General features: G+C 30.4%; 3 protein-coding genes across 6 annotated transcripts in view; all 3 read right to left on the reverse strand.

Moving 5' to 3' along the window:
• Window positions 1–4,990, reverse strand: part of LOC110652723 (ankyrin repeat-containing protein At5g02620) — a 5,632-nt gene extending 642 nt beyond the window's left edge. Inside the window, exons 1-5 of the mRNA XM_058148302.1 lie at window positions 4,798–4,990; window positions 2,557–2,664; window positions 1,803–2,340; window positions 1,299–1,708; window positions 1–248 (exon numbers count right to left, since the gene is read on the reverse strand). The exon at window positions 1–248 is cut by the window's left edge and continues 642 nt beyond it. Of these exons, the coding sequence (XP_058004285.1) occupies window positions 1–248; window positions 1,299–1,708; window positions 1,803–2,139 (995 nt within the window). The 5' untranslated portion in view covers window positions 2,140–2,340; window positions 2,557–2,664; window positions 4,798–4,990. The remainder of the gene's footprint in view (window positions 249–1,298; window positions 1,709–1,802; window positions 2,341–2,556; window positions 2,665–4,797) is intronic.
• Window positions 4,991–15,724: 10,734 nt separating this feature from the next.
• On the reverse strand, window positions 15,725–31,679 carry LOC110648661 (nudix hydrolase 9). Of its 4 annotated transcripts, none has more exons than XM_021802973.2 (9): window positions 31,452–31,675; window positions 31,280–31,354; window positions 30,837–30,893; window positions 30,136–30,218; window positions 29,422–29,480; window positions 28,115–28,263; window positions 27,698–27,841; window positions 16,764–16,922; window positions 15,725–16,131 (listed from the first exon to the last, which is right to left on the reverse strand). In XM_021802973.2, exons 1-9 carry the CDS (start codon window positions 31,509–31,511, stop codon window positions 16,036–16,038), a joined length of 882 nt encoding a protein of 293 aa, XP_021658665.2. In that variant the 5' UTR covers window positions 31,512–31,675; the 3' UTR covers window positions 15,725–16,035. The 4 variants fall into 4 exon arrangements, 3 of the variants coding, with proteins under 3 accessions (XP_021658665.2, XP_021658667.2, XP_021658668.2); XR_009149374.1 differs by lacking the exon at window positions 15,725–16,131 and adding an exon at window positions 17,023–17,217 and having other exon boundaries at window positions 16,786–16,922; window positions 31,452–31,678; XM_021802975.2 differs by lacking the exon at window positions 16,764–16,922 and having other exon boundaries at window positions 31,452–31,679.
• Window positions 31,680–70,277: 38,598 nt separating this feature from the next.
• Window positions 70,278–72,089, reverse strand: part of LOC110648660 (3-ketoacyl-CoA synthase 12) — a 1,940-nt gene continuing 128 nt past the window's right edge. Inside the window, exon 1 of the mRNA XM_021802972.2 lies at window positions 70,278–72,089. This exon is cut by the window's right edge and continues 128 nt beyond it. Within this exon, the coding sequence (XP_021658664.2) occupies window positions 70,660–72,057 (1,398 nt within the window). The 5' untranslated portion in view covers window positions 72,058–72,089 and the 3' untranslated portion in view covers window positions 70,278–70,659.

The following is a 72,089-nucleotide window of genomic DNA, read 5'->3' on the forward strand; positions in this document are numbered from 1 at the left end:
CGAGTTTGACGGGTGTGTTCCAACTGGTAGTGAACTTCGTGTTTTATGTCACTCACAGTTTGTTTCAATTCTCGTGCTGGATTTGTTGCTTGTGGCTTGATAGATTTGGCACTCTGAACCCCATGCTCCTGCAAAATGGCTGCAATATCTGGGTGTCCAGTTTTCTCAGCAGTATCAAGGGCAGTTTCGCCAGTCTTATTGACAGCTTTTATATCCGTATCATTGTGCCTGAGTAGCAACTGCACAATCTGCACAAACAGAACACTACAATGTCAATTTATCCGTTTCATTTCCAAGCACCAATGCTATTCAGGATATTACATATTACACCATTGCAACACCAGAAGAGCAAATGTTTTAAACCAGTTTTGTAACATTAAGATGGTTCTGTTGTGCTTTAGGTAGCAGCTTTCAAGAAAACAAAACAGGTTTCTAAAACTAAATCCTTCCAAATTAAGGAACAATCTAGAAGAGCTAAAAATTTAGAAATCAGCAAACTCTGTGATCTGACATCAGGATCACAAATTTTAGGCATTCATTCCACAATTAGTGGTTTGAATAAGCAGAATCTGAACTCTACAAAAATCAAATTTTGACTTTATGACCTTTTCAGCATATTATAGTTTCCACTAAGTTCAATTAATTGCAGCAAGTTGTCAGATATGTCAGGCTCTTCTTTAGAAATTAGAAGTCAACAAGCAATGCAATTTCAGCAACCAACTTGAAAAGTCTTTATCCAGATTATAACAAAGAACAAAAGAAGCAAAAATTAAGCATTGCATTGAAAAAAAAAAATACAGCCTTGACAAATAAGATGCACAACTAAGGAATTTGTTCCTTAAAATGCCAAAATCTAACATATTACAAATAGGACTTGACCAAAATATAAATTAGAGAAGTATGTTGTGAGGAGGTCAAATTTTATCCAGTTACATAAACAGTGTTTCATGATCAATTTTTAATTATTTTAGTTTACCCAAGTAAGTCATCTCAGTAAACCAGAACTAGTTTTTTCTATAATGCAATTATCCTCGAATTGCCACCTGTTCACCATCTTATCGATCAAATGTTCTCAGCACTCGGCAGCAAGGCAAAGTATTTATGGCAAGCAAATGAAATGATTAAGAAATTTGACATAAACAAACATTTTAGCACTGGCATTTAACACATAATAGCAAAACATCCATTCAATTCATTCAGTTCAGTAGGTACAGGACATACGCTTGGCAAGAATACTGAGCGATCTACCCAAAAAGAATAAAGTTGTCTTTAATGATCAGGGGAAAGAATCCATTCACCTGAACTCTTCCTTTCCGAGTTGCTATATGTAATGCTGTGTTGCCCTTGGTATCAACCATGTTCACTGATGAAGGTTCTGCATTAATCAACTCTTCCACCACCTCAACATTTTGCCCCTTTACTGCCATGTGAAGTGCTGTCTGCCCCTTTTTATCTATCCTTGTCAACATCCCAGGCTCCGTTGCCACAAGTGCCCTAACAACCTCCAAATGCCCATTTCTTGCTGCAGAATGCAAGGCAGTTTTCCCATTGCTTCTAGCAATGGTTGCCAGGCTAGTCCCTGCACTCAACAAAAATTTCACTACCTCTATATGTCCTTGCGTTGCAGCCGTGTGCAAAGCTGTAGTGTTTGATAAATCAACAGTCATAGCCAATTCTGGATGGGCCTCCATTAGAATTGCCAATATATCTGTAACAAAAGAAGGCAGAACTAATCTCATCTTCCATAAAGATTTAAAAACAAATCACTTAAATGAACAAATAGTTCTACTATTGAACCATACCTAAATCCCCTTGCTTGGCAGCAATGTGGAATGCATCAAACCCATTTCTTGCTTTAATACTAGCATCAGCAAGATCGTAGTGTTTAATCATCTCCCTAACTAAATCGACATAACCATATTCCGCAGCTACATAAAGGGCAGTCTCTCCTGATTGGTTTTGCTTCTCTAACAATTCCTTCAATGCTTCCTCCCCAGTATCAGAAAAGATTTCCATTACAACTGCTAAATTTCCTGCTCTAGCTGCGGAATGCAGTGGTGTATCATCTTTTTTTCCTGTCAATTGTTTGGTCATCTTTTTCCGAGGAGCTGGATTAGGCAGCGGAGATGGTGGCTCCATCGATCACTTCCTCTTTCTAATAATAATCAGTAACTCAAGTCTTTTTCTTCTTTCCAGCAAAAACCCAGATCAAAATATGCATCTTGTATCATCAAGAATCATTATTAATTTAAAGCAGCCCAGATAGTAATAAATACTGAATTTCTTCTGGAATTCAACAAGTGTATGGCTCTGCACTTTCTCGCATCCTAAATTACAAGCCTGTTAAAAAAAACACACAAAGACCTTGAGTTTCAATCCTGATGAAACCTACATATAAATTGATCATCCCAAAAAGCCCATTATCAATGTCAATAGCTGCACCAACTCATCCACATCATTTAAAAAAAAAAAAATCCACGAAACATAATTTCCCTTCAAAATGAAGATTGAAAAAAAAAAGAGAGAAAAGGAAGGAAAACATAGCCATATTTTTACCTGGGCACGAAGGAAAGAGCCTATTTTGTTATCCTCCATCAAACCAAAGAATCCATATAGTTTAGAACCACTTTCTAGGGAGGAAAACACAATCAGAATCGAAACACCCTGTAATGCATTTTCGAAACATAACAAACACAAACGTTAAGTGGCTCGACTATTTTATATAGCGAGAGGGAGTAATAATAATAACGATAATAATAATAATAATAATAATAATAATAATAATAATAATAATAGAACGATAAGCATTAGGCCAAAGAGACATGAAACGCACATGTAGGCAACAACTTTACATGAAAAATAAAAAAAAATTAAAAAAAAAATACTACAGAGTAGCAGAGAGCGTGGTAGCATAGGAATCAATCTTAGCTAGACTTTTGTAAAGGTTGTTATTATTACAACGTTAATGTGAGTCGGTAATAACAGAACCACGCGCGTAATTGTATAGCATGGCGCGAGTGTGATGTATTTTTTTGATCTTATGGTTTGTTTGGTTGACACTTTTAAGCTGTTCATCGACTTTCTTATTTTTGTGCAAATTTCTTCACCAGGATATGTATTATTGTTTGCTGCCAAATTACAAATCAAAACATTATTATTATTATTATTATTATTATTATTATTATTATTATTATTCAACACATTCTTTACTCGTTTTTGTCACTTTATTGACACATCAAACAATATTTAATAAATAAAAATTGTTAATATATGACGTTTTAAATTTTTATCACATTTAATGTAAATAATTTTCATTAACATAATAATAGAAATATTTTTAAATTCATAAAAAGACTAAGCCCTAATTTGGTGTTGAGGTATACAAACTCCAAAGATTAATAAAACGAGCTTCACCAAAAAGTTTTTTTTTTTATTTTTTATTGCCATTTGATGACATTGTTGTAAGGGTAGGGCGCCTTTGGTTGGAGCTCTTAATGGACCATGTTGAGAATAAATATATAAAAGGAAATTTATTTTTTAGTATTTGTATTTTAATAAAATTAATTATTTAATTTTTATTTTAAAAATATATTATTTAGTCCTTATATTTTATTTTTATTCAATTATTTAGTCCTTTCATTAATTTTTTTATTGTTCAAGCTATTAAAACTATTATTTAGTCTCTTAATTTTACTAAATTAATTAGTTTTTTTAATTAATTAATCTTTATATTTTTAAAAATATTATTATTCAGTCTCTAGTAAAATTAATTAGTTGGCCTATGTATTTTGAAAAATATAATATTTTAATAAATATATTATTAAATAAAAATAAAATCTTATTATATGAAGACTACATTTGAATTTATAGTTTTTTTTATTTTTAATTTTTTTGATTTTATTTTTTTATTTTTTCTACTATAAAATAATTTTTATTGATTGAAATATAAGGAAATTGATTAATTTTTTTGTGTAAATAATTTAAACCATTTTTATAGATGGATGAAAACAAAGAGAGAATAAAGGGGAGAAGGGAATAGGCATAGGATAATTTAAAAATTAAAAATAATTATGTGATTAAATAATTAATAGAATTAAATTATAAGAACTAACTAATTAATTTTATTGAATTAGAAAGACTTAATAATAGTTTGGTCAATATTAATAAATGAAAAATTTAATAAAAAAAATTAAATAATTTAATAAAAATAAAATATAAGAATTAAATAATATTTTAAAAAAAATGAGTTAAATTATTAATTTTATTAAAATATAAAAATTAATAGTAATATATATATATATATATATATATATATATATATATATATATATAAAAGTAAAAAATTAAGATATTTTGGCCAATTAGTGGAGAGTGGAGAACGCGCCTGAGAGACGCATGGACTTGGAGGAGAGCTTTTCCACTGGATGTGGATGACCATTGTTGAGCATTTGATACTTCCATACAAGAAAATTACTCTCTTTTAAATTTATATTTCATTGATAATTTAAATTGATTTTCAATCAAATTAAAGTTCATTTTAATTTTCTTAAATTTGATTGTTATATATATATATATATATATATATATATATTGAATTAATAATTTATATGAAATATTTTTATTAATAATTTAAACAAAAAATTAATCAAAATCTCACTGCGACATATCCGTTAAATATCGAAAGCCTGATGCCTAATTAAAGATACAGAGCTCGTTGCATATGCTACGATGAATGATACAGAACACGAAATAAAAACATTGTAATGAGAAGAAGAAGAAGAAGAGGATACGGAATACCTTGAGAAAGGGCTCTAAAGCTTGAAAAACTCCAGATCCAGCAGTAGGCGAGCAGTAATATGGGATTGGAATCTTGCAGAATGAGTGTATGGAGAATGGAATTGCAGAGAGTTTGGTGGATTGGGATCGTGGAGAGAGAGTGAGGGAATGAAGAAGAACACAGAGAATGTATGAATAGAGAGGGAAAAGATCAGAAGAATGAGGAGAGATAGATAAAGCATCTCAATTTCTCCCCATTAACTCTTTTTTTATTCTATTAATGAAAAATTAATTGAAAATTAAATATTGATTTAATAAAACGTGAAACTAATAAAAATATTTTAAAAAATCTAAAAATTTAAATATTTTTTCATGTTCAGTCGAAAATTATATGTAAGTAAAGCTCTCACAGCTAATAATAATTTTAGAATTTAAATTTTAAATTTACTTGGAGTCAATTTGACGTCATTAATGTAATTATTTGTTCGTAACTTAAATATTAATGTTGATATATCTTAAAAAAATAAAGTAGTTTATTAAATTTTAAATTAATATATTTTTAAATAAATAATATTAAAAATAAATTATTTTCTGATAATAAAATAAATATACGATTATAGTGACAGATGATTGACAAGTGCATGAACCTAAGACCATCAACATCAACCCATCTAATCTAATGATCTAAAGCCACCCTTCTTCAACAACAATTAATTCCAAAATCCTTTTCTCATTCTCTTTCTTTTCCCCACAAGTCATGCTCAACTAAATCCGATCTTTTCATATTGATCCAATTTAAAATCTTAATTAAATTGAATGAAAATCAAAATTAATGTTAAAGTTCGCTCGATAATTCAGTCTTAATTTTTTAAAATCTAAATTAGAGATGGTAACGAGTTAAGTTTTTATAGGTGTTAAATTCGATCGAACTCTAATAGAATAAATTTGGCTAATATATAATTGGAGTTTGAATGGTTTCGAATTTGAAATTTAATACCGTGAGGGGTTTGAATTTTATATGTTGGGTATTTATTATCTAAACCCGTTTACATAATATTTAATTAAATATAAAATATATATTTTTTATAATAATATTTATAAATTTTTATATATTTTATTTTATATAAAATAAAATTAAAATATTTTATGAAATTATTAAAATTTTAAAATATAAATTATTAATAAAAATTATTTTTTATATAGATTATTAATTAAAATATATAAAATTAAAAGGGTTCAGGCATTGAGCAAGTAATAATAATCGAGCTTGAAATGGGTTTGGGTAATTGAAAATAAATTTTAATTAAGTTTAGAACAGGTTCAAGTTTTGAGCATATTAATCGGATTTAGATTCGAGTAGGGTAATTTTCGTGGGTACCTTACCCGTTGCTATCTCTAATCTAAATCAAAATTGTGGATTGCAACTTCAATTTGATTTAAATTAAACTAGCATTATGCCTATACTATACATGGATAATTTTTTAATTTAATTTTTAATTAAATTATAAATAAATTATTATTATTAAATTAATTTTCAATTAAATTTTATCTCTTATTTAATTTAATTTGAATAAATTTTAATTAATTTATAGTGTAATTAATTAAAATACCTATTTATTTCTTTTTATAAATATATTAATAGTAGTTTAAATGATTATTTCATTTAAAATGTAATAAAATTATTTTATTTAAAAAATAATTCAAATTTCATAAATTTTTTATATTTTATAATTTCATAAATTTTTTATATTTTATCTCATAATTTATGTAAATTAATATTTAATTTTTTAAATTACAAAATAAATATTAGATTAATGAAAAAATAATGTTATTTTAAAAATATATAAATATAATATTTTCTGTTATTAATATAATAAAAAATATACTAAATTACTAATAATGAATTGAATTATTTAATTTTAATAATAATGAAAATATATAACATTATTATTGATTAAAAATAACATTTTATTATATTATTTTTAAAAATACTATTTCTTTAAATTTTTGTAAAGTCTTATTTTTTTATTAAACTGGTATATTTTTTATAAAATAATTCTTTCATAAAAATATTATCGTTTTATATAAATTTATGATATAAAATAAATATATTTTATAAAAATTAAAATTTTAAAATATTATCATTTTCTATTAATATAATAAATATTAAAAATACATGTTATTATTTAAAAGACAAATCCCATAATTTTAATATTGTAATTTTATTTTTTTATAATTATTTTTACTTGTAGTTAAATTTTTTATGTAATCATATTTACAATCTATCTTTAAAATTTAGATATTTAGATATTTAATTAAATTTTAAAATTTATTTTTTTAAAATTAATGATAATAAAATATAGATAATTAAAATATTAGTTATAATTGCATTTGATATATAATTATACTGAAATAAATTGGTAAAAAGTTTAAGAAATATTAAATAAGAAATTTATAAAAAAATTAATAATTAAATAAATATTAATTAAATATATTTAAATAAATAAATTTTAAAAATGATAACTAATAACTTTTGAAAGAAATAATAAAAAAATAAAAAAAAAATTTAAGAGCACTTAGGTAAAATAAAAATACTTGATGAGAAAAAAGTATTTAATATGTATCAAATGTCTCATGCGACATACTCTATATAGATAAATAAATAAATAAAAATTAAACAAAAATTTAATTTTATAATTAAATATTATTTAATTGAAAAATAATAACAAAAATATTCAAATTTAATTTTTACGACAGTAAAATATTTCTCATTTATTTGACTATTTCAATTTAATGGTCATAAATTGATTATGTTGATAATAATAATAAGTATTAATTAATCTTATAAAGTAAAATAAAAGGAATATTAAATTATCAACATAAAAAATAATACACTTTAATTATAAATAAGTTAAATATCTTTATTTTATTTTAATTATAGGTACCTTCAAATAATTTTATTATTTTATTATGATAAAGATAATGTGATATTTGATTTTTTTTTCTAATTTTTTTATCATATAATCAATAAATTTTATAATATTGGAACTCTTAATTTTTTTTTAATTTAATTATACTTTATTATAATATATAACATTATTTTCTTCAAAACATAAAAGTAATGAGTATAATTAATTATTTTTAAATTAATTTTATATATAACATTAATTTATTATCAGAGCTAAAAATTTTATTTTATGAGATCATTTATTTAATTAGTTAATTTTAAATATATATAAATAATTATATATATATATATATATATAATTTAAACATAAAATATTTTTATGCATATCTCAAAATTTTTATGTATTATTTAAAATATAAAAAAACAAAAATTGATAAATAAGTTTCATATTTTTTTACAAAAATAAATTATAGAGTACTTCAACTCCTTTTATATATATATATATATATATATATATATATATATATATATATATATATATATATATATATATATATATTAATTTTAGTCAATATTTATTGAAAATTATTAAAAATAATTTTATATATTATACATATTTGAAAATTTTTATAAAATTGAGCGGATCAATTGGATAATAACTCTATCACTATGCTGGTCGCGCTAGAAAAAGTTTTTGGTTTGCTTATAATTTATTTAATATTACTGCTAAAGTTATTATTAAGAAAATTATTTTTTTAAATATATTAATTAAAATTATTTAAGTATATTTAAAATTAAATTTATAAATTTTAATATAAAATATTAAAATAATAAAATAATTTTTAAATTATTATTTAATTATATTTAAAATAATAATTTTTTTTTCAAAAGAAAACAGTTTTAGCCATTTAATCATAATATTAATACCAATGCCAAAGGCCCAAAAAGCCCTAATCAGCCTCTCGTGGGGCCTACGCGGCTAGGCCGCGAGTGTTTTGGACGGAGACGATAACAAAACGCCCACGTTGCACAGCACATACAAACAAAATACAAAACTGTGTTTTTAGCTTTTAACGAAAACAAAATGAAGCCCACTCGCATTTTTCTAAAATCCCACGCGTGCACGCGACATAAGTATATACAGTTATTATACCGACAGGTACTGAAATACCCGTATCCAATTATTCATTTGCAATAACCATTAAAAAACGACCACAAACTAACATGATTGCCCTTATATTCTCTGCGTTTCACAATTTTCAATTATTATTTTCCCTTTTTTTTTAATTATTAAATAATATGTCACCTGCGCTTACTAATGATTCTCTAATGGCGTGTTTGGTCAGAAAAATCTAATTTTTTATAAAAATTATTCATTTTATTTAATTTTTTAAATTTTAGATAATTAAATAAAAAAATTTTAGTTAAAAAAATTTATTCAATTAGTAAAATCAAAATTAGAGATTTTGACTTTTGTCTTAAATGTGTAGTTCAATTTGTATTTCTATCAATATTATATAATTAAAATTTTATATTTTCTATTTTTATATTTATAAATTTATTTTTATGTCTCATTCATATAGTTAAATAATATAGTGTTTATCTTTGCATTCCAGTAGTAAAAGTCTAAATTTCTAAATTTTAATTGGAGAATCAAATAAAATTTATCCAATTTAAAAATTTTTTATTCAATTGTTCAAAATTTAAAGAATTAGATAAAATAAGCCATTAATGGAAAATTTTGGATTTTTTCAGCCAATAAACCTTCTCTATGTATAATTTTTTTATTATATATAAATAAAATTATAGACAATTAACATGAAATTTTATTTAAATTACAAGGCGCATTATAATAAATAAATTATTGATATCAAATTATAATGAATAAAACTCAAATTTTAAATTTTAATTAATGTTCTTAATCACTTGTTATTGGGTCAATAGTAAAGTCTCACTTGATTTAGTCCAATAATAGAAGATATATTATTTATCTGACAAATTAATTTCATAATGTGATTAATTTGGATCATTTAAATCTTTTTAATAAAATTTTCTTAAAGTATATAATGTGAATATGGATTTATTAAAATTTCAAATTTTCATGCCTAAATATTGGGCAATTTTTTTTTTATTATTTGTTAATTTAGGAGCTTGTTTAATTTCATCCATTGATTTTAATTTATTATAATAAAAATATTTAATTTTAATTTGAACTACATAAAACTTATTGTTATTCGTTTTAGTCAATTTATATATGTATTAAAGAAATAACTTAAATACCTTAAAAATATAACTATCTTTATGATTTGAATGAACAACAATAAGGTTTACTTTTATATAAATAAAAAAGTATTAAAGTTATCTGATTTTTTTTTCCTTTTATTAATTTTATCTGTCTTAATATTTCATTATTATTATTATTATTATTATTATTATTATTATTATTATTATTATTATTATTATTATTATTATTATTATTATTAACTCTCTCCTCTTTCTCTCTCACTTTCAATTCAAAGTTGAGAGAAAGTGAAAAAAAAAATATTACTTGAAATGGTGGGTTCAAATGACCAATGATTGATGAAAATTGGGTGCTTTTTATTATCATTGTTATTATGAAAATTGAAGATAAAATCAAATGTCAATAAATAATATTTAATATGAAAGTAACTCATAAGTCCTTGTGACCACACTTGGGAAATTTCAGCATACAATATTCAACTTTTATAATATCAAATAATAAAAAATAGTCATATAATTTAATTTAGTAATAATTTAATACATAATGCCTTTTCATTCAATTCATCTCCTGCCTAACATCTTACAGTAATTTGTGTAATATCAATAAATTATTATTATTTTTTATGCAAATTATTCATGTATATCTTTTCTATAAATATAATTTTCAAATAAAAAATTTATTGTAAAAATAATTAATTATTTATTTAATAATTTATAATTAAATTTAAAATAAATCATCCCTAGACATCAAATTAAATGGTTGGTGTTGTGGAATGGACCCTAAATATATGGTCCTAGTGCTAAAAGATTTGGTTGGAAATAAATGCAAAGGCAACAAAATGTCAAAAAACATTTTCAACACCAAATACTTCAACTTTTATTTGTTTTATTTTTTTTATTATTATAATAATAAAAAAGGCCAAAAAAATGAAAAGGAGCAAAATTCTTTCTCATCCTCCAAATGAATATTCAATGTAAAAAAAAAAAAAAAAAAAAAAAAAAAAAACCCTACAAACTCCTTTGTTCAGCTTTATCCAACAGTTATTTTACAGTGAACCAAACATTAATATATACATTTTTATGTGAAAAGGTTAAAGAATACATAGAAAGGAGATGAAGAACACACTTGAAAATAGAAAAACCCATTGAAAAAAAAAATAAAAATAAAAATAAAAAGAGTCCTTCACATCTAAGGAAGTTGAGGCTTTTCTTTAATGGAAGAAAGGGTTCACTTATTGCTTACAGATCAAAGATCAAAGTAGCAATGAATTATTGTTGAACTTTTGTGTCTTATACTTTTAACAAAGCACCATTTGCACCCCAAAACCTTTGTTCCTCCACCACCTCCTTAATTAAAGCATATAATTGGTTAATTAATTAAGGAGAAATTATAAAAAAAAATTTGTATTTTTAAATTTTTTTTAATTCTACCCATACTTTAAAAATTATTGATTGACCCCTATACTTTTGAATGTTACACAATTGAAAATTATTAATTAATTAATGTTACACTATTAACCCCTGTACTTTTAAAAATTATTAATTTTATTCACATTACTGTTACTATGTCCATTATGTAACTAACAAAGACACCACATCACGCCAATAATAGGATAAAATTATGTAACATTTAAAAGTATAAGATAAAATTGAAAAAATTTTAATAGTATGGAAATTTTTTTTATAATTTTTTATTAATTAATTAATTAATTATATTTCTAACTCACATGGAACATAGAAATCCAAAATGGAGTCTAAACAATATGCTACTCCACAGCTTTTTCACATGGTTAATAGTTATTTCTTTTTCCCTTTTTAAAATGAGAATAAAAATAAAATATTGCATGGTCACTGAATTACTAATTTAATAATGGAATATTTATAATATAAAAAATTAGAGGTTTAAATTATTATATTCTAATTTTTTAAATATTTTTAATATATAGAAAACATCAATAGTTTTGGCACTACACAAGAGGGATATATCAAATACCAAATGGCATCCATTGCATGTGCACAAAGCACATGGTGTTCTTGACATGGCTGGTTTCTTGTTCAAGTAAATCCAAATCACTGCACAAAATACTGCACCTACACCTACAGGATTGCTGTGTCATTGTCATTAGTATCTAGTAAATATAATATTTTACTATATAATTATAAGCACAAATCATTTTCATTGCGTAGACTAATTAGGCTTAGAAGGGTTGATCGTTGACTCGCCTGATACAGGTTGTTTTCATCACCATCAAGATTTCTGGGTACAAAAGATGCCATTTTTATAGTCGAAAGCCATACAGTTTTTGAAGGTTTTTTTTCCCCTTGTAGAGATGTTGAGAAAATAATAAACCGAAACCAGCTCAAATTGAAGTGACCAATGTGAGATAACATATCCTCACGCCCAAATATAAATATCTAAACTGTAAAATTTACAGGGTATGAACATTTGTGAGGGGCTTAATATCGAGGCAAAGTATAATCTGATAATATATTGAAAAAATGAAACTCAATAGAGAGGATTGCCTAAATCTTTATATTTAGCACAATGTACTTATCCCAAATTAAGCTTAATTGCACCATCCCTAAACACTGAGGGTACTTTCAATTCTGTCCCTAAATTTTAATTTATTAAAATAAAATCATTAAACTTAATTTTAATTGCAGTGGTAGTCTTTCATCCCAAAATCCAGTTTGAGCTTCGATTACTTGCTTATGTGTTAGTACAATATGTCATTTTAAAATAAAAATAAAGTCATGTCATACAAGTCTTCTCTCTCATCTTCCACTCTCACAGGCAGAAAGATATGGAAAATCTTTGTTTACATTGAAACACGCAACTCATTGACAACTTTCTCTTGATTTCTGCTGTAACAAATAAATTTCTTCCTTTCAAATTTCGAATTCCTTCCTCAACTGTCTCTTAATATTTTGAATCCTTCCTCCATTCTCAAGGTTCTACGACGATGAATCTAATAGCTCCAAAATGCATTTGCAACATAGAAGCTGAATTGCGTACATCTTGGTCTGGAGGTAACCTAGGGAGATGTTTTTATAGTTGCAGAAATCACAGGGTAAGTCATCTTGATTTTATGGGATATTTTTTATTTTGGGTTAATTAGTGGAAATGGTAATAGTATTTTTGTTTTTTCATGAGTAGAAAGCATTGTGGGTTTTTTCAATAGTTTGATGATCTAATCCCATTTCAATCGAGCTAAATTATTTCTGAATTACTGAAAATGATTGATAAAGAAGAGAGAGAAGTTGAAGCTGTTGAGAGACAAGGAAGAAAATAGAATGTGATTGCTTGCTGTTTGATAAAGTATATCTTAGTTAAAAAATTCAGATGGAGAAATTGAACATTTGGTGCATGTCTTTGGCGTTGAAGGAGATGATAAACCAGAAAAAGGTGAGAGAAAGGAAGGATATGATGAGAAAGTTTTGTAGAGAGAGGCAGATTCACGAGGTCATTGATTGACTGTCACACAAGAGTGGAAGATGAGAGAGAGGATTTGTATGACGTTGCTTTATTTTCATTTTAAAATGACACCTTAGACTGACATGTAAGCAAATCACCAGAGCTCAGATCGGATTCTAGGATGAAGGATTGTTATTGCAATTAAAATTAAGTTGAATGATTTTATTTTAACAAATTGAAGTTCAGGGAGGGAATTAAAATTATTCCCAAAATTCAGGGACAGATAGTGCAATTAAGCTTACCAAATTGATATGATCAATGTAGGACAACAATATTGCGACCGGTAATAAAACTACAAAGAAAATTTTCATATCATCTATTTGCAGAACAAAAACTCAATAAATTCTTATTTAAAGTTGATCAATCATAACTCAAGATATGGTAGGACTCATTTTTCCCGGGAAAGTCTTCCTTGGTGGCAAGGATCATTGAATGTGAGCAAATGGCTAGAAGCTAATGTAGCATCACAAAAGAGAAATTTAAATATTGATTTGCTGATCACCCATCAAGATCAAGAGCAAACCAGATTGAATTTTTGGTGAGTTTCTTTAAAGCCAATTAAAGAGAGGTGTAGGATCCTCCTTTTGAGATGGGATGGCCTAGAATAGGTTTTAAAGGATCATCAAAGGCAGTGGAAATATATAAAAATCGATAACTCATAATGAAGCTATAGCTTGCAGGCGTCCCATAAGTCCATAACCTATTCAGAAACCCATCATCTTATCATAAAAGTAGTGCAGGTCAACACTTCTAGATAAAGAAGTAACATTTGAAAACAAAAAATCTACCGACTTTAGTGAACTAGAATTTTTCAACATCTCACCATGTACTATTATCAATCCAGTTGCCCAAATGCAGTGAATTTGATTTTGGCTGGTCCAAAGCAAAAGACATATAGCCATCTATTAACAGAAACATATGGCACAGAGCATTAGTTGATCTGACATTAGATAGCTTATTCAGACACTGTACAAAACCATACCCATCTATTAACATATTTTATACTTTTTCACTAAACTAGATAAGTTATGCAACTATATTCGAATATTGTACTATATTGTACATGTGACCTGAACACAACATTATAAAACCAATACCTGATATTCCTCTGAATATTCATATCTAACGAAAAGAAAATAAAAAAAAAAAAAAAAAGAAAGGAAGATATTTGTGGAAGATGAAAATCAAACTTACCCAATAAGCCAACTAATTTAACAAATCAGCGTTTCTCTTTTCATTTTGATACCCAATATAATCACAAATTCAAACACGACTTCCAACAAAATAACAGTATTTTGATCTGAATTTCTGAACCTAATTTCCAACTTTGATGCTGTGGATAGATAATATCCTGAACAATAGTGGGCCCCACATGAGTCAAAATTCAAAAAGAGCGAGTTTCTACTCCATATCACATAATGGGACCATTTCATGAGCAGCTGCAGATCATATTTCCTAAGATAAGGCACAAGTTATTGTTCATGTTTCCAAATAGACCCATTAAAGCAAGAAAACTTCAATGAATGCAAATGGAAACCAGTTACTAAGGCCATATCTAAGCCCTGTGAATCAAGCAAAATGCCAAAGCAAAACCAACAAATTAACTTTACTGTTGACTTTTCAAATCTACCAAATGAATTTTCAATTAAATGCAACTCTCAATATAAATTTGGTCTTGCTAAGTTAAAATTAATTGTAGACGAAGAACTCAAAAGTGTGGTGCGACCAAAGAGACCCCATGAGATTACACAGGCATCCATGTCTGTGTCATCTAAAGAAATACCACATGTACTAAAAAAAACTATAAACACTTTAAGAAATATTTAAAGAACTAACTACATCAATTTACAGCGACGCAACCTGGAGAATGCCATAGTTTAGTTATCGGTAATTTTAGAACTGATCTAAAGGAGGGCTAACAAAAAGTGAAGTGATCTAATAACAGTACGGCACTTGACATGAGCACCTCTGCATAACTCAGCCATCACTAAACCTCTATGCAATTCTTTTGATCACTATCACATTTTCTTGCAATCCTTGCATTAGTTCATGATAATTTTATTGTATCCAAATCCATCACATCACTAGTTCAAAGAACATAGAGCGCCTAACCACATTGCTTAAAAGGCTTAAGCAACATGCTGCACTGCTGGTAGCGAGCTATTCGAATGCCAATATGTATTACAGATACCTGGCTTCAAACGCATGTCTAGAATCATCCATAAGCATAAAAGTGTAGAGATATAAGCGATTAAGCATGCACAACACTCTAGCAGACATTCGCTCACCATATGCAAGCAGAACTATTTAAGTAAGCAAAAAAATTAAGGATAATACGACATTAATTCAATTAATATTGAAGTATTTAATGTTGTCCAATGTCATTGCGTGTGTTGCACATTGTTTTAACATCTCATTAATGTTTAGAAGAAAGGTTGTAGCATGAAATGGAACATATATACCTTTGCATAATCATCTTTGTGCAAGTATAGAAAGACTAAAGCAGCATGCCTCCTTGTTATATTTAATTGCAAGATGAATACCAAGTTAAGTGTGTCAAAATCATAATGACGTCACTGAGGACTACAGAGATGCTAAGGGCAAACAACTTCAATTGTTCAGCAGCGATGAATAATCAGGTATTCTTCAAAGCTTCCACCATCAGCTTATAGAGGGCAAATCCACCTTGATGGCAGCCGGGCATTTTAGATGCCATATTTTCTAATTCGATCTGATATGTAGAAGGTATAGACACGCAGTGAGAGACTATATATAAATTTAATCAACACAGAAATTAAATGATTACTAAAAGGTTTCATAATAAAAAATGATTATCAGAAGGACCATTCAGAACATAAAGTTGGATTTTCAACTCAATAACTTCCCAAAGCACACCATAACTAAACCTATCTGTTTTTAAGGTCATTACATATGAATAGTAAACATTTTTATGGCTGTAAAGACCCTATGTGATACTTAGATCACTCTAAAGACGTATCACATAAATATTAATTAGTGTTTAACTACTCCCTTTGTCCTGCCAATCCCCATCCAAAAAAGTACATATTATATCTATGAAGAAAAGAATGACCTACTAAGTGTGATAGATCAACCCACTAAAAATTGTATGACAGGCGTTAGAGTCCCCGCACACACAACTGCTACATCTTATGCCACTATCAAATTGGCCATTGCATCATCACCATTACTATACTATTGACAATTTCCATCCACATATATCCCACCTTTTACTCCACAATTAAATTGGTAAAGTTTGACTACTAACACCCCAGAAAAAGTAATTGTACAAGTTAAATGAACCGATTTTGGACATCAAACGGAAACCATAGAACTTCAACTAACCAATGGAACTGTAAAAAGTTGGGTTGATTCGTAGCCATCTTGAGCATTACAATACAGTTGTTGAATTTCTTCTGAGCAAAGGCTGCATCTGATAAAGAAAAAGGCTGCAGGTCTAACGTTTAACACCCGGCGGGATACACCAATAAAAAGTGGATTGCACTGCAAGGAAATCAAAAGCCCAACTTTAGATACCTATTTGCCAAATTTTGATTATTTACAGATAATCCATCCATTAGGGTAAAAGAATTGCATTACTGACTTTCAAGGCAAGAAGGGGCAAAGCATGATTTCTCTCAAATGCAGAAACTTATGTATCACTAAGGCTGCAGCTCTTTATTCTTGGGGTGACTTTTTTCATCACAAACCTCCACTTCTTTTTGGCATAGTAATGCATGAATTAAAAATTAAATAGAAATATTGCTCAAGTGCAATAAGTTTGAAGGGAGCATCTACTCTGAAATACACAACTAAAAAATTGGAGTTAAAGCCTGGAGATTGAGACCATTCAAAATAGCTTCTTGTAGCATGTGAACGAATATTCATATATGCGCAGCCAATAACAATGACTGCCTGTGGATATCTCAAAATGATCCAAATATATATTGAATCAAGAAAATTTATGCTTGTATGTTTAAATTGCTACATCCTAGGAATTTTTAGGTAATTCTAGTTACAATCCACATTACAACTTAACTCAACTCAACTAAGCCTTTATCCCAAAAATTTGGGGTCGGCTATATGGATTCGCTTTCTCCACGCTAAACGATTTTTCCATAATTTTTAAACCCAACCCATTTGTAACAATAACACATTGGCAATGAAAACAGAAAAAGTAAAAAATCAAATAAAATATGCAATGTGAAGGAAAAGTTGATTTTTTTCTTATTAATTCTCATGACAGTGCATAGATATTTATATACAAAGAATCCTACGTTAGATAGGAGATATATATTGATTAGGAATCCCTGCAGACTAGGAGACCTTTACCATACAAATTTCTTTACAATGTACACTTCTAACACTCTCCCTCAAGTTGGAGCATAGATGTTAATCATGCCCAACTTGTTGCAGATGTAATCAACTAAAGCTCCGCTCAGAGCTTTTGTAAACATTCTCCTAACTGTTCTCCTGTTCTGATATGTTCCGTTGAGATGATCTTTTGTAGAATTTTTTCACGAACAAAGTGACAATCAATCTCAATATGTTTGGTCCGTTCATGAAACACAGGATTAGAGGCAATATAGAGAGTAGCTTGATTATTGCTGTGAGAAAATAGAACAGAAGAAGAATATTGAGAATAATTGAAGAGCTTGATTATTCCCTCAAACCAATGGTGTCAATTTATAATCTGTACAGAACAACTAAATAGGAAATACAATCCTAATTAAATACGTAATTATAACCACGATTTTAGCACCTAAATATATTCACACAATCATTACAGATACATATATCCTAGCTATTTATGGTACATATCTTAACACTTCCCCTCAAGCTGGAGCATACAAATCATATGCCCCAAACTTGTTACAAATATATTCAATCCGAGAGACTCTGCTAATTGGTCATTTGAGCTAACAAAGTTAGTGGCAATACACCCAGATTCAATCTTTTGTCTGATAAAATGACAATCCACCTCTATATATTTCGTTCTCTCATTAAACACTGGATTAGAGGCAATGTGAAGTGCAACTTGATTGTCACAGATTAGCTGCATTTGTTTAAGTTCCCCATACTTCAACTCTTGGAGAAGTTGTTTCAACCATATAAGTTCACATGTTGCCAAAGCCATAGCTCGATATTCTGCTTCTGCACTTGACCTAGCAACCACATCTTGCTTCTTACCTTTCCAAGAAATCAAATTACCTCCAATTACAATGCAATATCCTGAAGTAGACCGTCTGTCTGAAGGAGAACCTGCCCAATCTGCATCTGAGTAACCAATAATCTGTGAATGGCCCCTATCTTCATATAATATGCCTTGTCCTGGAGCTCCTTTAATATATCTGAGTATCCGAATAACTGCATCCCAATAACTACTACATGGTGCTTGAAGGAACTAACTGACCACACTTACAGCAAATGAGATGTCTGGGCATGTGATTGTAAGATAATTGAGTTTTCCAACCAATCTCCGGTATCTACTAAGATCCTCCAATGACTCCCCTGTCCAGGAACAAGTTTGACATTTAGATTCATAGGAGTATCTACGTGTCTATAGTCTAAAATGCTCGTCTTTGTCAGTATATCCAAAGCATATTTCCTTTGAGAAATGGCGATACCTGTCTTGGATTGCGCCACTTCAATCCCCAAGAAATACTTTAGCTTCCTAAAATCCTTAGTCTGAAAATGACTTGACAAGTGTTGTTTGAGTTTTGAGATCCCAACATGATCATTTCCTGTAATAACAATGTCATCAACATAAAAAACGAGATAAATGCACTTATCATGGCCATTATGGTGGAAAAATACTAAATGGTCAACTTCACTCCGAGACATTCCAAATTGTTGGACTATAATACTGAACCGTCCAAATCATGCTCTCGGAGATTTTTTCAAGCCATATAAAGAATATCGTAGGCGACACACCAAACCGGACTCTTCCTGAGCAACAAAGCCTGGTGGTTGCTCCATATAAACTTCCTTAGCTAACTTGCCATGTAAAAAAGCATTTTTGATATCCAGTTGATGAAGTGGCCAGTGATGGATGGCAACTAAGGAAATAAGAAGGCAAACCGAGGCGATCTTAGCCACAGGAGAGAAGGTATCACTATAATCGAGGCCAAAGATCTGAGTATAGCTCTTTGCAACAAAGCGAGCTTTAAGTCTATCAATCTGGCCATCAGGCCCCACCATGACTGTATAAACCCATCGACAACCAACAGTAGATTTGCCCTTCGGTAGTGGTACCAAATCCCAAGTGCCATTGTTATAGAGAGCAGTCATCTCTTCAACCATTGCATTACACCATCCTGAATGTTCCAAAGCTTCTCTAACAGTCTTAGGTACAGATACATTAGACAAAGTGGTGACAAAAGCATAGTAGGAAGGAGACAAACGATGATAACTCACAAAATTATAAATAGGATGAGGATTTCGAGACGAAAGAATACCTTTTCGGATGGCAATGGGAGGAGTAGCATCGTCTGTTGAAGGCGAGACCGGAATAGGTGAAGATGAAGGAGGGCGAGAGTCACTAGGGGCGGGTGTTATACCTATATCAAGCAAAGGAGCATCAATGGTGTTAGTGGGAGGATGAAGACGACATGAGTAGACGTGTAGAGGTGGTGGACTGATTGGTGGTGGAGGAAGAGTAGGAACTGGTAAGGCGGTGGGAATAAAAACCTTGGATGCAGTGTTGAAGGAAAAATAGGGAGATGTTTCAAAGAAGGTTACATTAGCTGACATAAAGTATTTATTTGTAAGTGGATTGTAGCATTTGTAACCTTTTTGAAGTCTAAAATATCCCAAAAAGACACATTTTATTGATTTGGGCTGAAGTTTGTCTTTGCCAGGAGTGTGATCATGAACAAAACAAATACAACCAAATACACGCAAGGACAACTGATGGGCATCTTGGTCGGGAAACAAAATGGAATGAGGACTCTGATTCTGCAAAACAGAAGAAGGCATTCGGTTAATTAAGTAACAAGCAGTAAGAATAACATCTCCCCAAAAACGAAGAGGAACATTATGGTGAATGAGTAAAGTGCGGGCAGTCTCAACTAGATGACGATTCTTTCGTTCGGCAACCCATTTTGTTGAGGGGTATAAGCATATGAAATTTGGTGAGTAATACCCTGAGAAGATAAGAAATGAGTAAAGGGAGTAGACAAATATTTTTTTGCATTGTCACTACGAAGTATTTTAATAGAAACACCAAATTAATTATGTATTTCAGTAGAGAATTTTTGAAATATAGAGAATAATTCAGAACGAGTCTTCATTAAAAATAACCAAGTACAACGAGAATAATCATCAACAAAAGTAACAAAATAATGAAATCCCAAAGTTGTACTGACACGACTTGGACCCCAACTATCTGAATGGATAATTTCAAACATGGACTTAGCCCTATTATTGACTCGCTTGGGAGAGGAAACACGACTTTGTTTCCCAAGTTGACAGGACTTGCATTCAAAAGAAGATAAACTAGAAAAACTAGGAACTAATTTTTGCAATTTGGCAAGACTTAGATGACCCAGACGATTATGAAGAAGATCAGCGAAAGTGGTAGAGGCAAGAGCAACTAGAGAATTTGAAATAGAAAGATGGTACAACATTTGTGACTCCCATCCTACTCCAATCATCTTCCACGTACTCCGATCCTGCACAACAACAGAGTTAGCTGTAAAGGTGACAGAACAATTGAGATTTTTAGTCAATTTACTAATGGAGATTAAATTATATGGGCATTCTGGAGTGAACAAAACTGTAGTTAAAGGAATAGATGGAAAGATTTTTACTTCTCCTATGCCCTTAACTAAAGTTTGTGAACCATTAGCCAAAGTAACTTTAGACAAAACCGGAGGAGAAACTAGAGATGAGAAAAGACTTTTGTTTCCAGATATATGATCAGAAGCACCAGAATCTAGGATCCATGGACCAGTGAGTGAAGAATGTGTTAGACAAGCAAAGAAATTACCAGAATGAGCACTGCTAGAAGATTATTGTTTGGCTGTTTGATATTGCAAATACTCATTGTAATTAGCTCCAGTTAATAGGGTAGAATCTGACACCTGATCCTTTCCATCAGGTAATGGAAGAATACCATTTTCACCGGATTGAGCCATATAAGCAGTTGATCTGCCCACATTATTTGACTGAATGAGGTGTGGTGGTCGACAATGAAGGGCCCAATAAGTGTCTCGAGTGTGATTACTCTTATCACAATAAGTGCAATGGAGCCTTTAACCCTTACCTCTCTGATAAGTATCCTGTCTTGGTTGGTTTCCACTTTGTGAAGCTAAAACTGAAGATTCAATTCCGGAGAAATTATTCCTATTGAGTGAGATGCGTAGAAGCCTGGCAAAGACATCTTCTAGAGTGGGAATAACTGGACTAGTTAATATCTGATCTCTAACAGAATCAAGGTCAGATCCTAGCCCAATCAATGCCAAAACCATGAAGAACCTGTCCCGCTGCTGCTCAGAAATATTATCAGTACATGGCATCATAGAATTAAATTCATCTTTCAATGATTCTACCTGTTCCAAATAACTAGACATATCTTATTGATTTTGCTGCAGATGAACCATATTTGATAGTACCTTATAAATACGCTGCACATCATTTGCATATAAGATTTTCGCCTTAGTCCAAAATTTGCAACAGGTTTTACAAGACTAAAAAATATTAAGTAATTTTGGGTCTAGAGAATGCCACAAAAGACTACATAATTGAGCATCAATCTTACTCCAATTAGCTCTATTTGTTAAAGCTATATCTAGGGCATTTTTAACCAAGTGGTCATCATACTCCTGCCCCATAAACCATAGCAGCCCAAGACATATAATTTTGACTTCCTACTAATTTAACAGTAGTAATAGCTAGTGAATTACCAATGGAAGAAAATATGAATTTGAGAATCTCATAACCTGTGTTGGATATGGATGTGAGAATCTCAGAACCTGTGTTGGAGGCTATATTGGAGGACTCCTCAATCTCAGACATGTTGGCAAGAGAAGCACACAGAAATGTTGCTCAAAAATACGTCAGAAAAGCCTACTGTATGAAGAGGTAGTGACAAAAAAGTGAGAAACATGTGATGAGACCAGCGCGGTTGAGGTCGCCTGAGGCCTGCGAGTCGATGGGAAGAAGCGCGTGAAGGCTCGTGTACAGGAGTCTTTTGCTGGCGATCAGTGGAGAGGCCGATCCTGGTCTGGGTAATCCACTAGGCTAGGCTGTGACAGCCACGGACTTCCAGAAAGTGATAGGAAAAAGAGGAAAAGTTCCTCCCTATGAGATTTCAAATCAGACCCACCGAGGGCTCTGTTGCCATGTGAGAAAATAGAACAAAAGAAGAATATTGAAAATGATTGATGAGCTTGATTATTCTCTCAAGCCAATGATGTCCATTTATAATCTATACATAACAACTAAATAGGAAATACAATCCTAATTAAATACGTAATTATAGCTACGATTCTAGCACCTAAATATATTCACACAATCACTATAGATACACATATCCTAGCAATTTATGGTACATATCTTAACAATCGCACCATAATTGTATAGGCAAAGGAACCTTAAGGCCCACTTCTAATAATTGAAGTATCCACATTATTTCACATACTGATTGTGCCATAGCTCTGTATTCTGATTCAGCACTAGACTGAGAAACTACATTCTGCTTCTTACTTCTCTATGATACCAAGTTACCTCCCACAAATGCACAATATCTCGTAGTTGACCTTCTATCAGCCTTAGACCCTGCCCAGTCTATATCTGAAAAACATTTAATATTCAAATGCCCATGATTACTATATAACAAGCCTCGTCCTGGAGTTCCCTTCAAATAGAACAAGATTTTCCACAAAGCTTCCCAATGGATAACAGTTGGGGAAGTCATAAATTGACTCACCGCATTAACTGAGTATGCGATATTAGGACGAGTTATTGTAAGATAGTTCAATTTACCTACTAGTCTCCTGTACTTTCTGAATCATTAAACAATTCAACTTCCTCTGCTACAAGTTGCAAATTTGGAGTCATTGGTGCATTACAAGGCTTAGCACCCAATTTTCCTGTTTCTGCCAATAAATCTAGGACATACTTTATCTGAGACAAGAAAATACTTTTTCTACTTCTCATAATCTCAATACCCAAGAAATACTTTAATAAACCCAAATCTTTTGCTTGAAATTGGGTTTGAAGGAAGGATTTAAGAGATGAAATACCTGCAGAATCACTTCCTGTAATAACAATATCATCCACATAAACTACTAACAAAATTAAACCAGCTTCAGATTATTTATAAAAAACTGAGTGATCACACTTGTTTTTCTTTAGACCATATCCTTGTACCACTTCACTGAATCTCCCAAACCAAACCCTAGAACTTTGTTTTAGGCCATAAGGAGATCTTCGAAGCCTATAGACTTTATCCAACTCCCCCTGAGCAACAAACTCAGGAGGTTGCTCCACATATACCTCCTCCTGAAGATCACCATGAAGAAAGGCATTCTTGATATCTAGCTGATACAGAGGCCAATCATATGTAGCTGCTAGAGAAATAAATATCCGAACAGAGGCAAGTTTAGCTACAGGAGAAAAAGTATCAGAATAATAAACTCCATACGTCTGAGCATATCCTTTGGCTACAAGACGGGCTTTCAATTTTGCTACAGAACCATCAGGATTCATCTTTACTATAAATACCCATTTGCAACCAATTGCTTTATTACCGGTAGGCAAAGTCACCAGTTCCCATGTACCATTAGCATCTAAAACTCCTATTTCCTCTTTCATAGCAGCACGCCAGCCATGATGAGTTAATGCCTCAAAAATGGTTTTAGGAATAGGAATAGAGTCTAAAGAGCTAAGAAAACATCGAGAAGAAGAAGACAGATGATCATAAGAAACAAAAGAGGAGATAGGGTAAATGCATGTACGTTTAGCTTTACGAAGAGCAATAAGAAGGTCTAAGTCAGATGTATAATCAATGGTGGAAACAGGATCTTCCAATGAAGAAGCTAGTGGAGGATTTGAATTAGGTACCTCTAGTTTCTTAGAATAAACATGAACAATAAGAGGTTGAACTCTTGGTGGAGTAGGAGTGGGAGCAATAGACTGAGAAGAACTAGATCTTGGTCGAATAGTATATATTAAGAGATCATCCTCCTCCCCCTGATTTTTATACACAGAAGATTGTGAAAAGAATGGAGCAGACTAAAAAAACGTAACATCTGCAAACACAATAAAACTATTAAGGGTTGGGGAGAAACATCTGTACTCTTTTTGGAGCCAAGAATACGCAAAGAAAACACATTGAAGAGACTTCGGATCCAGTTTGGTAACCTGTGTACAGACATCACGCACAAAATAAGTACATCCAAAAATACGAGGTTCAATAGGAAACAAAAATTTAGAGGGAAATAAGACAGTATAAGGAATATTCCCATCAAGAACAGAAGATGGCATACAATTGATGAAAAATATGTTGTAGTAACTGCATCAGCTCAAAAATGTTTAGGAACATTCATTTGAAAAAGAAGGGCTCTAGCTACCTCAAGGAAATGTCGATTTTTTCTTTTGGCAACACCATTTTGGGATGGTGTATCAACACAGGAGGATTGATGGAGAATGCCATTTTGTATCATATAAGACTGAAAACTCTCTAAAAAATATTCTTTCGCATTATCACTCCTTAACATGCGTACAGAAACATTAAATTGAGTTTTAATTTCAGCACAAAAAGCACAAAATATAGAAAATAACTCAAAACAATTTTTCATTAAATATAACCAGGTAATACGAGAGTAATCGTCAACAAAAGTAACAAAATATCTAAATCCAGTTTTTGAAGTGATAGAACAAGGACCCCAAACATCATAATGAACTAACTCAAATGGGAACAAAGCCCATTTATTGATTCTAGATATAGAAGGTAAACGATGATGTTTAATAAATTGATATGACTCACATTCTAAGACTGACAAAGACTGAAACTGAGGACATAACTTCTTCAAGGTAGATAAGGATGGATGGCCCAATCGGCAATGGACTTCTAGAGGTGTTAAGGTACTTGAGCAAACAAGTGTTCGCGATACATGATTATCCAGGATGTAGAGGCCACCAGACTTATGTCCTTTACCAATAATCTGCTTCGTCGAAAGATCCTAAAACAGACAATAATCAGAAAAAAAATGAAACAGAGCAATGTAAGGTACGAGTAAGTTTACTAACAAAAAGCAAATTAAAAGAGAATTTAGGTAGATATAAAACACATGATAAACAAATAGAAGAGGTTGGGTTTGGGGTGCCAGAACCTAGGACAGAAGAGTTAGAACCATCAGTTAAAGTAACAATAGAGGTGATAGGATGTGACCGAAAAGCAGATAAAAGATTAGAATTACCTGTCATATGATTTATAGCACCGGAATCTATGACTCATTTGGATGAGGAGGATACTAGACATGTAGTAGATTTACCTGACTCAGCGATGGCAGTGACAGGGGTATTGGAAGACTTTAGAGATGCCTGATACTAGAAAAATTGTGCATACTCCTCTGCAGATACGGAGATAGTTTTTTCAGAGGAAGAAAGATTATCATCTACTACTATATTTGCCATCTGAGACCGCTGATTTTTCCTTTGAAGCTTCAAACAATTATATTTTGTATGACCAGGCTCATGGGAGTAATAACAAATGATTCCCTTTGAGTCTTGTTTGGAATTCACCTCCCCATTACGTTGATTAATTTTATTGCCTCTAGTTCCTCCCTTATGACCTTGTTGTCCATTTGTATTGCGGCAAACAAGACCACCATTTGCAGGTTGTTGTGACAAATGAGTACTTTCTGTACAAAGGACACATGTAAACGTATCATCCAGGGAGGAAATCTCAAAGCTGAACAGGATATGAGATTTAGCAGTTTCATATTATGAGAGAAGGCCTGCAAAAAAACTCACAATAGCCATTTGCTCTCGTTGTACCCGCTGCACTTTCACATCAGTGTTGAAAGGCAATAAAACATTAAGCTCTTCATATACTCATTTAAAATCCATAAAATAGGCCGTAAGAGACCTATCATATTTCTCAGCACGATAGAATGCCGTACACACATCATAGATACAGGAAAATATTTCCTTTACCAAAATACAAAAAATCCAAGTAATCTATTAATTCTTTAACAAATTCGCAGTGATTAATTAGACTGATTACCTCACTGTGCATTGAATTTCGAAGTTGTAAAAATAGTCGAGCATCCTCCTTGAGCTAAGCCTGCCTTGTATCATCAGTAGGTGCATTCATAGCAAGGTGATCATCCTTATCAATGCTTCGCAGATAAACCATGACAATCTTACTCCATTCTAAATAATTTAAACCATTAAGTTTGTTTCGCAGATAAACCCTGACAGTCTTACTCCATTCTAAATAATTTAAACCATTAAGTTTGTGTTCCGTGATCTTAGTCATCACTGGAATCACATCAAACTCAATAGCCTTATCGTCTACCATTAAATGAAATTCTGTCCCTTTTTTTTTTTTTAATAAAGCAAATTTAATAAGTATCAATACTACCCAATCAACAAATAAATACACTAAAGGTTGGTAATAAGAGTATTCCTTGAAACAGAATCTGAACTGTTCAAAAATTAGAACAACCGAACGATCTTTAACTTTGGTGATGTAGAAAAACACTTCAAACTAAACCACTACCCACGGGAATGGAATCCCCAAGTTGAGGCGATGTTGAGAAACTACGCATGGTAGCCGGACATTGCCGGAAAACAGTACATGCACGATGACGCACCGGCGCATGGAATAGGGTCAGAAAACAAAAGTGGCATGTGATAGCCACTCGCTCCAAGTCCGGTCACGGGACTTTTAGGGATGGCCGATCGGCACCTCGGTCTCCTTCTGAGACTGGTTGTGAGGCAATGTGGTTTTGAAAAAAACAAACAGAGAAGAAACAGGGAAGAAAAAAAAAATTTCCGGGATCAAGGTACGGGATGCTCTGATAACATGAAGGAAAAGTTGATTTTTTTCTTATTAATTCTCATGACAGTATATAGGTATTTATATACAAAGAATCCTACGTTAGATAGGAGATATATACTGATTAGGAATCCTTGCAGACTAGGAGAACTTTACTATACAAAATTCTTTACAATGTACACTTCTAACACAATGCTGATGAAAAAAAGCACTAGATAAATGAAGAAAAAGTACATTTAAGTTTCTCAGTTATTAAATTATAGCTTACAAGAGATGTCATTGGGACTCCAATTTCCTCTACTACTTCACGAATAATACTGTCAAACATCTCTTGAGAAGCCTTCTTATTAATAATCTCAGAGCCAGTAAAGTCTTTGCCACTCTGATGAGAAGCTATTCCAACTTCTTCAGGCTGTCAATAATCAGAAAAGTATAAATGCACCATTAATTCTAGAAGCCAGATAACAAAGGTCAGGTTACTTGTCAACAAAATACTAATAGAAGCACAAAAAACTGCATCTAAACACTTGAAATAGATAGGACAAGATTTAGTAAGTGAATGATTGATTTAGTGCTCCCAAAATCATAATGTCCAAAAGAAAACATGCAAACCAAATTAATAGCCTCAACCAGTGATCACAACCAAAAGAGAAAATGCAAATGTTTCCTTTTCCAGATTTCGTACCTCTAGATGGCCTCCAGGGAAAACAAAATGCCCAGGAAATTCTCCAACATTGGAACTTCTTCGCAACACAACTATTTTCTTGTCAGATGTCTCCACAACTGCGCCATTACCCAGTGGACTTGACGTATGTTGACATTGTATAGGGTCATCTACAAATAAGAAAAGTTGTAGATGCTTAGAAGTTATGACTAACCAACCTAGAAAAGACAGACTATTACATAATATGAAGTCCAAGAAGACTTTTCACCCATCAAAATCAACCCACATTCGCATATTCAAATTAAAAAAAAAAAAAAAAAATCAGATTACCACCTAGAAAGCAATGTTATTAAACCCAGCCTAGAGCTTGACCCAATGGAAGGATCTTGTCAATCAGTCATTAATTTAACTAGGGGATCATTAAAAAATTTATTAAATATATATATTAATTAAATATAACACCTACTAATATAAAAAAAATATGTTTAATTAATTAATTTTTAGTATTTAAAATCAAACTTTCAACATTTATAAGGTTATATTTACATATATTTTAATGAATTTTTAAAAAATTTTATATAAAAGTATTCACTTCCTCATTTGGTTCAACTGAAAACCTGGTCCGGTTTAGTACCCAGGTCATTGGTTCAATGGATCAACTCGCCAGCCGAGTTAGGTTTAATAACATTGCTAGAAGTGAAATATATAGTAATCTGTACTTATATATATATACATATAAACATACAAGTACAAAATAGAGGGGAAACATTTGAATGGACAAGAAATACATGATTACATTATATTATTTATAAAAAAATAATATAATATTTAATATAGTAATTCCTAGTCTAGAAGTAATCCCACTTGTCTATCTCTAGCGTATATATAAGTACATTAGGAGGTCTAATCATAAAAGTATATCATCTTATTGATCGTAATCAAGTTCCAAATTACTTGTTTGTGAGGTTTCAAAGTTTATTACAAGCCTGTTTCAGATCTTGGACTGGAGGGAGCATGCTTGGGACAGGTTCAGAAGTTGTCATTGTCTTTCAACAATTAAAAAGTCAGTTTAATCATTTCATTGGAGTTAATTCAAAAATTAGATATATGCTTCATTGTTTACAAAAGCCCCCCAAAACAACTGATCATGCAAGAGCCAGAAGTGATATATAAAAACTCTAGAAAATAGAGAAGAGGCAAGACACATATTTGTGAACCCATGTGTACTGTTGAGCAGGCTAGCAGCAAGATGGAATGTAAAATTAATTAATTAAAAAAAAAAAAAAAAAAACTCCTCTCATTAACATTTCAAAAACTAGCAAAAATACCTTCTGATGGAACAAGGAACTTTTCCCACAAAGGACTTAAGTTTGTCCCAACAAAAGTCCTGGGTAACAAGCAGATAGTGTTAATTCTCTATTATGGCTGAAAAATAAAATTACTGAGTACAAGGATAAGTGTTACATTGTGCCTAATAATGAATAGGTAGATCAACTAAAGATTATACTGAAAGCAATAAATTATTCATTTAAATAAAATAGAGAAGAAGCTTTAAACCAAAAAAGAAATTCAGAGTAAACAGAAGACTGATTGCAAATGATTATGATAATAGCATTCAAATTAAACATTAACCTATGGCAATCTGCTATGACAAACATTGATCAATTGATACAAAACCTTGTTCCAGTAATGAATAATGATGAAATGGAGTCATATTTAACAATCTTGCAGTAGGCCTCCTCCTATAAAACTGATAACATCAGAGTATTACATGCACACAAGATCAGTGACCTAGTAAGCATACTAAACTAGTCCTGAGTTTCTCACCTGCGAGACCAAATGCGGTGTCCAGCAATAATTGCAAGAAGTTAACTTGAAAGATGCAAAAGCTAAGGGATATTGTAGTATTTTACTAGTTGGTATGATTGTATCGCATAATATATAATAAATTGATTTTTTTTTCCTTTTCTTAAAATGCAGCATTCATGAATTCATTGCATGACAACCACAAACACACATGAGAATGAGAGACAGGGAGAGACCTATAATCCGTCAAACCAAGGTGAAGCCATACATGAGAATCTTGGTGTGATCCATCTCCACTATGGATGTTATACCCTCCATACTGTAAAGTTATGGAAAAAACAACAAATGAGCAACATCTATCCTAGAAAAAAACTAATGGGCAATATAAATTCGTGAGAAAACAGTGAAATTAAATGCATGAAAACATCCATGCATTAAAAGATTAAACATATAAAACAAATGCAGGACCTCAACTTTCTGTCTGTTGCATTAATGCATGCATATCTCTGGCATCACATGCTTCAAATAAAAATTTGGAATCACTTTTACTTTCTAATATTTCTCCGATGATTAAATGCGCAGTCTTATGAATATTTTGATCTCTCCTGCATTTTAACTATAGAAAACATTGCAGTCATTTTAGAAACTATGAAACTAAATAGGTTCTAAACAAAATAACACCAGATCAACTGCTATATATATTAGACACTCAGTTTTTGTTGGCAGTTTTGATAAAGGAAATCATGGTGTAATGTATCCAATCATATACAGACAGGCTCACTGGCTGGTGGCATTCTCATCAGTTTGGTCAAATGAAGTATGCTATAAAGTCACACATAGCATAGTGAAAAACCATCAGTATATTGTGTCAAGAACTATATTTATTGTCAGAATGAATATCTGAAACAAACACGATAGCTAAATGAGATCAACATACCCGGAACTTTTTACCATTGTACAGTGATGTATTCTTCTGTGCCCTTTGATCCCATATCTATTTGAAATGTTAAAATATAAAAAGGCATCAAAAAAGAAGCCTGTAAGTTATTTTAAGAATGCACAAATTTAACATACCTTTCCAATACCTAAGTTGATGCTAAGATTTTAGATGTTAACCTAATCAATAAAACATTCTACTTCACTAAGGCCATTGCTTGCATTTTCAAAAATGTGATTCTTTAAAATTGATAAATTGAGGAACAAAAATATACCAACTCAAATGCTATCAATATCAAAATGACTCATTCCAAATTGAAATCAAAACAAAATGCACTAATTCAATTTCCCTTCATAAGTAATTTCAGCACATGCATCGATACCAACTCTCTCTTCTAACATAGCAATATAAACATCAGTACCCAGCAGAGGCAATTCTCTCACCTCAGCAATGGAGTTTTCTAACTCAACATCAGGATGGGGAATTCTATCGTATGATTGATCAAAAAGCACGGAGACCTGAATTCAACAATAACAAATCTGAATCAAATATAAATTTAATGCACAACGCATAGTGAGAATGCCAAGAGGTGTGGTGTTGGGGCAAAAAGGAAACCTGAGAAGGTGCGAGACCAGAGGGACACGAGAGTAGAAGCTTGTAGGCGACTTTCTCCATTGAAGTGCCACGCGCACGCCAACTGTTCGGTGAAAGTGTCCAACCAAAAATACAATGGAAATAGATTCAGATTTCTCTGTTTGGCGTTTTGGCCAAGTCAACTAACAATACATGTTGTGACAAAGACTCAAGCACCGTTGGGATTTTGGAAGTTAAAGCAGCAGATCTAGGCTCTAGCCACTCGAGGAGACCTGTCAAATTTTATGAGCCAAATATTTAAATTTATTTTTATTAAAATTAAGTCAACATTATAATATTTAATTTTTTCCTTTATAAATTTTTTCTCAATTTATTTTTATTAAAATTAAGTCAACTCAACTCAACTAAGCCTTTATCCCAAAAATTTGGGGTCGGTTATATAGATTCATTTTTTCCACTCTGAACGATTTTGAGTTAAATCCTCAAAAATGTGTAATGCTTTCTAAGTCATGTTGTACTACTCTCCTCCAAGTCAATTTAGGTCTACTCTTTTTTTCTTTCTATCCTCTAACTTAATGTACTCTACTTGTCTAACTGGAGCCTCCGTATGTCTACGCTTCACATGACCAAACCACCTCAATCTCCCTTCTCTCAACTTATCTTCAATTGGTACCACTTCTACCTTTTCTCTAATACTCTCATTACGGACTTTATCTAGTCTAGTATGGCCACTCATCCACCTTAATATTCTCATCTCTGCAACTCTTATGTTAAATGCATACGACTCTTTCAATGCCCAACACTTACTACCATATAACATAGCCGGTCGTATGGCTGTACGGTAAAATTTTCCTTTCAATTTATTGGGAATCTTACGATCACATAAAACTCCCGTGGCACGTCTCCACTTCAACCATCCGGCTTTAATCCTATGATTAACATCCTCCTCACATCCCCCATCTACTTGAAGAACTGAGCCTAGATATTTAAAGTGATTACTTTGTAGCAGTACCACTCCATTCAAACTAACTCCTTCCCTATCACCAATTTGGCCTTCACTGAACTTGCAATGCATGTATTATGTCTTCGTTCTACTTAACTTAAAACCCTTTGATTCTAGAGTACTTCTCCAAAGTTCTAGCTTTCTATTGACTCCTTTTCGTGTCTCATCTATCAGAACAATATCATCCGCAAACATCATGCACCAAGGAATTCTCTCTTGTATATGTTTCGTCAGTTCATCTAAAACTAATGTAAAAAGGTAAGGGCTTATGGCTGATCCTTAGTGTAATCCAATTGATCGGAAAATCTCTTGTGTCCCCTCCCACTGTGCGTACAATAGTAGTTGCTCCTTCATACATATCTTTCAATACTTGTATGTACCTAATAGATACCCTCTTTTGTTCTAACACATTCCATAAGACCTCTCTTGGAACACTATCATAAGCCTTCTCCAAATCAATAAAAACCATGTGTAGATCTTTCTTCACATCTCTATATTTCTCCATCAAGCTTCTAATGAGAAAGATCGCTTCCATAGTTGAACGACCGGGCATGAAACCAAATTGATTGAGAGAGATAGAAGTATCATGACGTAGTCGATGCTCCACCACTCTCTCCCACAACTTCATAGTATGGCTCATGAGTTTAATTCCCCTATAGTTTGAGCAACTTTGTATGTCTCCCTTATTTTTAAAAATAGGTACTAAAATACTCTTCCTCCATTCATCAGACATTTTCTTTGAGTTTAGAATCTTATTAAATAATTTAGTTAACCATGCAACTCCCATATCTCCCAAATACTTCCACACTTCAATTGGTATTTCATCGGGTCCACAGGCTTTACCCACTTTCATTCTCTTAAGAGCTTCCTTTACTTCTAAAGATTGAATCCTTCTAATATAATTTACATTCTTTTCTATTGTTCTATAATCTATGTTCACGCTATTACCATTTTGACTATTATTAAAGAGATCATTAAAATAATTTCTCCATCTTTCTTTAATGTCCTCATCTTTCACCAACACTTTTCCTTCTTTATCCTTAATGCACCTAACTTGATTGAGATCTTGACATTTCCTTTCTCTGCTCCTTGCTAATCTATAAATATCTTTCTCCCCTTCTTTAGTTCCAAGTTTCTCATATAACTTTTTAAAGGCCTGTGCTCTTGCTTGACTAATTGCCTTTTTGCCTCTTTCTTTGCTATCTTGTACTGTTCATATGCCTCATTATTATCACATTTAGGTAATTTCTTATACCATTCCCTTTTTCTCTTCACTGCCTTTTGTACTTCCTCATTCCACCACCATCTCTCTTTTGAGGGTGGTCCATGTCCTTTAGACTCTCCAAGTACTTTTCTAGCTACTTCTCTAATCTTTGATGCCATCTGTATCCACATATCATTGGCCTCCATATCTAGCTTCCATACTTCGGACTCGAGAAGCTCATTTTTGAACTTCACTTGCTTGACTCCTTTGAACTCCCACCACTTTGTTCGAGCTATACTATTTCTTCTGACCTTACTTGAATTGTTCCTAAACTTGACATCCAAGACCACCAACCTATGTTGACTTGTTAAAGCCTCTCCTGGAATGACCTTGCAATCCTTGCATAGAGCTCTATTTGTCTTCTTAGTTAAGAGGAAGTCGATTTGGCTTCTATGTTGCCCACTTTTGAAAGTCACTAAATGTGACTCTCTTTTTATAAAGTAGGTATTTGCTAGTATTAGGTCGTATGCCATAGCAAAATCCAGGATGCTTTTTCCCTCCTCATTTCGACTGCCAAAACCAAAACCTCCATGAACATTCTCATAACCTTGTCTATCACTTCCTACATGTCCATTCAAATCTCCACCAATGAAAACATTCTCTTCATTCGGTATGCTTTGTATTAAATCATCCATATCTTCCCAAAACCTTTGTTTACTCTCACTGTCTAATCCTATTTGTGGAGCATAAGCACTAACTATATTTATTGTTTCTCCTTCTAGTACTAGCTTTACTAGTATAATTCTATCTCCTACTCTTTTCACAGCTACTACTGCGTCTTTCAATGTTCTGTCTATGATTATACCCACTCCGTTCTTGTTTCTCTCCTTTCCGGTAAACCACAGTTTGTACCCTGAATTACCCACTTTCTTACTTTTTTCTCCTACCCATTTAGTCTCCTGAATGCAAGCAATATTCACCCTTCTCCTTTCCAAGGTATCCACAAGCTTCATTAATTTTCCTGTAAGTGATCCAACATTCCAAGTACCAACCCTGATCCTCCTCCTATCCTGCTCCTTCCTAATTGGTCTCCTTCTATGATATCTTCTATTATTTTCTATGTCTATCTTGTGTTCTGTTCCACTATTTGTTCTACTATCTGTCCTATGGACTAACTTCTTTACCCACACCCGTCCATGATGTGGGAACCCTTGCTCACTTAACACCACACCCGGGCGCAATGTTATTTTTATTGAAATTAAGTCACCACTTGCATATTTATCACTACACTATATAAATATTAAATCGTTAGTAGAATTCCTATCAAATTTATATCATTTGAATCCATATCATAGGGTGTGACGAAGTAAATTATATGTGTATATCTTTAATACTCTCATATTTAATATCTAAAAAAAAATTTATCAAAAATTTAAAAATATTGATATATGTTTATTAACTTATTTAAATAAAAAAATTTAATAAATTCATATCTTAAAAAACTTAAAATTTTTTATTCTAATTAAAATAAAAATTAATGATTTATATTTTTTAAATTTCATTTTAAGTAATAAAAAATAAACTTTAAAATATTAAAATGTTGAGCAAAATAAATTAAAGACATTTAAATTTAAATGTTATATCTTTGCCTCTACATTTAAATGTAAAACTCTTATTTAATCTATGCGTTAATTACTAATCCTCAAGGCTCTATTTGGATGGGGTGAGGGAAGGGTAACTAATGAGAAGGTAAGGGAGGGTAAGAACGGTTACAATAAAAAAATATCATATTTAGAAAGTGGTGAATTAATAGAAAGGTAAGAAAATGTAATATTTATTCTTTATGTTTGAAAAGAGGTGAAAAAAAGAGTAAATAATTATCAAAAGTATAAAAATATCATTTTCTATTAGACAAAAATTTATTTTTTATTTTTTTAAATATACAAATTAAGGCTTTTTTTTTTTACTTGATGACCTATAATTTGCATTTTTAATTACCTCTTTATGCCAGATTATAGTATGTACCATTTCATCATTCAACTCAGATAGCTATAAAGTAATACAAATGTCATTTTGTTTCTTATTTTTGTAACTGCTGCAATATGTTGAAATTGATAATAGTATGATAGTTTTGAGTTTATGTGTTATACAAGTACAAGGGTTATTATGAATATGCTAAGTCAAACGGAGTGGATGTTGGCGTGCCAGTTGGACTTGCTGCACTTGTTACATATAAAACAACACATAAAGTAATTTTTTTTAGTTTGTAATTAGATAATTTATTAAATGGAAAATTTATCATGATAAATCTTGAATTTACAAACAGTAATAGTTCACAAGAGACAGCCAAGAGATCAGGTACAACTACTTGAGAGAGAAGACATTTATTTATATTGATAAACTAGATTTATTTTTAATAGGTATAATTGAATTTTTAATAAAAAAAAATTAAGGACACAATAGAAAAATAAAAAATAAAATAATTTTCAGCACTCAACTCCCCCTACTTACACCCTAATTTGAGGTGTAAGAAAAATTAGACTTTAAAGGGTACGGGAGGGTAAGTCTTACTCTTACTTACCCTTACCTTTCACTAACTCACCTCTTCTCAAACATGGATATAATAATTACTTATCCCTCCTTGCCCTTATTTACCCTTCCCTCACCCCCATCCAAACAGAGCGTAAATCTAAATGTTGCACTCATCATTATTTATTAATAATATTATAAAATTTATTTATAAGAATAAAATTTTATTATAAATTATTCACATTTAATTACAATTCACTCTTATATAACCATATAATAATAACTGATAAATTAATTTAATTATTTTTAATCACTGTTTTAAAAGTAATTATTGGAAGAGCCTAATAACCAAAGTTGAATCAAGCTCTATCGAATTGAAATTTCAAATATAAAAAATAAAATTCCATCAAATTTTTAGTGTACATTATTTATATATAAAATAAATTATATATAAAAATTAATTAAATTAAATTTTTATAAAATTTTAGTTTGGGCAATATGACTTAGTGAGGAAAAGTGATAATTCATTACTAAATTGTCATTAATGTAAAAATAATTATTAATAGATCATAACAATCATAAACATAATGTGAATCATAAACATAAGATTCAACCATCACCCTAATAATGAATCTTGAACAAATAAATTCTCACAGATCTAGAAAGTGTACCTGATGCAGAGTTTAACTGAGCCATGGTAATAATTGAGAGAGACCATTTGATTCAATAAATTGATTTCTCCCTTTTGACCCTTCTTGATTCACACACAAGACTTTAGCGATGGAGGACTTTTTTGAGATGACCATATTATTTCTGACTTTATGAAAGAGAATGTGCGTAACCTTTATGGGTAGAGAGAGGACTAACTCATATATATATATATATATATCAAAGACTTAATCTAGTACGTCTATCAAGTATCCTTATACAATTAGAATTAGGATTTACTTCAATTAAAATAATCCTTATATAATTAAGATTTGTATTAATTAAAGTAAATATTAATTAATATTGGGCCACATTAAAGGAATTGATTTTGGCTCATATAGTAATATCAATTACCAGACAAAATCTTACATTCTCCCACTTGACACAATAATTAAGTGATATAAATTTCAATAACATATACATTAGGCGTGCATAAAATAAATAAATCATTTCCATAATGTACTTCATAATTACTTTCCTATAATAAATTACTAAGTATGGGTTATGGCGGTTGTACATTGTTTAATCACATATTTCCTTCTATATACCATAATACTAGCAACTTACCATAATAGGTACATAATGGATATATGTTTATCGTATCATGGTCCACAATAATGTCTCAAAATACTTTTCCTATTATCATTTGCTCAAAATATTATGTGTACACAATCATGAAAAATATGAAATACTTTAATGTATATCAGAAACACATCAATGAGCTCAGTGTGTCAAAGCCAATACATCATTAATTAATATAACCAAGACCCATTCTAAGCACATGTTCTTTAAATGTCTTATGTTGTAAGCCTTTAGTCAATGGATCTGCAATCATGAGAGCAGTATTAATGTGCTCAATAGATACTCTTCGTTTCTGAACTTCCTCCTTAACGGCAAAATACTTTAATTCCATATGTTTGGCACCCATCAAACATTTGTCGTTCTTGGAGAAAAATACTGCAGCAGAATTATCACAATAAATTTTCAGCGGCTTGCTAATGGTGTCGACTACACCAAGTCCTGAGATAAAATTCCACATTTATAATGTATGAATTATGGATTCAAAACATGCCACAAATTTTGCTTCCATAGTGGATGAAGCAATAACAGACTGTTTGACACTTTTCCATGATACTGCCCCTTTAGCTAATAGGAATAGGTAGCCAAAAGTAGACTTTCTACTGTCAACACATCCAGCAAAATCTGAATCTAAGTGTCCAACTGAAGGAGTAGAAGAGTGAATAAAGGGCATTAGAACCTTGAATTTCAAAAATTATTTCTAAGGTTACATGCACCATACCAAGTGTCTTATGATCCTAATCAATTTTCAATGCCCAATTGCATACCAAAACATATTTTAGCATGTATTAAAATTTCATTTGCCATTAAAGATTATGAATTAACATTTAATTCAATTAAACCCTAACTAAAAGAGGGATTTTAGGTACTAACCTCTTGATGCACAATTGAAGCCTCTTAGGATATACTTAAGACCCCAAATGTTGTTCCTCTAGTTTGTCCACCACAAGCGCACACCAAAGTTTGCAATGGCAGCCTCTAGATTGGCTTCTCAAGCCTTGTCAACCAATTTTAAGATGGGATTTATGCTTTGTGAAGGTTATATAAATGTATTGGGTATTAGAAACACTTTCTAATAATTTAATTCAAGAAGAAATCTAAATTTTTTCCTTTGAATCAATTGAGAAATTGAAGAGGAGAAGAAGACTCCATGTTGCTGTCCAACATGAGAGAAAAGAGAGAAGTGGCTGATTTTTCTTTATAACATTTCTTTATATATTTAGGTCAAACCCTAACTCCCTTGCCACATGTTATCACAATATCTCATCTTGTTATTATTTGATTTAATCCTATGAAGCCAAGTGTCAAGCTCCATTTAAATCATGACATGTGGTCTTCCATCATAGAAAGACAAGTGGCAAGATCATATGGTGTCATGTGTCACCATCTCATGGTGTCACATGTCACCATGTGAAAAGACCAATTTGCCCTTACACTTTAATTTGAGTTCTCAACCCAAAATTATAATTTCTCCTCTTTAAATCAATTTATATTAAATATAAATTAATTAATTAATTAATCTCTATTAATTAATTTCTCATAATTAAATTCATATTTAATCAAATTAAATATAAATTTAATTTATACTATACATCCAATAATCTAGATTTGGTTTCAAGTCATGCTAGGGACTTTGCAATCTTATTGCAAACCAAACCTCTTTAATTAATTAATTAAACTATTTAATTAATCAATTAAATCACATTTTAAATGGTGATTTGCTTGTGTAAATGTGTGACTTATTAGGCTCATTACTTATTGGCAATGAGAAATGATATTAACTTTTAATATCATTAGAACTCTTTCTTACCGTAAATGATTTTTCTAAATCATTTCAGGCATCTCATAGACCATGGTTGACACCTAGCATAGTATGCCATGGCCACCCAATCAGTAATAAGGAATACTTTAAATGAACCTTTAATCATATGTTACCATGTACTAGAATCTCTCCGTTACAAAATCCCAATTTGAGCTGGAGTGATAGTTAATGTCAAACCCCATTTGCTATGAACATTATGTTCTCTTTTAATTCCAGTTCTTGATTAATTAGATTTTCTTATCAGAAACTCTTTTCTGACTAATCTGTCTGTCCTAGCTAGGAACTTGAAATATCAAGAACAATTAAATAAACATAGGATTTTATCTCTATTTACTTAGGGTAACGGATTCCATCTTTGATCAATACCTATCTCCATATATAACTAGTAGAAGCCAACACATGCTCATATACCCATACACAGTACAAGTATGAAAGCAGTATCAAACTCAAACCACCTATATACAAGATAACAATGTTATCTCAGGTTTAAAGATTATATGCACTGATATGATATATGACAATGCATTGACAAGAGTAAACTCTATGTGCTTGTCATAAGCGTCACTAGTTCGGCCTACTTATTATGTATAAGTGCCTATCATGTTTGTTATGTGGCATGAGACTCACCATTCTATCTTATTTATATCTCATATAAATACCTTGGGAACAAACATGATTACAATCTTTCTGGATAAGTCATGTCCTTTGTGAAGTATCTTCGATTGTGAACCAATTTATGATACTTTGTGCTAGAAATACTGTCACTCATATTCTTAACAACTTAAGAATAAAATTTCTAACAAAATATCAATGGACCTTTTTTATTACACATAAATATATTATGTAAATGGAAAAGTGAAATTGCCTTTTATTAATAAAATATGTACAAGATACATATAAAATGATATGCTCTAAGACATACTACTAACACCAACCACTTCTAAATGATTAGATCTCCTATAAGTGAGCATGTGATCGTTAGTTCCTTGAAGGTATTGTAAAACTTTCTTTGCAGCTTTCCAGTGATGGATTCCAGGATTGCGTTGGTATCTACCAAGCATTCCAACAGCAAAGCTAATATCGGGTCTTGTGTAGGTTCGAGCATACATCAAACTGCCCACAACTTAAGCATAAGGAATTGATTCCATTTCTTTACTCTTCACATCATTCTTTGGACATTGATTAAGACTGAATTTGTCCCCTTTTTGTATGAAAACAATTCCTACTGAACATTTATACATATTAAATCTCTCTGGAATTCTATCAATATAGGCTTTTTAAGACAATCCCAATAGTCCTTATGATCTATTAAGAAATATTTCTATTCCAATCACAAAAGATGCCTCTCCCATATCTTTCATTTCAAAATTCATTGAGAGAAAATCTTTAGTCTCACGTAATATGCCCAAATCATTTACAGCAAGCAAGATAATTCCCACTGATCTTTTGATATATACATCAATCAATAACGTTTTCCTTAAAATCAAAAGACTTTATAGTATCAATGAACTTAATATACCAATGGCGGGAAGCTTACTTAAGTCCATATATTGATTTCTTAAGTTTACACACCATATGGCCTTTTCCTTCAACTGAGAAACCTTCAGGTTGGTCCATATAAACTTCGCCATCAAGTTTTCCATTTAGAAAGACTATTTTCACATCTATTTGGTGCAACTCTAATTCATAATGAGCTACTAATGCCATGATAATTCTTAATGAGTCTTTCTTTGAGACTAGTGGAAATGTTTCTTTATAGTCAACACCATCCTTCTAAGTATGACCCTTGACAACAGGTCTTGCTTTATATCGTTTGATTTTGCCATTCGAGTCATGCTTAGTCTTAAAGACCCATTTACACCCAACTCGTTTAGATCCTTTAGGCAATTCGACGAGATCCCATCCTTTGTTTAGTTCCATAGATTTTAACTCATCTTTCATGGCATCTAACCACTTATCAGACTCACTACTTTCTATAGCTTGTGAAAAAGAAACTGGATCTTTATTAATTCCTATGTCAAAATCTGACTCTTACAAGTAAACCATGTAATCATCAGCAATTGTCGATCTCCTTTCTCTTTGAGATCTTCTTAATGGCATTTCTTGTGGTTCACCTTCATTAGCTCTTTGTGGTTAGCTTCTTCAGGATGTGTTTCATCATTATGTTGTGTAGCATTGTTAGGTCCTTCAACAATTGCTGGAACAACATGTGGAGCAGGAGTGGATATTGGAACTTTAATAGGCACATGAAAATCAACTTTATTTTCTTGTATATCCACATCCTGTCTCTCAACACTCTCACTAACTTTACCATTGTCAAGGAATCTTGCATTACCAGTTTCCACAATTCTTGGACTATGATTTGAAATATAAAACCTATATCCTTTAGATTTGTAACACCCCTATATTAAGCAATCTATGCATTTTACTATTCCGATGACCAGTGTCTATCCGGACAGCTAGGATGTCTCGAACTATACTTAAATGATAGTGAGGAGACATAAAATGATAAAATAAATGATAAGAAAATACAAAAAAAAATTAAGGAAAAATAAAAGAGATGAAATGTAAGTAGGTTAAACGAGCCGGAACCGTAGCGATGAGTGATTACACCAGGAAGTTACGGCGAAAACAGTTGCTGATCCCTGAACCGCGGGGAACCCTGAGAAATATTTTTGAGACTTAATTAAAAGTCTATTGAGGTATAATTGACATTGAAAATGTCAAAGAAATTTTAATAAATTGGTATAAACAAAAATGAAAATTTAAGAAATCGGCGGATCAGGGATTAAATTGGTATTATTGAAAAAGTCTGAATATGATCCGAAGAGGGGCATTTTGGTCATTTGACAGCTAGAGTTGACTTTTAACCCAAATGTCTACTAAAAACAAGTGGTATTAAATTTTGAAAATCACATGAAAAATGAAATTATGTATAAAATGTAATTAGGGAAAAATAAGAGGTGATAAATGGAAATATTGAAACTTGATTTATTTAATTAATTAATTTAAGGATTAGTGGGGTATATGAGGCCATTAGATGACAGATTTCTCTACTAAGTGTCTTCTTCTTCTTCATTCTTCTTCTTTGTCGAATTGATTCTCTCTCAAGCTTCCTCCATAGCCGCACCATGCAAGAGCTTCATCTACCCATCTTCAAGCTATGATTCTTACAATTGTCTTCATTAAAGTTAATCACCACACTTGGGGAAGGATATTAGCAGCCAAAAGGAAGAGATTTGGTGAGGTTTTTAGCAAGCCCAAAAAAGGGTAAGTGTCCATTTTCTTTTCCTTGCTTAACTAAGCCTTGAATTAAGGTTATGGTGAGTTAAAATATTGAGAAATTTGGGAAATTTGATGAATATTGGGTGAGACTTAATTTTGGTAGCCATGGAAGTTCAAGGTATTTGGTTTATTTTTATATGTAATTGATGGGAAACAATATTGATTAAGGTCATAAGATGTTATAGCAAATGTATTTCATGTGTATACTTGAAGTTAGTACTTTGAATTAGGGCTTTGAAGGAAGTGTTGAAGACCTTGGGAATTTGTCAAATTCGGTAGCCTTGATAAAGTTAGAAGATGGATATTTCCATGAAATTTAATGTTGAATTATGGTGTTGATGCATTATGGAAGTGTATGGTAAATTGCTAGTTATTTTTATTTATGTATATTATGTTGACTTTGACCTTGTGAATTAGGATTGTATATTGAATATTGAGGACTTGTGTAAACTACTCAAATTGCCCATTTCGAGATTTGATGAATGATTTAAGAATGCTATGAATCCAGAATTTTAGTGTGGGAGATGGAGGAATAGGAATTTGAAGTGTAATGTTTGTGCATTTGAGAAATTGGTCGAGGGCAGTATGTGTTTGGAGCCCTAACCTAATTTGTGAGACCCCAATTGGTATGAGGCTAATTTGAGGTAAAACTAGACCTAAAATGTGCCAACTTTTATGCAGAAACCTTGCCAAAATTTTGTCCAAAAAATGACCAATTTAGTGACCTAATCCGGAATTGGCAATTTGTAAACCCAGAATTTGACCATATGAACAGTATTCAATCAAATGGCCATAACTCACTGTAGACAGGTCCAAATGACCTAAAATTTATATAATTGGAAAGCTTAGACATAGGGCTACAACTCTTGTGAAGACACCAAAGCCCAAAAATATTATTAACCAAGTCAATTTGCTTACCCAAGTTGGGTTACCAAAACTGTCCAGTCCCCAATGTTCCCTAGAAATTCTGGGTAGATACAAATCTGGCCAGTCATATTAAAATTAGCATAACTTGAGTTAGAAAAATCCAAATAGAGTGATTTAAAAACGAAATTCAAGACGACACAATAAGGAACAACTTTGAAGAAGAGAGTTTAGCCAAATTTTTACTGTAACAATGACCAATGGAACAGTGAACTTAAGGCATGAAATCTGAAAAATTAAAATAAAGTGCAATAAGCTTTGAAATGAAATTGGCAACAAATGCCAACATATGTGGAATGTAAAATGTGACATGTTGGTGATATAAAAACCAACTTACCTATTATATATGAAAAGTCAACATTTTACCCAATTAGTCAAATAAATAGTAACTCCATAACCCTAAATACAAGAATTCAACTTATAAGACTTAATAGGTAAATTTAGTATGCAAAAATGAAATTATTAGAATTAATTATTAGAAATGATTCGAATGGATACTGAAACACTTTAAAATTATGTGTTTCAGTTGGAATGGTCTCACACCCTACTCCTCCGTAAGGCATAATATGATCCCGTAGTACACCTAATGAATTACCGTACTTCGCCTACCGGTAATCCATTAAATATACTACAAGGGATTTTAAAACAATTTCCGTTTATTTTTAAGTTGGTGGGTAATTTTTATCAAGTATTAAAAACCTTTAATTGACACTAAGTCATAAATCAAATTCTAGATTAAAATTTAGTGTTGCAAAAATTTTTTCAAATTTCGGCAGAGTGCCGGCTGTATTTTGAGAAAACAATTCTTCAAACCTGAAAGGAAAACACTTACAATATGTATTCTTAACACAACTCCAATACAAATCATTTTCATATCCCAATTCAACACAATCAACTCAATTCAATTTTCAAGCCATACATGGGTTCAAAACTCAAGAGGAAATTTGAATATCATACTCATTAGGATAATAAAATTAATATTACAACAATATACAAGTAAAGAAAATCTCAAATTAAGATTACAATAATTTGATTTCATTACATACCAAAATAATATCACAAGAGTTTTTGTACAACTGCTCAAACAATTTACATACATATAATTACATGCATACATCAAACTCTAATGTACAAGAGTATACCTCTAATATACCAGAAGCTAATCCCAATTAGTCTTCAAGCTGTAGCTATTGGAAATCTCACTCGACTGCTCTATCTTTACTTTCACCTGCAACAGCATACAAAGCTATCGTTGAGTAGTGAACTCAGTAGTGCACAACTATAATTTAAAATATAATATACAATACCTTGCCAAAATTTTAGCAAAGAATTTAGAAATCTTGAAATTCAATCAAAATTTCAAAAATCAAAATATTCATTGCCAATAAAATAAATTATTTGTTAAAAAGACTCTACTCAAGAATTTCAATTTATCAAATCATAACTAAACATTTAAAGTAATTCCAGTAATTTATGAAAACAAATCTTAATTTCAATAAAATCAATTATGCATAACTCCCATTTGAAATCATAATTCTTACTATTCAAAACCCATTCTTCATCTCACTAACTATGCAAGACTAATCTGTAAAGGCCATCTTCGGGGTGATTCTAACTCCCTGTGGTCGGGAAGATCGAATTGTGATTCTAACTCCCTATGGTCGGAGAGGTCAAATCATTATGCACAGTACACGCCACAATACTGCAACTTCCGAAAGGGCCAATGAAAAACTTAGATCTAACCTTAATAAGAGGAGAGTCTAAGCCTGTGCATGTACCATGGTAAGCAAAACAAAGTTAACTCCATTGTCTCCTCAACAAATGAAAGAGACGGGTAATAACCTAATCAAGCATCTATAGTGAGATATAAAACAATATAATGAATCTCTTTGTCTTTTTTGTGAGCATAAATCACAACACAATTCAATTCAATGTCAATTCCAATATCCAATAATTTTTATGCCCATCACAATTCAAAACATCAATTTGTATTTTTTTTTTCTATGCAAATCTCATTTCAATCACAAATTTCTGAAACTGGATTCATTCAATCCATATCAAAAATAAAATCATAACTTAATCATTTTCCCACAACTAAACTCATTTATGCCATAACACATTTCAATAATCATTTAAATAAATTCAATAATTGATAAACATAATACATAAAGAAACTAAAATCCTTTAACCAAATAAAATATGCAAAACTTTAACAATGTAAAATTAGTTGTGCACAAACCTCTCTATTGACTAATTTACTCTACCTTTCATTTCTCCTTCGAAGATTTCCTTTTTAACTAAAACATATAAATTTAAAGTGCTTCAATATCCATTTCTAATACTTAAATTCCAACAATTTCTTTGCAGACTTATCCTACTTATTACGGTTTATAATTTCGGGTCTTTCATATTTTTGTGTATAGTGGTACTATTCATGGCACTATTTAAGTCAAAATGTTGACTTTTCCATACTTAATAGGTTTATTAATTCTAATTGCACTCATATACCACATTATAGGTGTTAATTTTGTTGGCATTGATTGTCCATTCAATTTTTAAGTCTCTTAAGAGAAATTATAAATTTTCAATTTTGTGTCACTTTTTTCTACTGTTCCATTTGTCTGGTTACTGTGGAAATTTGGCTAAATGTCCTTTATCAAATTTGTTCCTTATTGTCTTAGCTTTAATTCTCATTTTGAATCACTCCATTTGAAGCTTTGTAGCTCAAGTTATACCTATTTTTCTAAGGCTGGCCAGATTGGGTCAAACCTAGAAATTCTGGCAATTTCTGATTCTGGCAGTTTTGGTGACCCAAATTTGGGTGATAATTCAACTTGGTTATGGGCATAATTTGAGTTGGTGTTCTTCATAAAAGTTGTAGTGTTATGTCATATCTTTCCAATGCCACAAAAATTAGGTCATTTGGACCTTCCTAGTGCAGTGTACCAATTCTGGGTTTAACATAATTATTCACTAACTTAGAGTCACTTTCTGGGCATCATTTCTATATGAAAAATGTGTCATTATGTGTCTATTTTCATCTCCAATTGGCCTCACACCAATTGGAGTGGCAGAATTACAGTTTTGGTCCCTGAAAGGGACCTAGGTCAGGCTGTCCAATAGTGACCCCTCACCAATCAGAATTTGACTTAACTTCTCACCATTCAAACACATTCTAAATTACACCATTTAACCATTTTAAACCTCACTAACTACCTTAATTCAAAGATAATTTAATAAATCATGGTAGAAAGAAAAACTTACTTGTGAGCATAATTGTATCCCCTCTTTTCTTCAATGTCTTTCAATTCTTAACCTTCTAATCTCCCTCTTAAGGTTCCATTTGAAGTTTTTATTATTTTTCACCAAGAATTTATGGCTTAATTTGGGTTTAGAAAGCTTGGTAACAAGCTTCCATGGAGAAAATTAGAGAGAGAATTAGGAGAGGAGAGAGGGACGGCTAGGGAGGTTGAAGACAACTTTTTTTTTTCTTTTTATGAGTATTTATCCTTACAATTGACTTGGTCAAATTCTTAATTAAATGGAAAATTAATTTTGAGGTCATGTAGGTGATGGCACTATGATGTAATAATCCTATTTTCTTTTATTTTTCTTTTCCTTTCTTTTTCTTCATACTTCTTAAATTTAATTCTATATTTCAAATTTTTCATTTCTCAAATTTTATTAGATAGTTAGGTCATGAGTGTCTAAGGGTGAATTGACCAATTTGTCCCTCACTGGTCTAATTCGGTTTGTCAATAATATTGTGTTTCTTCTGGAACCCTGAACTAATTATTTGATCTATTTCTCTACCTTTTCCTGTGATTTTCACATTTCCCTTAGCTTCATAATTTTTCTTAGGCCTGTGGTGTCACAATGCCCCATACGAATTTAGGGTTTTGACTGATCTCGCAGTCACTTCCTAGTGCAGTCACCCATCGCTGTGACCCCCTGCTTGTTTAACATTTTATGTTCTATTTTTCTGATCTGTATTTAACCTTCTGATAATCATTATTAATTTCTATTTAGGGCTTTTCTAGGTGACTTAAATATGATTCTAATCTTCTTAATTTTCTGGACTGACACTAGTCACCGGAACAGTGATTTGCACAGGACCATGTATATAAGGGTGTGACAATTCTCCCCCTTTAAAAGAAATTTTGACCTCGAAATTTTGCCCACTATCAGTTCTTAATCATCTGTATGTGTCGTTTTCTCATGTCTCTTTCACGTTTCCATGTAGCCTCATAATCTGAATGATGGTCCGTAGCATTTTAGCCAATAATATTTACATATTGATTGCTCACCTCGTGTGCCAAGTTCCTTATGAGCTTCTGTCATAAGTTAAATTTGAATTCATTTCAATTCTATAGGTAAGCAAATCTGTGTGCTAATGGATCCATTCTTTCTCAAACCTCATATAATCCTATAAAGTGAGAACTCAGTTTTTTTTTCTCTTATAATCTTCTTTTCTTTTAGTCTATATAAGACTTTTAAATATCTACTACAATGTTTAATTTGTGTGTATAACACTAATCTTCTCTTACTATTGTTCTATTTAATATTCGATTCATGTTTCCTCATTAAATGACCATAGTGGTTGTATTAGAATTACTTATCTAGTCATCGGCTATAGATTCATAACTGTTATCTTGCCAATTTTATTTCGAATCTCGGTTTATGTGCCATTTTACACCATCTTGTTTGCTTTTGTTTAACTCATTTCTTACTGTTCTATTTGTTTCTTTTTTTCATTCCACAACTTAACTTTAATTATTTTGTTCCTCAATCTTATCTTTTTCCTTAACTTGACTGTCAAGTCATAATTTAGCACCTCTTATCATTTCTAATAAATCCGCTATACTTCAATATTACTTTGATTTGGTCCTCTAACCATTCTAGTCAACACTTTTACTAATATTCATAACATTTCTTTGTTACATTTGAGCCAATTATTCTAATTTTCATTTACACCTTTCTTTTATCTATCGATATTCTATAGCTTATTTTTCACTAGACTTTAGGTGAAAAAGCCATAACAATACCAAAATAATTATAACCCCATATATGAGATCGGATGACCTTGCCCTATCAATGTTATCTTTAATTTATGACTATATCGAAATCTTTAGTCTTATAACAATTCCTGACGTATCATAGTTCGGGTTAGATAACTGAGTCAATGGCTCTAGCTATCTTATAACTATAACATTTCCATATTCTAACTTTAGAGTTTTAAATCCCTGCGTAGGAATTTCAAACTCATTTCCGATAATAAAATTCTATCCTGGCAGAACTCTGCCAAAACAGATACCGTTTACAATTATTCTAATCTTGATGTACTATCGAGTAGTACGTAGATCTACACAATAATCTCAAGTCAGTACTGTAATCTGCAGTTTACAATACAAACATCAAGACCATTGCATAGTTACTACGATACATCCCAATAGACCAAACTTTCTTATAAATTTTTCCCTTTTTAAATTCACTAATATCCGAAACTTATTCTGATTACAATATCCATTAACAATTATTAGTAGTAATATCTTTGCCCTCATCTAGAGCAATTATATTACTATAACTTACTTTAAGGTCCTCTTGCGTTATATTAGGTAGACTCACTAATTAGCTTTATAATGTCTTGTATGGTAGCAAATACTCTTCGCTGACAAACTCTTACAAAACTAATGTCAATCATACTTATTATCATAGTTTATATCCTAAAGAACTAATCATTAATACATCAAAATTTATTCCCATGCAAAGGAATAGCAGCAGAACATATAATTCTAACACTAACATACAAATAAGTAGTGCTGGAATCAAATAATAACTAATTGTTTCTTCCAAAAATTAAGAACTTACTAGCAGCTATATCCAGAGTTTCTGCTCTTTCTTCTTGGAGAATAGTGGACGCTCTGACTGGTGCGCTACTATATTCGGGTTGATTCATTGTGTTATGGTTGTGATGAGTACCAACTCTATTTTTATCTCGGCCTTGACCAACTGTCTATGAACTTCGAAGAGCAGGTCGATGTGCTCTAATACAATCTCTAGCAAAACGTCCAAGCTTTCCACAATTGTAGCAGACTCCAGTGGCCTTACGATAAATACCCCCGTGTAACTTGTCACATACCTCACAGACACGGATAGGGTAGGAACTTCTGATTCTTTGCCGACTAGTTTTCGATTGCTTCTGCCCTAAAGATCATATCCATGAGTTCGGGGTTCCTCAAATACTTTTCTCTTTCCTACACCACTACTCAGACTCTGACCCATAGGTTTCTCCCTCTTCTTTATTTCATGTTGCCCTTGTGGGGGTTGGGTCTGTACTTGGACTTGAGCTGACAGATTATCAGCCATTTGTTGAAAGAAGGTGGCTAATTGCTGGGCCATTTGAGCGGTAATTTGTACTGCTGGAACTGGTACAGTTAGGCCTTCGACACTCTGAGGAGCTGAGGCTTCCCCTTGTGCCTCAACTGTAACTGGTTGTTCTACTATTTTATCTCCCTCTTCCATTTCTATTCACAAAATCTTTTTTTCCAAAGACAACCTACACAAGGAGATTTCTCTTCATTAGTTCATATTTATGATGTAAATGTACTATATGTATCAAACATTTGAGCAGTTGTATTTATCGACAAAATATTTCAAATTCACAGTTCAAAATTTACTTTAAAACCATTGCTCTGATACCACTAAACATGTCACACCCTACTCCTCCATAAGGCATAACATGATCCCGTAGTACACCTAATGAATTACATACTTCGCCCACCGGTAATCCATTAAATATACTACAAGGGATTTTAAAATAATTTCCGTTCATTTTTAAGTTGGCGGGTAATTTTCATCAAGTATTAAAAACATTTAATTGACACTAAGTTATAAATCAAATTCTCGATTAAAATCTGGTGTTGAAAATTTTTTTTCAAATTTCGACAGAGTGCCTGCTGTATTTTGAGAAAACAGTTCTTCAAACCTGAAAGGAAAACACTTCCAATATGTTTTCTCAACCACAACTCCAATACAAATCATTTTCATATCTCAATTCAACACAATCAACTCAATTCAATTTTCAAGCCATACATGGTCAAAACTCAAGAGGAAATTTGAATATCATACTCATTAGGATAATAAAATTAATATTACAATAATATATAAGTAAGAAATTCTCAAATTAAGATTACAATAATTTGATTTCATCACATACCAAAATAATATTACAAGAGTTTTTGTACAACTGCTCAAATAATTTATATACATATAATTACATGCATACATCAAACTCTAATGTATAAGGGTATACCTCTAATATACCCGAAGCTAATCCCAATGAGTCTTCAAAGCGTAGCTACCGAAAATCTCACTCGACTACTCTATCTTTACTTTCACCTACGACAGCATACAATGCTATCGCTGAGTGGTGAACTCAGTGGTGCACAACTATAATTTAAAATATAATATACAATACCTTGCCAAAATTTTAGCAAAGAATTTAGAAATCTTGAAATTCAATCAAAATTCTAAAAATCAAAATATTCATTACCAATAAAATAAATCATTTGTTAAAAAGACTCTACTGAAGAATTTCAATTTATCAAATCATAACTAAACATTTAAAGTAATTTCAGTAATTTATAGAAATAAATCTTAATTTCAATAAAATCAATTATGCATAACTCCCATTTGAAATCATAATTCTTACTATTCAAAACCCATTCTTTATCTCACTAACTATGCAAGACTAATCCGTAAAGGCCATCTTTGGGGTAATTCTAACTCCTTATGGTCGGGGAGATCGAATCGGGATTCTAACTCCCTATGTTCGGAGAGGCCGAATCATCGTGCACAGTACATACCACAATAATGTAACTTCCGAAAGGGCCAATAAAAAACTTAGATCTAACCTCTAATAAGAGGAGAATCTAAGCCTGTGCACGTACCATGGTAATCAAAATAAAGCTAACTCCATTGTCTCCTCAACAAATAAAAGAGACAAGTAATAACCTAGTCATGCATCTATAGTGAGATATAAAACAATATAATGAATCTCTTTGTCCTTTTTGTGAGCATAAATCACAATACAATTCAATTCAATGTCAATTCCAATATCCAATAATATTTATGCCCATCACAATTCAAAACATCAATTTATTTTTTTTTTCCATGCAAATCCCATTTCAATCACAAATTTCTAAAACTAGATTCATTCAATCCATATCAAAAATAAAATCATAACTTAATCATTTTCCCACAACTAAACTCATTTATACCATAACACATTTTAATAATCATTGAAATAAATTCAATAATTGATCAACATAATACATAAAGAAACTAAAATCCTTTAACCAAATAAAATATGCATAACTTTAACAATGTAAAACTAGTTGTGCACAAACCTCTCTATTGACTAATTTACTCCACATTTTATTTCTCCTTTGAAGATTCCCTTTTTAACTGAAACACATAAATTTAAAGTGCTTCAGTATCCATTTCTAATACTTAAATTCTAATAATTTCTTTACAAACTTATCCTACCTATTACGGTTTATAATTTCAGGTCTTTCATATTTTTGTGTATAGTGGTACTATTTATGGCACTATTTAAGTCAAAATGTTAACTTTTTCATACTTAATAGGTTTATTAATTCTAATTGTACTCATATACCACATTTTGGGCATTAATTTGGTTGGCATTGATTGCCAATTCAATTTGTAAGTCTCCTAAGAGAAATTGTAAATTTTCAGTTTTGGGTCACTGTTTTCTACTATTCCATTGGTCTGGTTACTATAGAAATTTGACTAAATGTCCTTCATTAAAGTTGTTCCTTATTGTCTTAGCTTTAATTCAATTTTTAAATCACTCCATTTGGAGTTTTATAGCTCAAGTTATGCCTATTTTTCTAAGGCTGGCTGGATTGGTTCAAACCCAAAAATTTTGAGCAATTTCTAGTTCTGGTAGTTTTAGTGACTCAAATTTGGGTGACAATTCAACTTAGTTATAGGCAGAATTTGGGTTGGTGTTCTTCATAAAAATTGTAGTGTTATGTTATATCTTTTCAATGCCACAAAAATCAAGTTATTTGGACCTTTCTAGACCAAGTTATGGCCAAATGAACAAATCATTTTTGTACAGTGGCAGTGTACCAATTCCGAGTTTGACCTAATTGTTCACTAACTTAGAGTCACTTTCTGGGCATCATTTCTATATGAAAAATGTGTCATTATGTCTTTTTTCATCCAAATTGGCTAACACCAATTTGGTGTGGAGCAGTTTTTTTTTTTCCAAAGGGACCTTGGTCAAGTCAACTCAAGAGTGACCCCCCCACCAATCATTTTGACTTTTTTTCACACCATTCAAACACATTTTTTTTTTTATTTTTTTTTTTTTTTTTTTTTAACTAACTAAAAAAATTCAAAAATAATAAAACAAATCAAGAAAAAAAAAAAAAAACTTGTTTTAATATATAATCCTCTTCTCTTTTCTCTTTCTCTTTTTTCTTTTCCTTCTCTCCTCTTGAGGTTCCATTTTCTTTTTTTATTTCTATTATCTTTTTTTTTAATTTATAATTTAATTTAGTTTAGAAAGAAGCTTGCTTCCATGGAGAAAGAGAGAGAGAGAGAGAGAGAGAGAGGAGAGGAGGGAGAGGAGGGAGGGGAGAGAACCTTTCATTTTTTTTTCTTTTTATGAGTATTTATCCTTAAAATTGACTTGGTCAAATTCTTAATCAAATGGAAAATTAATTTTGAGGTCATTTAGGTGATGGCACCATGATGTAATAATCCTATTTTCTTTTCTTTTTCTTTTCCTTTCTTTTTCTCCATACTTCTTAAATTTAATTCTATATTTCAAAATTTTCATTTCTCAGATTTTATTAGACAGTTAGGTCATGAGTCACCTCTAGGGGTGAATTGATCAATTTGCCCCTCACCGGTCTAATCCGATTTGCCAATAATACTGTGTTTCTTCCGAAACCCTGATTTAATTATTTGATCCAGTTCTCTACCTTTTCCTGTGATTTTCACATTTCCCTTAGCTTCGTAATTTTTCTTAGGCTTGCAGTGTCACAATGCCCCATACGAATTTAGGGTTTTGACTGATCTTGCAGTCACTTTCTGGTGCGGTCACCCATCGCTGTGACCCCCTGCTCATTTAACCTTTTATGTTCTATTTTTCTGATCTGTATTTAACCTTCTGATAATCACTACTAATTTCTGTTTAGGGCTTTTCTAGGTGACTTAAATATGATTCTAATCCTCTTAATTGTCCGGACTGACACCGGTCACCAGAACAGTGATTTGCACAGGACTATACATATAGAGGTGTTATAAAAGGAATCTTCGAAGAAAGAAAGAAAATTGGATTAAATCAAGTCAATAAAAGAGGTTTGTGCACAACTAGCCTATTTCTATATTTTAAATTTATAATGGGTTTTGAATGAACTTGATAATTGTATTTTCTTTGTGTACAAGAATTTTAATTTATTGAATGACTTTATATGATATAATTATGTTTTCTCCTATGCATTTAAGGATTTATTGCGTGGTTTTGACAATTATAAATTGTGAATTGTACACTTGATGTATTGACAACCTTATGCATGAGTTTACAATTATTAAAAATGTTTATGGATTTGTAAAGATGCTTATGAGTAAAAATTGTTTTGAATACGTTTTGAAACCACAGTCGGCATGGCAATGTGATTGAATTCCTAATTGGATTGTCTAATGGGATGAATTGAATTCCCTCTCTGGCTGAAGTGTTGAGGTGTGTGCCAGTTAAGGAAGAATTGAATGAGTACTCATATTTGCTAGTTAGCCCGTGTATGCCCCTTTAGCCTTTGGTTATTAGGAGAATTGGCTTTGTCGTGGTGTACAACCCAACATTGTTTTAGTGTCATGCTCTAAGCTGTGTGAATGTTTTCAACATCCTCAAATTATGCATACTTGATAAAATGTGATTGAAATAAATATTTGTTAGTGGTTGGAAAATGATATATTGTTTCATGGTTCAAGAAAAATATAAATAATACAATTGCTTTATTATGAATTGGATAAATTGTTATTACTAGATCAAACGCTATTCATCAAATAATTTGTGTGATTGGAACTATCGATTTTGATTTTATTAGATTTTGAAGAATTTAAATATTCTGAGCCTTTTTGCTATGGTTTATCAAAGTATATTTTGTATTAAATTTTAATTTATTTGTTATGCACCACTGAGTTCACTGCTCAGCGATAGCTTTGTATGCTATCGCAGGTGAAAGAAAAGATAGAGCAGCTGAGTGAAATCACTTGAAGCTGCGACTTGAAGACAAACTGAGATTATATTGGGTATAATGTATATATATTTCTAGACATTAGATTTTGATGTAAGCATGTAACTATGTGTATGTAAGTGCTTGTGAGCAATTGTGCAAAAACTCTTGTAATATTATTTTAGTATGTAATCAAATACAAATAATTATAATAGTATCTGGAAATTTTAATTACCTGTATATTTTTGTGAAATAAATTGTATTACCCCAATGAATGCAGTACTTAAATTTTCTTTTGAATTTTGAAATTAATGAATTATTTCCTTTATGATGAGTTTGTTAAAAATGAATTGAGATGATTACTGAAAATGATTTATCAATTGTTGAGATTGGATTGGGACATTTTTTTGTAAATTGCTTTTGCAGATAAATTGAAGAACTGTTTTTATCTAATTTTAGTCGTAATCACGCGAATTTTTCGTAAAAATTAAAAAATGCCAAATTATTAATAAATAAATTTATGACACATCCTTGAGTTTAAAATACTCTAGATAAATTTTTATCACCATGTTAGACTTAAAAATGGAATTGTTCTACCAAAATCCCTTGTAGTATATTTAATAGATTATCGGTAGGTGAAGTACGATAATTTATTAGGTATACTATGGGATCATGTTACTTCATACGGAGGGGTAGGGTGTGACAAGATTTCTTTGGATAACCAATAAAGTATCCACTTATCGTTCAAGAATCTAATTTCTTTTCATGTGGATTATAAATTCTTGATTCAGCTTGGCAACCCCAAACATGCAGGTGCCTTAAACTAGGTTTCCTTCCAGTCCACAATTCATAAGGTGTCTTTGAGATTGCCTTGCTAAGAACCCTATTTAACAAGTATACAGCAATTTTAAGTGCATACATCCACAAAAACATCATACTCCTAACCATATCCATTAAAGTCCGATTTCGCCTTTCCGCCACCCCATTTTGTTAAGGAGTACCTGGCATAGTATACTGTGCACATATGCCATGACTTTCTAAGAACTTTGCAAATTGACCAGGATATTGTCCCATTTCAGTGTGTTTTCCATAGTATTTGTCGACACCATATTTTGGCCGATCCCCAAAATCAATAAATTTTTCGATCCCCGACCTAAAAGTCCCTTTTTTTGCCAATTATTTTACATTTCTCTCTCTCTCTTTAACCACACATTTTCTCCTCCTCTCAGGAATCAAATCAATACTAAGTCCTCATGTCATTTTAAAAGTCTCTCTTCTCTCTCCAAAATCAAACTAATTGTCAAATCTCAGTCGATTTCATTCTCTTCTCTCTCTTATCTAATGTACCAAACTAGATCTTTTTTTTAGTTTATTTAGGAATAATCAAGTTAAGTTTCCAATCCAATTTAATATCGATCTGATCTTCCCTAAAAAATCCAAAATTTTTTAATTTAATCAAGTAGTCGTTTTAGCGTTGTTTCCTTTTGTATGCTTATTTCATGCTTATTGTGTTTTTTACACTTATAATAATTTATTTAATTAATTGTTTTAATAATATGCTATTGCAAAAGTAAGATTTTAATTTAGATCCATTTCATCCCATCAATTCCATTCAAAAGAGATCGGAGAGAGTTTCTTATCGATTCTCAAATCAAAATTTTTAATCTAAAAGAGATCGGAGGAGAGTTCTATTCTATAATATTCATCACCTCTATCTAACCTCGCTATTTTCACTTTTATATCTAATTGCCTTTCAACCTCATTTATGTACACTTCAAGTGCATTTATTGATTGTGATTTTTCATTAAGCAAATAAATATATCCATAACGTGAAAAATCATTAATAAAGGTAATAAAATACTTTTCTCTACTAAAAGATGGAGCATCAAAAGGCCTACATATATCAGTGTGTATAATTTTAAGAAGATGACTGCTTCTTGTGGCTCTTTTCTTATTGTGTTTGATTTGCTTTCCCTTAATGCAATCCACACACACATCAAGATCAGTAAAATCTAGACTCGGTAGAATCTCATTCTTTACCAACCTCTCTAATCTTTCTTTGAATATGTGACCCAAACGCTTATGCCACAAAAAAGCAAAATCTTCATTCAGTCTACTGCGCTTAATTCTAATATTACTAAAAGTGATAAGCAAGGATTCAACAAAATTATCATCAAGTTTTAGCCTATATAAACCATCAATAAGAATTCTAGAACCAATAATGGAATTATTATTAAATAAGCTGAAACATCCATATCCAAACTTAACATTAAACCCAGATTCATCAAGTTTTGAAATAGAAATAACATTCTTAGAAACTGAAGGTACATAGAGAGTTTATAAATGATATAACTAATAACCATTGTCCAAGATCAAACTGTAAGTCCCTATGCCTTAAATTGGGACCTTCATCCGGTTCCCCATAAATAGGAAGTCTTTAGTTAGGTTTGTGGTTTGGATCGTAAGAAATCCATGTATCAACTTAGATACATAAGTAGTAGCACCAGAATCAAAGCTGCTAAGTATTATTAGGAACTTCAATTAAGTTTGATTCAAAACATACATAAGCATAAGGATTACCTTTCTTTCAAACCAAGCTTTATGTTTCAAGCAATCTTTCTGATAGTGTCTTACTTTCTTACAGAAGCGATACTTATCTACCATTTGTTCCCCTTTTTCAGTTTGAAAACATTTGAAGATCCTTTTTTTTCTTCTTAAACTTTTTGGCCTTTGGTTTAAGTCCTTTAATTAGCTCCTTGACCCATAATGTTGACAGAATGAGTCCCTTGATTCTTTTTGTCTCATTTCCTCCTGAACTAGCTTACTGGCCAATTCATTAACATTCCACTTATCCTTAATAGTGTTGTAATTGATTTGAAATGGCCCATATTCAGGAGGTAGTAAGTTCAGAATGAACTGCACCAAGAAGGAATCATCCACCGCCATCCTAAGGTCTTTAGCCTTGCTACAATATCACTCATCTCTATAATGTGCTCATGCATACTCTTCGACCCATTATACTTCATGGTCGTGAGTTATGCCATTAGAGTACCAACGAGTGACTTGTCTGCAGAATGAAACCGTTCTTCCATAAAATTAAGGTATTTTTTTACATTTTCAGTTTGTGGGATTGTTGTCTTAATGTTGTTAGCAATAGTCATTCGCAAAAACATAAGGCTTAATTTGTTTTACCTTTCCCATTGCTTATGGTACAATTTCTCTTTTTCACTGCTTGTATCTGTAATAGCAGTGGGTTTGTCTTCCAATAATGCTAAGTCAAGTTCTAAGACACCTAAATGGAACTTGACTTGCTCACACCATTCAGAGAAGTTTAGCCCATTGAATACAATAACAGATGAAGCTTGCAAATGAAGAGTAATAGCTGTAAAATATTTTATACATACTCAAATTAAAATAGATTCAGACAATTCAAACAATTAGAGTATATTACAGTTCTCTTTTGGGTAGATACTATAATATACTTTCCTCAATTAAATGCCTTTAAACTTGATTGGATAATAATTAACTTACATCAAATATGCATGTTGTCTTTGGACATCCAATATATATTTGATAAAATATTATTGTCCTCATAATTTTCACTATCATAGAATAATTGATTTACCTTTGGGTAAAATCCTTAAGTTCTGATAACTAATGGGTATCAATTAATTCATTTTTCATCATAGGCATCTATTGGTATGGATAATTGATAAGTTTTATATGCATGTAAATATCATTCATAATTCGACCACTTTGGTGACTAAAAAACTATTAATTTTATTTTATTTTAATTTGGCCACTTTGGTGACTAACAAACTAAAATAAATATTATAAGGCATGCATATAAATTATGTATCTTAATAAACCTAATATTTATTCATTTATTAGGTTTAATTACAAATCTTACTTAGATTGGGTAGAAAACATAATTTTTTTTTATTTCTTTTTGAGAAAATATAATCTCAAACTTAAATCTCTTTATAACACGATTTTTCGTCGTGTTAATAATCCTCATGCCCAAAACTTAATTGGGTCAAATTTTAAAAATATTATTTTAATTATTTTTATCATTGACATTAATCATAAAACCTTTATGATTTACACTTTAATTCTACTCATATCTAATAACAAGTAAGAATTTTAACATTATGTTTATCATTATAAATTTGATGGAAAAATTTAATTGTTCAAAATCTAGGGTTCTGATACCACATGTAAAATAAATATTAATAGACCATAACAATCATAAACATAATGTGAATCATAAACATAAGATTCAACCATCAACCTAATAATGGATCTCGAATAAATAAATTCTCACAGATCTTTAAAGCGCACCTGATATGAAATTTAACTGAGTCATGATAATAATTGAGAGAAACCCTTTGATTCAAAAAATTGATTTCTCCCTCTTGACCCTTCTTGATTCATACACAAGACTTTAGATTTTAGTGATGGAAGATTTTCTTGAGATGACCCTATTATCTCTAACTTTATAAAAGAGAATGTGCGTGACCTTATGGGTAGAGAGAGGACCAGCTCATATATATATATATATCCAAAACTTAATCTGGTACGTTCATCAAGTATCCTTATATAATTAGAATTAAGATTTGCTTCAATTAAAATAATCCTTGTATAATTAGAATTTGTATTAATTAAAGTAAATATTACTGAATATTAGGCCACATTAAAGTAATCGATTTTGGCCCATATGGTAATATTAATTACCAGACAAAATTTTACAATTAATTCATTTAAAGGACGAGATTTTTAACCTCAAAGAATAGCAATAGGTCTATCACCAAAATAGATTATAAGCGATGAATTTATAAAATCATTGTCAGTAACTTTTTTTTTAGTGTTTATTCAAGTGATAAATACATTTATCGTTAATTTAAATATGTAAATATAATGGATTTTGGTAGAGGTAAGCACTATTCAGTTTAAACCGAATAAATCAAATCGAAGTGCCTTAATTCAATAATTCGGTTCGGTTTTGAAGATAATTGGATTCTATTCGATTTTGTATTTTAAGAATTTCGTGTTATTTTGGCTTTAGTTTTATTTTGGAGAAAAAAAAATCAGTTAAATCGAATTGAACTGAATTATTTCATTGATTTTTAAATTGATTTATTTTTATAGAGAATTTATGAATTATATGTAATTTTTTATATATAAATTATTTAATTTCATTGATCAATGGTGTAACACCCTAGGCAAATCCATGACAAAAAAACACGAGAGATATGCGTATATATTGATTGGTTCAAACTTTATTTATTGCGTTTTAAAAAAGGAGAGGGCTTCTCGTCGAACAATATCATCAGTGGTGGGGCCATTATTACATTTGTATCGAGCGCGCGCGCACAGCACTGAGCGATGGGGGGGGGTGGGGCCCGAGACGCCGAGGAGTCCCAGGGGGGAGGAGATTGACACAAATGCAACCGACAAAAAAATCGACAAAACAGAGAGAGAGAAGTTGGCTTATATTGGTGGGTACCCTGTAACCTTTTTAAACCGTGAGGCTTGAGTGAGGGCGGGCAGCAGGCGGACTATATCACTAGTGGTTTTTTGGGTTGTGTTTTTTGCAGTGTAGTGGTTAGTTAGTAACGTTTTTTGGCATTTAAGGCAGCGAGCGCATGCCAAATAGTGCTATTAATTTACTAGTGAATTTGTACGCCGTAATGCGCGTGCGCCATATTAAGCTGATTATATCAGCGCCTTAAAACATCACTAAACGCAACATCATCAACTCTTATACGCATATCTCCTTATGTTTTGTCGGTGTGTGTGTTCCTCCCTACCCTTCAACCACCTCACCTCACCCTTAGGGGCTCCCACCCACCCTCACCTGCGTTCGCGCCTCTGCCCAATATAATCACGCCTCCGCCCTACCACTAATATGGATATCATCCTGAGATCTCCTATTCGGGAAGGGGCCCCTTCCTCACGGTTTTAAAGCAATAGGGGCTTATGAACCTCCATCTCTTCTGTTTTTTAGTGTCTTTTATCTATCCGATGTGGATTACCCTTGGTGTTTTCTTCCACCTCCTTATCCACCGCCCTCACCATTGCCAACATCATGCCCGCTACCCACGACGCCAAAAACACGCGATACTACTGAATTTGATATTGTCCGCACTATAATGTAAACCTCCGCGGTTTAACGGCCTTAAAAACCCTAACCAACTAACACTTAAACTACTAAACCTAACTCCTCGTGTTAAAATCCGTGTGTTTTTGTGTGTTTTGTTGTTTGTTACAAATGGTTATTAGGTTTAAACTAAAGTAAAGTTAGATCAAATAGCTTGAAAATAAGTCTAAATAAAAAAAAAACCATTAAAACTCAAAGATTGATCGGTTCGAACCAATCCAAACTGAAATAGAGTGATTCGATTCAATTTGATTTTTTATTTATTTCGATTCAGTTCGGTTTTCAAAATATGATAATTCAGTTAATTCAATTTTTATGATTCGATTCAGTTTGAACCGAATGCTCAACCCTAGATTTTAGGAATATAGGGTATTTTTCAGCATCACAATAAAAGGGATTTAATATGAGTACTAATCTTATAACTTTGTAATTGAAGAAAAAATGGTAATTGAATTTAATTTTTGTAGAATTTTAATTACCAAACAGGAATGTAAGTGCTAGATTTGAGTTGACATGCAAAGTTGAAGTACTGGAAGATTTCACTTTTTTTTTTTTATGATCAGAAATACTAACAATACTTTTTTTTTATAAGGGAAATTACATAATAAATGATTGATTTCATATAGGATATTATTATATAAAAAAAGACTATTTCACACTTAAGTGCTGGGTTTGAATTAAATTGCAAAGCTGAAGGGAAGATTTGAATATTATGGTTATGAGAAATGTTAAAAATATTTTTCTTAGGAGAAATTATATATATTAACTCCTCAAAACACAATAATCTCAACCCCCATCCCCTCCCCTCCTCTCCCCTCACCCTTTTCGCATATTGAATCACATAAAATGATATTAAAGTTGTAGGCTGAATCAAACTCTCAATACAATGAGTTAGATAATAACTGATTGATTATACAATGAAATTAGTAGACGGGAAAATTTGAATTCGAGAATTTTCTACTCTTTACTTTCAAATTAAGTGGATGGAAACCAATCAAATTACTCTTTAATTGAAATTATTTATTTTAATTTCTTATTTTTTATTTAAAATTTTAATTCTTTAAATAATTTTTTTAAAATTAGCAATCGACTTTTCGGTTGCTAAATTGTTACAAATAGCAGTTAATTTACAAAATAGTTGTTAAATTACAAAATTAAAGACACCAAATTTTTTATAACTGAATATGTTAAAGTTTTATTTTTTTTAAATTTAATTAATTTAGCTACCGATGTAGTTGTCGGTTGCTGTTTGCAACCAAATTTATTGCAAATGACTGAATCATTTGCTAAATTAATTAAAAATCAATTTTAATAAAGTAGCAATTAATTTAGTCAATCACTAATCTCATTTATTTATTTATTTTTATTGAACAACATATGGCACATGAGGACACCTTGTCACTCTTAACAACTACTTGCCCTACAAATTCATTACTCATAAGATTTTTGGCATTTTCAAGTGTGTTGTGTGCCTAACAAAGGTCTTATTCTTTCAAACTGTCAGGCCAATTTGACTTGTGAAATGTCTATGTTATATATATCAAACGCAATTGAATCATTAATTATGAGATTGTGAAATTACGAGTTTAAATCAAATTTAATATAAAATATTGAGAGAATTATGATGAAATTAAATAGAATTATTTAATTAAAATCTTAAATGATTTTGTCATCTGTGCTGTCAAAGTTAAAGAGGGCTCGTCATATAGAGTGCCGCTGCCCCCTTGAAAATTCTCTTAATGTATATTATACTTTAAATCATTTATTTTAATTCTCTTATATTTAGATTTAGAGAGTGTCTACTTACTTTTACTTTTTAACTTAAAATATAATTTTTAACTTATAAGTCAAATTAAAAGTAAGCTATTAATTGTTTGATAAAATTAGTTAAAAATAATTTTTAAATAGTTTAAATATTTAATTAAAAGGTGCTTAAAAATAATTTAATTAATTAAAATTATAAAAAATACATATAATTAAGTATTGTAGCTGTTAAAATAAGGATGATGTTGATATTTTTAAAAAATATTAAAATAATATAGTCTTTTATTTAGTTAAAGAGTAGTTTTAAAATAAGTATATAAGTTATAAGCAACGTATCTTTACTTATAACTTTCAACTTATTTTAATTTTTTTTTTAACTTTTAAGTTAAATAAAACACTAATCTATTTATAATTTTCTACTTATAAGTAAGATTAACTGATTAATAAGTCAAAGCAAACACCCTCTTAGTTTAAATCCTTTATTTTAGTTCTCTTTCATTTAGATTTAGTTTACACATGTTAACTCTCCAATTATGTAAATTTTTTTAATTTGTCTTTTATTAGCTAAATTTTCAAAATTTTTCATATTTATCCATTTGTATTTTATATTATTTTATTTTTAATTTATATTTCATACAATGAAAATAGTGAAAAATCAATTGTATAATCACATGGGAGATATTCTAATAAATGATTGTTTAGTTACCTATGTTGAGAAAGATGTATTTAATAATTTTAAAAATAAAAAAAATTATTCAATGCTACTAAAATATGAAAAAAATATGAAAATTCATAGGAAACAAATACAAATTAAAAATAATTTTGATTATTTAGAATATGTTTATGTACTTTTATTGGCCTCCATAGAAAAAAATCTTGGATCCATCCCTTTACTAGAGATGCACAATTGCTAGTTTCATGGATAGAATCCAACCTTTGAAGGAAGTTTTGGAGGTGTGCTTGTAAGGTATGAGGTATGAGCTTTTGTTACTATTGCATTTTATCTAAGCCTTAGCTAAGTCGTTTTTAAAGTTATGAGGTCTCGAATTCAAGTTCTAATGAAAGCAAATTGTATTTAACAAAAAAAAAAAAAAGAATCTCTTCTTTCTTTGAGCTTCTGCTACCCTTTGACTGAGCTTGTGTTATTGCCCTCTTTGAATCTTTCAAGTGACACAATGAATGGGTGGCTAAAATGGCGATGCAACTATATTGCATAACCTGTAGAATCTGAACATCAATCTCCAGAGCTCAACCACTCAGCTGATGAAAGTAATGATGAGAATAATGAGTTTGTTGAAGTTGGTGTAACGAAGAAATTGAGTTGTTGAAGAGCGCCTTTGATGGATGGGGTGGGTTTGCACCAACAAAATATATACTAAGTTTTAATACAATCATACTCCTCAATTGTTCATCCAAGGCATTACAAAAACTTGACATAATTCCAAATCTAATAATATATCAATTTAAACTCCAAAATATAGTGTTTTTTTAGAATAATAATGGATAGAGCACTCATGAAAATCAATCTACCCTAAATCCAAATATGATTAATATTTACAAAACTCGAACTCATTCCAAATTCGATTAAAATTTATTATCTATTATTCAAACTCATCCCAAATTTAATTACTATTACTTAAAAAGCATTCGAACCTATTTAATTTTATATATTTTAATTAAAAATATGCATAAAAATTTTTTTTATTAATAATTTATATTTAAAAATTTAATAATTTCATAAAATATGTAAATTCTATTTTATTTAAAATAAAAATATAAATTTTATAAATTTTATTATAAAAAATATATATTTTATGTTTAATTAAGTACTTTTATAACTGCATAAGTTCGGATAATGATATTCAATATGCAAAATTAAAATCTGATTATGTATTATTTAAACTCATTCTATTAAAATTCAATCAGATCACATACCTATAAAAACTTAATCCGTTGTCATCCCTAATGCTTTTAGCATTACATCACACATTTCACTAAGTTTGATTTTTTTACCATAACTTGTGAAAATTCTCAAATTTTCACAAATATAAAGTTTGGGATTTTTTTTCAAGTGTTGTCTCTATTTTCATAACTTTTTTAAAGTTTCGAGAAATTTTGCGTAAAAAGTTTAAAATACAATGATAATTAAGTTATAATTTTAAGTTAATTAAAATTAATTATATGAATTATTTTTTGTTAAATTTTTAAAAATTTAGAATAAATAAAATAAAAATAAGAGTTATAACAATCAGCGCCAACCAGTAAGTTGGAATAAATAAATAAATAAATAAATGAAGATTATCTTGTGTGGTTTATTATTATTATTATTATTATTATTATTATTATTGGGTGACCTTTTAAAATTTGGGTGAAATGTTAAGGTTAGGCCTTTTAGAAAAAACACTTTATATTCCCACTCCCAAAACAAAACGTAATATTTTCATTTTATTATTCTGGCTGATTTTTTCTTTTGCATTTTCCATTGTGGCTTAAAAAATATTATCTTGCTCCTATGAGTCAACAGAGAAAGCCAGCGCATACTGTTTATTTTGTGAAAAATAATTTATGTATAAAAAAGTATTTTTTATATGAAAATTATTTTTAAAAAAATATTTTTTATTATTTAATTATAATATTAAATTAAAATATATATATATTTATATCATATATAAATTAATTTTTTCATATTTTAATAAAATTATTAAAATGTAGAAAATGACTTTTACTTTTAAAACGATAAATTCATTTTTTTTAAAATAATTATTTTTCTCTTTAATTAAAAAATTATTTTTTATTGACCTATTTCTTAAGTGTCTCAAATGTTAAAAAATATGAGAGTCTTAATGTAATATATAAAAACTTAAAACACAGGAGCTTAATGTATACAAATTGAAAGAAGGGGATGCATTAGATAAAAACTTACAAGTTCATGGACTTAGGATAAATTCAGCCTTTATATATGTATTGATTCTACTTCAAAGTTAGAGTTATTATAATTGAGATCGATAATATATTTACATTTTATACTTTCATTCAGAAAAAAAATATATAAATTTTAATTCAATATATATATATATATATGTGTGTAAATATAGTACTAACAACATTTACCTTTGTAAATGTGAAATTGCTTATATCATATTTTCAATTTTAATAAAAAAATAATTATGATTCACATTTAGCAAAATTCACGTAGATGATTTGATGATGATCATGCAGAATTTGTATGATAAAAAAATATGCCACTAGATTTTTTTTTTTATAAAATTTAGCAATTCATTAATAAGAATCATAAGATAATTATAATATTTATAAATTTCTTATTAAAGATAATTAAGGCAAAGTAAAATAATATTCAGATAGTAACAATTTTTTAACAACTAAATAAATTTTTTGCAATATTATTTTTTTGAAAACTTATTATCTTTGTGCCCTGCAAAAAGGTTAAACTATTAAATATCAATAAAAAAAATAGATTACAATATATGGCTCAATTAATAAAAGATCATATAAAGATTCAAATCTTTAATCAAAAGAAATTAATAATTTACATTATATTTTGAATTGCTAAATAGTCCATTTAAATACTATAAAAAAATTTCATCAAAGAGAGTAAACAAAACCCCATCAACAGTGATAGGAGATCTCAATATTAGGGACAGAAACTCAGATATATTTTTAACATATATAAATCTGAGAAGGGAAATCTCATTTTATTCTAAACATTCACAGATTAGAGAGTTTATTTAAAAAAACAAAATAATAATAATAATAAATTAACGTAGGGGTAGTCGATGGGAGAGATTTGAAGGAGAAAAGAAAGGGAACTGTCATATCCCACCGGATTATTTGGTGAATAGAGGAGCACATATTGCAGATTAGTTGAGATATGCAATAAGTTGGCCAACACGGCTGCTTTATTTCTACATTTATTGCATTGTTGTTGTCTTGTTGTTTAATGTTTTATCTCTATTTATGTCACCAACTGCTGCTGTTGGCCCATCAATAGTCCATTCTCTTCTTTTTCCTGCAAATTAAAAAGAAAAATACTATCTAGTATTTTTTATTACTATTTTTTATTTTTTTTAAGTTCAATAATTTAAATTTCAATTAAAATTAAATTAATTAATTAAAAATAAATCTAATAAACCGTATAAAATTAGAAATAATGACCAAAAATATCTCATTATTATATTATAAAGTAGAGAATTAGGATCATCTTATTTACTTGTTAACTCTATTTTGATAATGACACTTCTCTATGCCCATTTTTTTCTGTTGCAACCTTACCTGTATATAAATTATTTTCTTATTATAGATATTTTTTCCTAAATATTTTTTTTTTCTGGAAATTGGAATTCCAAAAAGTGAGAATTTAATGGGATTAAGACATCTTATTTTCTCCAGTACATCTAATATAAGTTTAATCTCATATGATAATGAGTTTAACAATTAATAAATTAAATATTTATATTGAGATTTGTATAAAATTAATTAAAAAAATATGATTAATATATTAATTTAAATATAAATATTTAATCTAATAATTGTTAAGCTCATAATCACATCCTTTTTTATTATGGATGCATTTAATATAAGCTGAAAATGAGTTTTATAATTATTAAATTAAATATTTATATTAAAATTTATACAAAATTAATTAAATTGTATATGATAAATGCATAAATATAGATACAGATATTTGATATAACTATGATTAAACTCGTTCTTATATGAGATAAGTTTATATTAGCTGTTTTTATTAATTTGTTGAGATTTTAAGGAAATTTTTAATATATATATTTTTTTAATTTAAAGGGAGGCTTAAATTGAATCATGATTAAGATAAATATTTTAATGAACTTATATTTAAATAAATAAGACATTTTCAGTCGTTTTTGAGCATTTTTCAATCTTGTTTCTGAATTGGTACAAAGCCAATCAACTAGCATATGTTGTTAGCAATAGTTAAAAATGACATTAATTGTATGGCAATTTGATGGTCTAATCATAAACTTTTTTTTGATAAATTACCTAATCATGTGTAAATTTGCCATTGAAAGTTATTAATTGGTAAACATTAATTCATTAGATAGACAAGTTTAAATGTCTTTTAATAAAAGGGTCTTAATTAGTCATCATTTTCATATACTATTTCTTATAAATGACTTACACAACATTAAATATATAATATTTTCGTCCATTTTTATATGTGGTATTTAAATTTTATATAATAATAAAAAATATTGAATAATCTCATTTTTATAAAAACGTATTAGTAATTGATTAAATTATTCTTTAACTAATCTAATTATTTATTGTATAAATATTTATTATATTTAATAGAGATAAAGGTTAAAATAAAAAAAATAAATAAATAATACTCCTTAATTTTTCAAATGTGATAATTTTAAATAAAAAATAGATAAAAATAACTAGTACTTAACTCTATTATATAAAAAAAATAAGGAGTACTTAACTCTATCATATGAGAGGTTATTATTTTAAAAAAAAATTATTAAAAAATATTTTTATATTTTTTTATTAATGTAATGAAAATTAAAAATATAAAAGAAATGCAATTATTATGATCTTATTTCAATTTTAATAATTTGACCTCACACACACACACACAAAAAATATATGCTTTAATGACCAATTTATTTTGGTGTGCAAATTTTATAAATAAATAATTAAATTGTTATTGCTTCCACTAAGACAGGTTTCTGGTTGGTCTATGTGGAGAAGAACAGGCCATTGCAGTATTTATTGGCAGAAGGCGTGCGTTGATGGAGACGGACCCCGCTGGATCAATGTTTTATGTCTACTATTTAATGCTGTAACAATTTGGCAAGGGCAACAGCTGTGACATACGCAATATATATATATATATATATATATATATATATATATATATATATATATATATATATATATATAGTGATATTAAAATTATTCTTAAGAAAATAAATTTTTAAATTTAAATTAATTAATAAAAAAACTGTGACACAAATGAAAAGAATAGTTAAAAAAATGCTATAATAAATTTAGAATTTAGCAATATGTTTTATATTATTAAAAATTCAAAATATATTATTAATAAAAATTATCAATAAACATATAGTGATACCTATAAATTTCGTAATCTAAAATTTTTAATAACATTTTTCATATTAATTTACAATATTATTATATATGATATTATATATATTATTTATGATATTATATATTATCTTTATATCTAAATATGATATCTTAATGTTATTTATTATTTTAATATTATGTACAAAATAATATTAAAAAAATACTATTGAAATCTATATTTATTGTAGTGAAATCATCTCCCATAAAAAATAAATATTTTAAAATTTTAATTGAAAGATATATAAAATAAAAATTATATTTTATTATTCTTATCATAAAACTTAATTAATTTATCCAAAAATAACAATTCTGACTAATTTAAGGATTTTTTTTTTAGTTTGAATAGAATTTATTAAAACAAAAGGGTATTATAGGATTTGAAGGGTAAATTACATTCATAATAAATGAACTTAAAATGTATAATATAATAATATTTCATCTTTAATTTGTACAAAAGTAATATAAAAAAAGATTTTTCTTATCTAAATTTAATCTATTATGGACTTAAGATGTAAGATATACAATGAGACTCTTTTATTAAATATATAAGTCTTATATATTTGTGTTTTATATCTTAAATCTATAATACACCGAGTTGAGACGAAAATTTATCAAAGAAAGTACTTATAACCTGAGTTAAATGCTTACATGGTAAGAGAAGGAAAAGGGGGAGAAGGAAAGGGGAGCAATAGTGAAGAGCTAGAGTCTGTCAGGCAAGCATTTAACTTGGGAATCTATTATTAGAGGTCATATCTATTTTCATATTATTTCTATTGAATTTGAGGTATTTTTCTGTTACAAATTAAAATTAAAATATTTTTATATTATATGTCTTAAATTCAGTACCATGAATACAATTTACTCAGAATTTGAATCTAACAAAGTTAAGCATTCAATCAGTCTCAAGCTTTAAATTCTGAGTTAATTTAAGTATATAGAAGTTGTTAATATAGTTGGATATCCCTAAACTAAAGGCCATAACCAATTATAACTTAGGACAATCAAATGGTAGTAATTTTCTAATTATAAACACTTCCTTCAAAGAATTTACATTATATAATCAGGGAAGCAAAAATTAATGGTCAAAATCAAATTGCAGTGATGAAGAATGAATCCATTAAGGTTCTGTTTACAACCATTTTTTCTTAATTACGTTTTGTTTTTCATAGGATACAAATTAAAAAAAAAAACTTTTGTAGATTTGTCTAATTTGATATATTCAAATATTTTCATAGGATTTTGCATAAACTTTCAATTTACAAGGTCAACAAATAAATTTCAAAAAAGAACCTTCTCTTTTGGGCCCTTCACTGGTCCTGCAATTATGCTTCAAAACATTGACAACACTAAGTACAACAGCTAGCATGTGTTGGGATTCAGAGTGAGAGAGCAATGTCTTCTTTTCTTTGACAAAAAATTTCAAATTTAATCCAATAAATATAAGAGAGAGAGATGTACACCAAATGAAAGACTCTATATTTTCTGAAAATGTTAAAAGAGAATAAACAACTCATAGCATCAGTACCATATCATCAATCTAACAAAAGAAAATGAGAAGGGTGATGCAACAAAAAAGGAAAAAAAAAAAAAAAATACAGCCCTCCAATATAGGATAGCAAACTTCTCATCATATTGGAAGCTGCATACCTTATTGGGTTATGAAATCCACAAGGGGATTCAACAACAACAACAATAATAATAATAATAATAATAATAATAATAATAATAATAATAGTAACTTAAATAGTGTACAAATTAAAATTTAAGAAAGATACCTTTTTTTTTATGATTAAAAATGAAAATTATGAGCTTTAATCCTGAATCTTGTATTCTTTCCTTAGCGAGGAATAACGAAGGTGTTTGGATCTTCATCGTTTATCCATCCATACTTCTCCATGAATGGGTTGGCTATTGTCTTTGGTGGGTAGTCATCAACACAGTCTCTCCACACATTACAATCTCCCAAGTCTCTCACCACCTCCCACAAACAGCTGTTGCATTTAAAGCCTGCACCAAAACTTATCATCAAAATCCTATCTCCTTTCTTCAGCCTCATCTTGGCCTCCATGTACCCCAACACATACCAAAGACTACTAGCTGATGTGTTACCAAATCTATGTAGAGTCATTCTTGCTGGCTCCAAATCATACTCAGATAGATCAAGATTCACTCCAATTCCATCTATCACCGCTTTCCCACCAGTGTGGATGCAGAAGTGATCAACTCCAGTCTTGAAGTTAATCGCTGCTCTAGTACTCGTCCCTCCTCCTCCTCCTTTACTGCTGGAACCTTGATTCCATTTTTTTATGAAGGAAACTATCATAAATCTGAGTAATTCCCTTATAGGCAAGATCCTAGGGGTTATTTCCCTAAGGTTGTCCACCAAAGCTCTTGTAGCTGCCTTTGGGAGAGTCTTTCCTAGGTGAAACCCTAGGCGGCCTTGATCGTCCTCTTTTTGGATGCAACAATCATAAGACTCATCTCTAGCCCCATGGTGTGTCCTCACTAGACATTTCAATTTGAACATGGTTCGGTGCTGTAATGCCTTTTTGTTGGTCAAAAGGATTGCACACCCACCAGAACGGAACAAACAATTTGCAAGAATCATCGATCTATCGTTCCCAGAGTACCAATTGGGGCTCAAAGACTCTGAGGTGACCACAAGAGCATACAAATTCTTGTGAGTCTTGAAAATGTTCTGAGCAATGTTGATAGATATAAGGCTGGCACTGCAGCCCATCCCAGTGAGGTTGTATACCTTAATATCTTCCCTCATTTGGTAGTGATTTATGATCCTAGCTGATAAAGAAGGCATCACAGCAAGCATCGAGACATTAACCACAAGAACATCGATTTCTTGAGGAGATACGCCTGTCCTGGCCAAGAGCTTTCCAATGCTATCTTTAAAAAACTCCTCCATCTCCAAGATCCCATCTTCATATGTAGGGTTTTCTTCTCGGCCGGCGAAAACCATCCTCGGAGCATAGGTTTGCTCTCCAATGCCGGAGCTCACAATGGCTTTCAAGAGAAACTTGTACTCGTTGAGACCAAGATGCCTGTTCCTCTTAATCACCTCCCCACAAAACTCAGTGTCAAGCTTCCTATCATCGGTTGGTTTGAAGCACTCATAGTCTAGTATATAGCATTCTTGGTCTCTTTTCGCATCGACCCACCTCCACAGCAATAAGAGGGGATACAAGATCAAGAATGCATACACTAGCATAAGCACATCCATTAGAGAATTAAAGAAAGAAAGAAAAATGGAAG

Source organism: Hevea brasiliensis, chromosome 6 (assembly GCF_030052815.1).
Source record: "Hevea brasiliensis isolate MT/VB/25A 57/8 chromosome 6, ASM3005281v1, whole genome shotgun sequence".
Classification (NCBI taxonomy): domain Eukaryota; kingdom Viridiplantae; phylum Streptophyta; class Magnoliopsida; order Malpighiales; family Euphorbiaceae; genus Hevea; species Hevea brasiliensis.

What these genes read in the sequence shown, in the direction of transcription:
- LOC110648661 (XM_021802973.2), bottom strand. Translation starts at nt 31,511, where the DNA reads ATGGAGAAAGTCGCCTACAAGCTTCTACTCTCGTGTCCCTCTGGTCTC. An exon ending in GAGTCCCAATGACATCTCTT is followed by an intron (nt 16,923 to 27,697) that starts GTAAGCTATAAT and finishes ATTTCCTTGCAG; the next exon opens with TGCAATCCACTTTTTATTGG. An exon ending in AACTTTTTACAGTTCCATTG is followed by an intron (nt 16,132 to 16,763) that starts GTTAGTTGAAGT and finishes TCTACATATCAG; the next exon opens with ATCGAATTAGAAAATATGGC.